We start from the raw sequence: 60,948 nt of genomic DNA, 5'->3' as shown, positions 1-60,948 counted from the left end.
TCAAGTAGTACTCCTGTCTCAGACTCCTAAGTAGCTGGGATTGCAGGCACATTCCACCAAACCTGGCTAATTTTTACAGGCGTGGTGGCTTACGCCTGTAATCCTAGCACTTTGGAAAGCTGAGGCAGGTGGATCACCTGAGGTCAGGACTTTGAGACCAGACTGGCCAAGATGCTTCAAGATATCCCGCCTTTTGGGGCCAAACCATTTTATGGATTGATTGATGACTTTGCCTGTAATCTCAGCCTCCCTGACTTTAAAAATCTTTCCATATGGGCCAGTGGGTCCCGTAATCCCAGCACTTTGGAGAGGCCTATAATCCCAGTACTTTTCAAAGGCTGAGGCAGGCAGATTACTTGAGGTCAGGAGTTCAAGACCAGCCTGGCCAACATGGTGAAGCCCCAACTCTTTTAAAAAAAAAAAAAAAAAAAAAACCTACAAAATTAGCCAGGTGTGGTGGTGCACATTTGTAGTCCCAGCTACTTGGGAGGCTGAGAAATTGCTTGAATCCAGGAGGCAGAGGCTGCAGTGTGCCACTGTACTACAGCCTAGGCAATAGAGCAAGACTCCATTTCCAGTATTAAGGTCCATTTTCAGAAGGTTGATTTGGTGAGCATTAAAAAACGGAGTGGGGGAGAAATCGTACAAACAATTGTGTCCAGGCCAGGTTCCTAGGACCTGAGCGCCCCCTCTTTATGGCAGAGGCACCTGACATCCGTAACTAATGTGGACCCTGAGAATGACTTTATGGTCTAAGAAAAATGTGTGTTCAGAGCCCCAAGCTAAGGAATCAGGAGTGGCAAGATCCAGGAAGAATGCCAACCTATGAAACCCTGAGTCAAGAGGTTAAGCTGGGCACTTGGTTTCTCTGGTCGCCCACTTGGCCCTCTTCCAAGTTTTACTTTCTCTCTTTCCTATCCTTCCTGTTCTAAAGTTTTTTAATAAACTTTTTTTTTCTTTTTTTTTTTTGAGATGCTGTCTCACTCTTTAGCCCAGGCTCGAGTACAGTGGTGCGATCTCAGCTCATGCTACCTCTGCCTTCCAAGTTCAAGTGATTCTCCTGCCTCAGCCTCCCAAGTAGCTGAGATTACAGGCGCTGACCACCACGTCCAGCTAATTTTTGTATTTTTAGTAGAGATAGGGTTTCACCATGTTGGCCAGGCTGTTCTCAAACTCCTGACCTCAGGTAATCCACCCGGCTCAGCCTCCTGAAGTGCTGGGATTACAGGCTTGAGCCACTGTGCCCGGCCTACGTTTTAACAAACTTTTACTCCTGCTCTGCAACTTGCCTCCATTTGGGTTTCTGCCTTATGACCCTCAGTCTGATTCTTTCTTCTGAGGAGGCAAGAATTGAGGTAGTTGCAGATGTGTACGGATTCATCACCAGGAACTTGGACACCTACCACCAGTAATGGGTAGAGGATGCTAGGTGAAAATGTTATGTAAGTTGCATGCTTTTTACAAATGGTAGTGCTTCTCATGTCCAGCCATGGCCACGGCACCTTCCCTGTATGAAAGTCCCCTCCATAAACCTACGTCTCCTTTGCCGTCTCCAGATCTCCTCCTCTACCCTCTTCCACACGGTGCCTTCCCTACTGGAGTAGGGTGGGGTCTCGCAGGAAACCCTCTCCCCGCAATGTTTTTTTTTTTTTTTTTTTTTTTTTTTTGTGACAGAGTCTCGTTCTTTCGCCCAGAGCTGGAGTGCAGTGGTGTGATCTCGGTTCACTAAAACCTTCGCCTCCCGTATTCAAGTGATTCTCCAGCCTCAGCCTCCCTAGTAGCTAGAATTACAGGCACCCACCACCACGGCCCTTTTTCTTCTTTTCTTTTCTTTTCTTTTCTGTTTTTGTAGTAGAAACGGGGTTTCCACATTTTGTTCAGGCTGCTCTTGAACTCCTGGCCTCAAGTGATCTGCTTCGCTCGGGTTCCCAAAGTGCTGGTTACAGGCGTGAGCCACTGCGCCAGGCCCTCTCCCTGCATCCTTACGTGCCTGCAATGCCGAGAGGGAGCTCTTGGCCCCCGGGTTAGGATCAGGGCCCCAGAGGCCCAGGGTCAAGGCTACGGGCCGCATCCCAAGGACGTGCATCCCTCCAAGAGGCTGCGTCCAACAGGCATAGAAGAGGCTCTGCTGGAGCCTGCTCGGAGTCCGGCTGGGGAAAGCCAGTGGAAGTGCTTCCTGAAGAAAGAGGGGAATCCCGCCTATCTCAGGGGTTCTGTCCTGGCCTGCAGCCCTGGATCGTCAGGACTGGGCCGAGGTGGGGAACAGACTTCACCCTTCTTGGCTGGGGCTGAGGGTGAGGGTCCTGCTTGAAGGGCCTAGCCCTGGGTTCCCAGCCACCGACTCCACTCTGTAGCGCCTGGCCCCGCCCAGCCCCTCAAGGCCTGGCAGTCGCCCTCAACAAAGATGGCGAGGATGGCCTCAGACCCGCCGGGCGTCGCGCCGGCGTCGCGTCGCGCGAGATGCAGGGCTCCTCCCGCGCTGCTCTTAGACCCGTAGACGGCGGCCTAGGGAGGAGCGGAAAGTGTGGTCTGTGGGGCTGCCTGACACCTGGTAGGCGCTCGGGCCGCTCTTGTGGGGCTGCGCCCTGGCGCTGCAGGGCTGAATGTTATACCCCCGAGAGAGGCCATTGCGGGAGCGCAACGAGCTGGAGGCCTCTGGAGCTTCGGCGCCGACTTCTTCGACATCAGGTGCGGTGGTTTCTAGGAGCGGTGTTATCGGTGTCCCTTGCGAGAGGTGCGTGCTTGGGGCAGGGCCGGGAGGTCCCCGGAAGCCCGGGGGTGGGAGTGGAGGAGCCCGGGCCCCCCGGCAGGCTCCTTCACCTGGGCGTCCGGAGCTGGGAGCCCGGAGGAGGTTAAAGGTCAACGGGCTTGGGTGCGCCGGGTTGGGGGACAGGTGGACGGGGGGACCCAGGATGGCCGAGGAGGAGGAGGAAGCGCTTCTGCGAAATCCCCTCCGTGGGCGAAGGCTGAGACCGGGCAGTATCTATCTTTTTAGTGTTTATTTTTAATTTAAAAAAATTTTTTGAGACTGGGTTTGGCCCTGTCACCCTTGTTGGAGCGCAGTGGTGCAATCCTAACTTCTGAGCTCAAGCGATCCTCCCACCCCAGCCTTGCAAGTTAGCTGGAGCCACCATCCCTGGCTAATTAAAAAAAAAGCCGAGGCCGGTCGCAGTGGCTCACACCTGTAATCCCAGCACTTTGGGAGGCCGAGACGGGCGGATCACGAGGTCAGGAGATTGAGACCATCCTGGCTAACACGGTGAAACCCTGTCTCTGCTTAAAAAAAAAAAAAAGAAAAAAAGAAAATTAGCCGGGTGTGGTGGCGGGGCCTGTAGTTTCAGCTACTCGGGAGGCTGAGGTAGGAGAATGGCATGAACCCGGGAGGCGGAGCTTGCACTGAGCAGAGATCGCGCCACTGCACTCCAGCCTGGGTTACAGAGTGAGACTCTTGTCTCAAAAAAAAAAAAAAAAAAAGAAAGAAAAGAAAAAATGTACCCGTGCTTGATGGCGCACGCCTGTAATGCCAGCACTTTGGGAGGCTGAGACGGGTAAATCACCTGAGGCCAGGAGTTCAAGACCAGCCTGGCCAACATGGTGAAACCCCATCTCCACTGAAAATAGAAAAACTAGCTGGGTGTGGTGGTGCATACCTGTAATTCCAGCTACTTGGGAAGCTAAGCCAGGAGAATCACTTGAACCCAGGAGGCAGAGGTTGCAGTGAGCTGAGATCACCCCACTGCACTCCAGCCTTGGTGACAGAGTGAGACTCTTGTCTTAAAAATAATATAACTTTTTTTTTTTTTTTTTTAAGATATAGAGTCTCACTACGTTGCCCAGGCTGGTCTCGAACTTCTGGCTTCAAGCCATCCTTCCACGTTAACCTTCCAAAGCGCTGATTACAGGCATGAGCCACCCAGACACTGGGGGGCCAGAGCGGCAGGCGCTGCACAGAGCTGGGCCCAGGGATCGGGAGGAGGGGACAGTTTAGATGTCCTGAGGTCAGCTCTGCCAAGGCAGGAAGGTCCTTCGGTTTTCAAGGTTCAGATACAGGACAGGATGTGACAGGCCAAGGACGCCACCCCTGTTCCCCTCCTGACTTGGATGTGGCCAGGAGAGAAGTGGGACCGGGTAAGGTCTGGGCCACTTTTGCCTGGTCTGCATCCTCTTTTTCTGACTTTGTGGCATTCAGTACAGGAGGAAGAGAGGAGAGAACTGGGTGCTAGTGTGCGCCCCACTCAGTGTCCTAAGGAAAGCCCCCTCAAACCCCCCAACCACAGGGAGGAAGCTCCCTGTGACAGGCAGTGGGTCATCTACCTCTTAGTCACCAGTCTAAACCTTCTTGCCTCGAGCTGGGATGCGGCCCTGGGCTCACTCGTGTCTCGAGAGATATTGGGCCCCATCCACTCCGAGGATGGACTCCTGGCCCCGCTGGCCCAGGTGCACAAACCGCCCTGACAGTTGACCTGTCCTCAGCAAGTTATCTGTCTGTTTTGCTAAGATTCCCTGCTATGTGTCAGGGCTTGCGCTAGGCCTGGGGGCACAGCTGGTGCAGCACACTGGTCCTGGATCCCTTTGGGGGCCTAGGAGCTGAGACTGGCCCTTCTTTCCACAGTCGGGCCCCACCTGGACATGCCGGTTCCTTCCAGCTTCAATGACATTGGCCAGGACTGGCGGCTGCGGCATTTTGTCAGCCAGGTGTAGTATGAACAGGAGGTGACTCTGCCGGAGCAATGATCCCAGGACCTGCGCACAAGAGTGGTGCTGAGGCTTGGCGGTGCCCACTCCTGTGCCATCGTGGTCAGTGCAGCCAGGAGCAGGCAGGGCGGGTGGGTGGGCATGGCTGCTGAACAGCCTTTCTCCTGGGGTGGGACTGTGGGGGGCCCTGCCCTGCCCTGGGGGCTGTGCCCTGTGTAGGGGGATAGGTGGCCTGATCTACCCCATTGGGATGCCATTCTTCCCGTCTGACTGGCAGGCCCCTGAGCTCCATGCTGTAGTTTATGTGAGGGAGTGCCCAATAGCAGGGCCCCTCCTCATGCCCTGACCTGCCCCCCACCCTCCCCATATCCCCTGTGTCTACAGTGGGTAAATGGGGTCAATGCGCTAGAGCATGAGGGGTCTACCTCCCCTTCAAGGCCGACATCAGCAGCCTTTTCAGGAGATGCCTGTTGCCTGTTTTCCCCAGGGCAGGAATTGAAGGGAGCCGTCCAGGCTGGAGTGGTTCAGCCGGGCTGTCACAAGCCTTTGAAGCTTCCCATCTTCAAGCCTGGCTGTTGGAGAGTGTGGGTTTGGAACTTGAGGATAGGGGGTTCTGTTCTGTCCTGTGCCAGCCACAGCCAGCTTTGAATGGGCAGAGCAGTGATGGGGGGAGGGTGTAAAAGAAGAAATGAACTTAGGAAAGAGAAGAGGAAAAGAGGCTTCAACAACAGTCTAGGCCGAACATGATGGCTCATGTCTGTAATCCCAGCACTTTGGGAGGCCCAGGTGGGTGGATCACTTGAGGTCAGGAGTTCAAGACCAGCCTGACCAACAGATAGTGAAACCCCATCTCTGCTAAAAATACAAAGATAAGCCGGGCATGGTGGTGTGCGCCTGTAATCCCAGCTACTCGGGAGGCTGAAGCAGGAGAATCACTTAAAACCAGGAAGGGGAGGTTGTACTCCAGCCTGGGCTACAGAATGAGACCCTGTCTCTAAAAAAAAAATAACTGTGGAGGCCTGGGGCGGGTGCTGGAAGCTCTGACCACAGGCTTGTCCCTCTGTTGGGTTTTTCTTCCCTTTATCCCTCCTGGTTAACTTGACCTGGCATAAAGGCTGTTTCTTCTAAGAGGCTGTCCCTGACTCTCCAGTCCAAGTTATGTTTATTGTCTTGCAGAGCCCAATTCCTGCCACCACTTGTCATTTCCATTTGCAACATTTCTTTCATTGTTTCTTTTTCAGAGTCAGAGTCTTGCTCTGTTGCCCAGGATGGAGTGCAGTGGTGCAGTCATGGCTTGTTGCCACCTCAACCTCCTGGGCTTAAGCTATCCTCCCCCTCAACCTCCCAAAGAGCTGGGAACACAGATGTGTGCCACCATGCCAGGCTAAGTTTAAATTTATTTTTTTCCCACTGAGAAAAAGTTCCTTGCTCTGTTGCCCAGACTGGAGAGCAGTGGTGCAATCTCGACTCACTGCAACCTCTACCTCCTGGGTTCAAGCAATTCTCTTGCCTCAGCCTCCCGAGTAGCTAGGATTACGGGCAGGTGCTACCAGGCCCAGCCAGTTGTTTTTTTCTTGTATTTTTTTGTAGAGATGGGGTTTCACCATGTTGGCCAGTCTGGTCTTGAACTCTTGACCTCGTGATCTACCTGCCTTGGCCTCCCAAAGTGCTGGGATTATAGGTGTGAGCCACCATGCCCCACCCTAATTTATACATTTGTTGTAGAAACGGTCTTGCTATGTTGCCCAGGCTGGTCTCGAACTCCTGGTCTCTAGTAAGCCTCCTGAAGTGCTGGGATTCTAGGCGTGAGCCACCTTGCCCGGCACGTGCACCATTTCTCTGTGCATGTTTCTCCATTCCCACTGCCCAGGACCTGTGGCCTTCGATTTGGGCCACTACTGAGCACCTCGCACCAAGCCCCATGCCTACCTCCCAGCCTGCACTCCCTGTTTGCTTGATGCATTAATAAATATCCCTCCTGAATCTGCACCCATCCGTTCCTGTGTTCAAGAGCTGTTTCAGGGAGTCAACCTCATTTTTGGCAGTGTCCAGCCCACTGACCTCAGCTCTGTGTGCCTGGAAGGGTGACTGCTCCTCTGGGGGGATAGGATTCGGAGGCAGGGGGAGAAAGAGTGATGTTAGAGAGCTCGGTCTAGGACTAGAGGATCATGTGCCCTTATGTAAAATACATCTCAAGTTAGGGAAGAAAGCAGTGGCTGCATGTTTTTTTTCTTTTTGTTTGTTTGTTTGTTTTGAGACAGGGTCTTCTTCTGTGGAGCAGGCTAGAGTGCAGTGGCGTAATCTTGGCTCACTGCAGCCTCCATGTCCCGGGTTCAAGCGAGTCTCGTGCCTCAGCTTCCGAGTATCTGGTGATACAGACGTGCCACCATGACCGGCTAATTTTTGTATTTGTAATAGAGACGGGGTTTTGCCATGTTGGCCACGCTGATCTTCAACCCCTGACCTCAAGTGATCTACCCTCTTTTGGCCTCCCAAAGTGCTGAGATGAAAGGTATGAGCCATCGTGCCTGGCCCCGTGTTGTGTTCTGATGGGGGAAGATGGGACAGAAAGGATGGGAGGGTGTCTGAGCCCTTCCTGGACTGACGGAACCTGTGCCTTCTGCCTTTTGTGGACAGGATGGTGATCGCTCACACCAAAGCCTTGGACCCTTCCCGGCCTGTGACCTTTGTGACCAACTCCAACTATGTAGCAGACAAGAGGGTGAGCCTGGGGGTCCCCACCCCATTTTTCCCCACCTTTGCCTGGCCTTGTCCTGAAGTCTGCTCATGGGAACAGCTGGAAAGAACCATGAGCTGCCAGTGTGGGATTTTTTATTTTGTTTTTTTACTTGAAAAAATAGAGACAGGGTCTTGCCATGTTTCCCAGGCTGATCTCGAACTCCTGGGCTCAAGCGATCCTCCTGCCTCAGCCTCCCAAAGGGCTGGGGTTACAGGTGTGGGCCACCGCACTCAGCTGCAGCCAGTCTGTTTTCAAAGATGGTCTTTGGGTTAATGAGAATTCTCTCCCTGCTTACTCGCCAGGCAGTGTGGCTTTCTGAATCCAGGGAGGCTGCACATAGGGAGATGGGATTTGTTTGCTCAGTTTGGACTCAGCGTTTTTTGCACTTTGATTTAATAGACTCATAGAATGTCAAAGGTTTAAGGGGGCTTAGAGTTCATCTGGCCCACACCTGGCTGATCAGAATCTCTAGGGGAAGTTTTTTTGAAATGGCAGATCTCTGCATTCTGAGATCCTGATTCAGTAAGTCCTGGGTTGGAACCTGAGTTTTCTTTTTCTTCTGTAGAGGCAAGGTCTTACTCTGTTGCCCTAGCTGGAGTGCAGTGGTGCAATCACAGCTCATTGCAGCCTTGAGGACTGTGGGCTCAGGAGAGAGAAGGAAGTCCTGTTTATTGTTGCTTCCAAGGTACTCTGCAATATCTGACACAGCATGCGGTAAATAATACCTATTGAGGGCATGGGTGAGATCTTAGAGCCACGTTTAATCACTCACTTTGTCCTGTTTTTTTTTTTTTTTTTTGAGATGCAGTCTTGCTCTGTCACCCAGGCTGTAGTCCAGTGGTGTGCTCTCAGGGCTTCTCACCAAGGCCGAGATGGACCGGATACTACATGGCCTAGACAAGGTACTTGCCGTGGCCCAAGCCCCACCTGAGACCCCCTCCCTGTGGCCACAGGCTCCCACCAAATCCCTGAGCAAATAGTGCAGTGTTGCCAGTCTGTGGTTTCACTTTGAACTAAGTATATTCTCATGTGCTGTTTAACTGGGTGCCTTGATGACCACCTCTCTCCATCCTTTAATGACCCCTGTGGCCCATATGGCTCATGGGTAAAGGTGTGCAGGGCCCCAGATGCACCTTCTCAGGGTGCGCTTTCAGGACTCAGCTCCTGGACAGGAACAGTCAGTCATCACGGAGGGTGGGACCAGGGCAGGGGCCCTCTTGGCTGCTGATGCCTGCTCACCTGACCCCTGGCATTGCTGCTACCCGCTATAGGTGGCTGAGGAGTGGGCCCAGGGCACCTTCAAACTCAACTCCAGTGATGAGGACATCCACACAGCCAATGAGCGCCGCCTGAAGGTACGACCCATGGAGCCCCACCGCTTTCCTGGCCTCCCCTCTCCACCTTGCCCGGGGCATCATTCTGTTTACTTCGTCATTGGCAGACAGCAGGTGAGACCTCAGGACATGGGCCAGGCGCGGTGGCTCATGTCTGTAATCCTAGCCACTTTGGGAGGCTGAGGTGGGAGGATCGCTTGAACTGGGGAGATGGAGATTATAGTGAGCGGAGATCACGCCATTGCACTCCAGCCTGTGTGACAGAGCAATACTTTATCTAAAAACAAAGGGAAAAAAAACTGTTTCTTGAAACTAGTCAACTAGCAGCACCAGCATCACCTCAGAACTCCTGAGAAATGTGATGTGAGGCCCCACTCTAGATGGTTGAATCAGAGACTCTGGGGATGGTCCCCAGGGATGTATATTTATTTTATTTATTTATTTTTTTGAGATGGAGTTTCACTCTTGTTGCCCAGGCTGGAGTGCAATGGCGTGATCTTGACTCACCGCAACCTCCGCCTCCCAGGTTCAAGCGATTGCCTCAGCCTCCCGAGTAGCTGTGATTACAGGCACGCACTACCATGCCTGGCTAATTTTGTATTATTAGTAGGGACGGGGTTTCACCATGTTGGCCACGCTGCTCTCAAACTCCCGACCTTAGGTGATCCGCCCGCCTCAGCCTCCCGAAATGCTGGGATTACAGGTGTGGGCCACCATGGCTGTCCAGTAATTTGTATTTTTCATAAATTCTCCAGTCACTGTGCCTGGTGGCTCACGCGTGTAATCCCACCACTTTGAGAGGTTGAGGCAGGAGCATCGCTTGAGCCCAGGAGTTCAAAACCAGCCTGAGCAACATAGCGAGACCCTGTCTCTAAAATCAAAAAAATTAAATTAGCCAGTCATGATGGCGTGTACCTGTGGTCCTAGCCACTCTGGAGACTGATGTGGGAGGATCTCTTGAGCCCAGGAGGTCAAGGATGCAGAGAGCCATGATTGTGCCATTGCACTCCAACCTGGGTGACAGAGCAAGACCCTGTCTCAAAAAAGCCCAAATCAGCAACAACAACAAATTAGCTGGGTATGGTGCCGTGTGCACTTGTAGTCCCAGCTATTCAGGAGGCCAAGGCTGGAAGATCCCTTGAGTCCAGGCTGCAATGAGCTGTGATGGCCACTGCACTCCAGCCTGGGCAACAGAGCAAGACCCTGTCTCCTACAACAGAAAACAAATCCTCCAGGAACATCTGGTGCATGCTAAAGATAAGGACTCTTTGAAAACATAAAGGCCAGTAAAACCTACAGGCCAGTAAGCGTTAATAGTGTATGTAAATATTATCAGTAATTATGGAGAAGATGGTTCAAGCTGAGAGTGAGACAGAGCCGAGTGGGTAAGAGAGGATCTGCCCAAGGCAGGGACATCCTGGCAGAGGGACAGGTCCTGAGTTTGACAGCTTCAGACCCCAGGGTGCCCAGGGCTCACCACTTTCCCACCTGTGCCCCCAGGTTCACTGAGAACATAGGACAGGCCCTCAACCCTGACATACTGGCCACTGACCTCACCTACTACCTGGTCTGCAAAGAGGTGAGTGTGTATCAGCCAGGGGGAGGTTGAGGAGATGGGGTGCCCCTCAGAGGGTAGGGGAGCTCAGGGTGCAGGTTCCCTGGCCTGGTGGCTCACACCTGTAATCCCAGCACTTTGGGAGGCCTAGGTGGGTGGGTAAGTTGAGGTCAGGAGTTCGAGACCAGCCTGGTTAACATGGTGAAACCCCGTCTCTACTAAAAATACAACAGTTAACTGGGCATGGTGGCACAGTCATATAATCCCAGCTTCTCAGGAGGCTAAGGCAGGAGAATCGCTTGAACCTGGGAGGTGGAGGTTGAAGTGAGGTGAGGTCGGGACACCACTCCAGCCTGGGCGACAGAGTGAGACTTTGTATCAAAAAAAAAAAAAGGAAGAGGCGCAGGCAATGGAGGCAGATCAGGGCGTGGAGGAAGCTGCCTCAGTGCCACCTTCCTCCCCAGCACCCAGATGCCATTCTGCCAGGCCCACAAGGCCTCTGGGAAAGCCGTGTTCATGGCTGAGTCCAAGGGGGTTGCCCTCAACCAGCTGTCATTACAGGAGCTGCACAGCATCAGGTGCGGCACACCCTTTTCCCGACACTGCCTTCTAAGAGGTGAGCTTGGGTGCCTGGAGGCCAGGGTGGCCCGGTGGCCTGGCCCACCTCTTCCTCTCTCCCCAGCCCCCTGTTCTCAGATGACATGAGCCACGTGTGGGACTGTGGGCACAGTGTGGGGCAGTATCGTGCCCTAGGTGGCACTGCGTGCTCCGGCATCAACAGGCAGATCTGCCAGGTGCGGGCACTATTGCAGGCACAGCAGGCTTAGGTCCTCCCATGCCTGGCCCCATATAAAGTGAGCACAAGAGGACACTGCTGCGTGTTTCTTGCCCCAGCCTGGCTCCCTCATTGCTGCGCTTTCCAGGGCTGGCCAGTGGGGACAGTCAGAGACTGGAGAGGCAGGGCGGGGTGGCCTGTAATCCTAGCACTTTGGAAGGGCAAGGTGCAAGGATGCTTGAGGACAGGAATTTGAGACCAGCCTGGACAACACAGGGAGACTCCTGTGTTATTACCTGTACCTAATAATAAAACAAATAATTAGTCCAGCATGTGGGGCATGCCTGTAAGTCCCAGCTACTTGTAAGACTGCGGTGAGAGGATCATTTACGTTCAGGAGTGGAGCTGCAGTGAGCTATGATCATGCCGCTGCATTCCAGCCTGGACAACACAGTGAGACCCTGTCTCTAAAAGAAAAACTTAAAAAAATAAAATGGAAGCAGAGAAAACTGGGCAAAGGCAATGAGAGTCATAGATAGGAAGAGAAGAAGGGGCTCCTGTCATAGCCTCCACCTGGTCCAGGCCCCATCCGCTTCAAACAGGGTATCACAGTGACCTCAGGCCAGGATCAGTGGCTCATGCCTATAATTCTAGCACTTTGGGAGGCCTGGGCAACATAGCAAGACCTCAGCTAACACATTAAAAAAAAAAATACCCAAGCGGGCGTGGTGGCTCACACCTATAATCCCAGCACTGTAGGAGGCTGAGGCTGGTGGATCATTTGAGGTCAGGAGTTCGAGACCAGCCTGGCCAACATGGTGAAACCCCGTTTGTACTAAAAATACAACAATTAGCTGGGTGTGCTGGTAGGATCCTGTAATCCCAGCTACTGGGGAGGCTGAGGCAGAATTGCTTGAACCCAGGAGGTGAAGGTTGCAGTGAGCCAAGATCGCGCCATTGCACTCTAGCCTGGGTGAAAAGAGCAAGCCTCTGTCTTAAAAAAATGAAGAAGACGAAGAAGAAACAGCCAGACGTGGTGGCTCACTCCTGTAAAGGAGGAGGAGACAGGAGGAGGAGGATGAAACAGCTAGGCATGGTGGCTTACGCCTGTAAAGGAGGAAGAGGAGGAAGAAACAGCCAGGAGCAGTGGCTCACACCTTTAAATGAGAAAGAGGAGGAGGAGGAAAAGAAAGAACCTTGTGAGGTGACTCACGCCTGTGAAGGAGGAAACACTCAGCTGCGATGACTCATACCTATAAAGGAAGAAGAGGAAACAGCCAGGCGTGGTGGCTCACATGCCTGTAAAAGAGGAGGAGGAGGAGGAAACAGCCAGGCGGGTGACTCACACACCTGTAAAAGAGGAGGAGGAGGAGGAAACACCCAGGCGACCTGGCTCATGCTTGTAGAGGCAGAGGAGGAGGAGGAAACACCCATGTGCAATGGCTCACACCTGTTGAGGAGGAAGGAACAGCCAGGCGAGGTGACTCACACACCTGTAAAAGAGGAGGAGGAGGAAACAGCCAGGCGAGGTGGCTCACACACCTGTAAAAGAGGAGGAGGAGGAGGAAAGAGCCAGGTGGGTGGCTCACGCCTGTAAAAGAGGAGGAGGAGGAGGAAAGAGCCAGGCGGGTGGCTCACGCTTGTAAAAGAGGAGGAGGAGGAGGAAACAGCCAGGCGACCTGGCTCATGCTTGTAGAGGCAGAGGAGGAGGAGGAAACACCCATGTGCAATGGCTCACACCTGTTGAGGAGGAGGAAACAGCCAGGCGAGGTGGCTCACACACTTGTAAAAGAGGAGGAGGAGGAGGAAACAGCCAGGCGGGTGGCTCATGGCTGTAAAAGAGGAGGAGGAGGAGGAAACAGCCAGGCGGGTGGCTCACGCCTGTAAAAGAGGAGGAGGAGGAGGAAACAGCCAGGCGGGTGGCTCACGCCTGTAAAAGAGGAGGAGGAGGAGGAAAGAGCCAGGCGGCGGGTGGCTCACGCTTGTAAAAGAGGAGGAGGAGGAGGAAACAGCCAGGCGACCTGGCTCATGCTTGTAGAGGCAGAGGAGGAGGAGGAAACACCCATGTGCAATGGCTCACACCTGTTGAGGAGGAGGAAACACCCAGGCGAGGTGGCTCACACGCTTGTAAAAGAGGAGGAGGAGGAGGAAACAGCCAGGCGGGTGGCTCACGCCTGTAAAAGAGGAGGAGGAGGAGGAAACAGCCAGGCGTGGTGGCTCATGGCTGTAAAAGAGGAGGAGGAGGAGGAGGAAACAGCCAGGCGGGTGGCTCACGCCTGTAAAAGAGGAGGAGGAGGAAACAGCCAGGCGGGTGGCTCACGCCTGTAAAGGAGGAGGAGGAGGAAACAGCCAGGCGACCTGGCTCATGCTTGTAGAGGCAGAGGAGGAGGAGGAAACACCCATGTGCAATGGCTCACACCTGTTGAGGAGGAAGGACCAGCCAGGCGAGGTGACTCACACACCTGTAAAAGAGGAGGAGGAGGAGGAAACAGCCAGGCGGGTGACTCACACACCTGTAAATGAGGAGGAGGAGGAAACAGCCAGGCGAGGTGGCTCACACGCCTGTAAAAGAGGAGGAGGAGGAGGAAACGGCCAGGCGGGTGGCTCACGCCTGTAAAAGAGGAGGAGGAGGAGGAAACGGCCAGGCGGGTGGCTCACGCCTGTAAAAGAGGAGGAGGAGGAGGAAACGGCCAGGCGGGTGGCTCACGCCTGTAAAAGAGGAGGAGGAGGAGGAAACGGCCAGGCCGGTGGCTCACGCCTGTAAAAGAGGAGGAGGAGGAGGAAACGGCCAGGCGTGGTGGCTCATGGCTGTAAAAGAGGAGGAGGAGGAGGAAACAGCCAGGCGGGTGGCTCACGCCTGTAAAAGAGGAGGAGAAGGAAGAAACAGCCAGGCGACCTGGCTCATGCTTGTAGAGGCAGAGGAGGAGGAGGAAACACCCATGTGCAATGGCTCACACCTGTTGAGGAGGAAGGACCAGCCAGGCGGGTGACTCACACACCTGTAAAAGAGGAGGAGGAAGAAACAGCCAGGCGAGGTGGCTCACACGCCTGTAAAAGAGGAGGAGGAAACAGCCAGGCAAGGTGGCTCACACGCCTGTAAAGGAGGAGGAGGAGGAAACAACCAGGTGAGGTGGCTCATGCTTGTAGAGGAGGAGGAGGAAACACCCATGTGCAATGGCTCACACCTGTTGAGGAGGAAGAAACAGCCAGGCGAGGTGACTCACATGCCTGTAAAAGAGGAGGAAACAGCCAGGCGAGGTGGCTCACACCTGTAAAGGAGGAAGAGGAGAAAGAAATAGCCAGGCAGTGGCTCCTGCATTTAAATGCCGAGGAGGAAGAAAAGAAAGAACCAGTCAAGGTGGTTCAATCAAATGCGCATTTGTCTCAGATGAGCAGAGGAATGACTTAGAGTTCAGTAAAGTTTTCGGGGCTCACAAGGAATTTCCTAGCAGGCAAATTTGGTAGGAGGTATGTAGTGTTTTGTTTTGGTTTTTTCTTTTTTTGAGACAACCTAACTCTGTGGACCTGGCTGGAGTGCAGTGGCATGATCTCAGCTCACTGCAACCTCCTCCTCCCTGCTTCAGGCGATTCTCCTGCCTCAGCCTCCCGAGTAACTAGGATTACAGGCAAGCACCACCATGCCCAGTTAATTTTTTATATTTTCAGTAGAGACAGGTGTATCACCAGGTTGGCTAACCTGGTCTCCAACTCCTGACTTCAGGTTATCCGCCCACCTCAGCCTCCCAAAGTGGGATGAGCCACTGCATTTGGCCCCTCTCCCTGTATCTTCATATGCCTGCAACCCCAAGAGAGGGCTCCTGGCTCCTTGGTTAGGGTCCGGGCCCCAGAGGCCCAGGGTCAAGGCTATGGCACCATCCCAAGAACATTCTTCTCTTCAAGTGGCTGCATCTGACAGGCATGGATGCTACAGGCTGGGGCCTGCTCGAATTCCTGCTGTGGAAGGCAAGAGAAGGTGCTCCTTGATGAACGAGAGATCCCACTGATCTCAGGAGTTCTGTCCTGGCCTGCAGCCCATCTTCGTCCAGTGGGTTCTGGGGTGGGGAGCCGACCTTGCCCTTCTTGGCTGGGGTTGAGGGTTCCGCTTACCCAAAGGTATAGCCTGGGGTTACAGCTGCAGTTCCCACTGGGCAGCACCGGGCCCCGCCCTGCCCCTGCAGGCCTGGCACTTGTCCTCAGCAAAGATGGCTTGGACGGCCCTAGGCGCCTAACGCAACCCTTCCGCTGGGCTCCTCCCGTGCTGCTCTTAGCCCCATAGATGGCGGCCTAGCCGTGGAGCGGAAAGTGTGACCCGGTGGACAGGGTGGCCTGGACGGCGCTCTGGCCACTGTTGTATGGTTGCGCTTTGGCGCTGCAAGGCGGGATGCTGTACCCCTGGGAGAGCATGTTGCGGGAGCGCAAGGAGCTGGGTGGCCTCTGGAGCTTCTGCTCCGACTTGGACAACCGAAGCGGGGCATTAAGGAGCAGTGGTACCCCTGGCAGCTGCAGGAGGTGAGGACTCCGGGCAGGGCCGGGAGGCACTTCGTTGACTACCTACCCTGCCTTGAGATGTAGTTTGCTGTAGCCCCAAACTCCTGGCTCAAGCAATCCTTCCACTTCAGCCTCCCAAGTAGCTGGGGCTGCTGGGGCTGCAGGCAAGCACCACCAGACTTGGCTCATTTTTTGTATTTTTAGGGAAGAAGTGGTTTCCCTATGTTACCCAGGCTGGTCTTGAACTCCTGGGCTCAAGCGATCCTTCCACCTCAGCCTCCCCAAGTGTTAGGATTACAGGTGTGACCACTGTGCCTGGCCAAAAAAATCTTTTTTTCAATTAAAAAAAAAGTACTGGACACGGCGGCTAACGCCTGTAATCCCAGCACTTTGGGAGGCCGAGTCGAGTGGATTACCTGAGGGAGTAGGTGCGACTTCTACAATTGGTTTGGTGGAAATCAAATCCAAGTACAACTACAGCCGATGGCAAGGGGACCAGACCTTCTGCGATGGTGAGTGATAGCATCCCCAAAAGTTAAACATGCCAGTTGCATGACAGTGCTCCCGTGACTGGTTAATAGGGTGATAGTCACTAGTCCATCGAGGTATCTTATTTAAGGGGAACATGTGGACGATCTTAGTTTTATGACCCTGAGGTAAGAACCAGATGCCAGGTATAGTTTCAGTACAGTCACCCGCAAGTATTCCGAGCCCAGAGCGAGGAGGGTAACACGCCCGAGTGGGATGATGATTTCTCAGAGGTTGGTAGATTAAGAGACCAAAATTTGGTAGGAGATATCCATGTTGGCGAGGGTGGTTTTGACTGAAATATGCTATGTCCAATGAACAAATGAATGTACTATGTAATATTAAGAATTTTGAGTACTGGTCGATATCCATGTAGAACTAGTTCTGTGTGTAAGTGTAGTATTATGTATGATAGTTAAGAAATTGTGAACACTTGCTTATATGCATGTGGAGCAAGCTTGTAATGTCATCTAATCTGTGAATGTACTGTGCACAATCAAGCATTAGCAGTACTATATATTCATGGGGACTAGCAGTAATGCACAAAGTACATAAAAGTATTAATGTATTAGTGCTGATGGTCAGTACTTACATAGAAATTAAAATGGGTGCTGAAAAGAATACAGAGAATAGTTTAATTAGAATCTCAGCTTTGGGTGTTGATGGTGAAGTGGGAATGCTTTTTCTCTGAGTTGCCCTGGGGAGGGACTCTCCATTTCTGGTTTACAGGACTGGCGTATTGGATTATACTACAAGGGCAGTTTCATTCAAGTAGTTTATTCTTGATTAGGGCAGTGAGTGGTATGAGAACAAGAATAATAGAGAAATATCTCATAGATGCTGTCTGTCCGATGGTAATGAAAGGATGTTCTTGGCTGTCCTCCGATCCATGTGAGTGTGAGTAGGTCGGTGACTGAGATTCAGAACAGATATTGCCTTAATGGGCAGAATATTATGCTTTGTTGTTTGGATGTGTAGAGTGCAGGAATAACTGCTAGAAGGAGAGTGGATAATAGAAGGGCCAGTACACCTCCTAGTTTATTGGGGATGGACCGTAAGATTGTGTATGCAAATAAAAAGTATCACTCTGGTTTAATGTGGGGCAGGGTATTTAGGGGGTTGACTAAGGTGTAATTATCTGTGTCACTCAGGAGGTCAGGTGAGAAACAATACTAGAATTATTAAAAGGAGGAGGAGAAAAATTAAACCTAGAATAGCTTTGGTTGTATAGTAAGGGTGGAAGGTGATTTTGTTGGAATGTGATGGAATTTCTGAAGGGTTATTAGACCCTGTTTCGTGTAGGAATAAAAGGTGGAGAATTGTTAGGGCTATGATGATGAAAGGTAAGATGAAATGGAAGGTGAAGAATTGTGTAAGAGGGGCTTTGTCAACTGAAAATCCACCTCCGATTCATTGGACAAGGTCAGTTCCAGTATATAGGATGGCTGATAGGTTTGTGATTACTGTAGCGCCTCAGAATGATATTTGGCCTCATGGAAGCACATAGCCTATAAATGCTGTTGCTGTGGTTGTGAGTAGGAGGATAATGCCAATATTTCTGGTTTCTAAATATATGAATAACCCATAATATAAGCCTCCACCAACGTGTAGGAAGAGGCAGACGAAGAATGTTGAAGAGCTGTTAGTGTGAAAATAGCGGACTCTTCAGCTGTAGTCCACATTTTGGTTAATATGGGCAACAGAAGAGAAAGCAATTGAGGTATCGGGTGTGTAGTGTATGGCCAGAAATAACGCTGTGATGATCTGGAGGATTAAGCAGGTACCAAGAAGTGAGCCGAAGTTTCATCATATAGAGATATTAGATGGTGTGGGGAGATCAATGAATGAGTAATTAATGATTTTTATTAGTGGGCTTGTTTTACATATAATGGTCATTAGTGTTCTTATAGTTGAAGTACAATGATGGCTTTTCATATCAGTCATGGCTATAATCCATGTGGGATAGTGACATAGGCTTTTTTCTTACTAAGTGTTCTTTTGTTATGGGATTTGTGGGTTTTTTCTAAACCTTCTCCTATTTATGGGGGCTTAGGGTTCATTCTTAGTGCTGCTGTAGGTTGTGTTATTGTGTTGAACCATGGTGGGGCTTTTATGGGATTAATAGTCTTTTTGATTTATTTGGGGGGGATGATGGTTGTTTTTGGTTATACTGTGGCAATGGCTATTGAGGAATACCCTGAGTAATGAGGATCAAGTATTGAAGTTTTAGAAACTTTATTATTGGGGCTACTAATAGAGTTGGTGTTACTTTGATGAATAGTGAGTATGATGGGGTGGTGATCATAGTTAATTTTGTGAGTGTAGGAAGTTGAATAATCTTTGAGGGTGAGGGCCCAGGGCTGATTCATGAGGATTCTGCGGGTGCGGGTGCTTTATATAATTATGGATGTTGATTGGTGGTAGTTGCTGGTTGAACATTGTTTGTTAGTATTTATGTTGCAATTGAAATTACTCAGGGTAATAGATAATTAAGAGCAAAGTTAGAAAGGATGGAATAAAAAAAGAGAGGAAATAAAATGTAATTAGGCCTCTTTGAGTAGTTATGGTAATGGAGGCTGTGATTTGGGTCTGTGAAATTGTCTTTGGTAAGGACTTTTCTAGTCAAATTAGGTCTAGCAGAAGTGCTGGCAGGTTTTGGCTTGTAGATAGGTTTGAGTGAGGGGTTGTGTGGTGAACTGTGATTGAGTAGAATCATAATATATTGGAGAAGCTGAATGTTTGTAATGGATATTTTATCTTAAGATTATTAGTTATAAAACTAAGTTCCATTGCCAGTAAGAGTCCTAGGATGGTTACCCCTTGGGCTGTGAGTTTTAGGGGAGGTGGTATTGTTGTTTGCAGGGGATGAAGTAGGGATTATGCTCTTGGTAATGAGAAAATCAGTGAAGATACTGCTGACTGTAAGGCATTTAATTGGGTTTATTAGGGAAGAGTTATTTACATCAATGCTGATTAGGGTTGGGAAATGGGGTTGTCCTATTAAAGCAAGGAAAATAATTTGGATACTATAGACACTTGTTAGGGAGGCGGCAATAAGAGTAGTAGAGAGGGCTCAGGCATTGGTATATGATGTGTTTGTGGTTTTGATAATGAGATCTTTAGAGTAAAATCCTGTGAGGAAAGGCATACCTGTAAATGCCAGGCTGCCAATAATAAGGGAGGAGGAAGTAAGGGGTAAAGTCTTAAATAGTCCTCCTATTTTTCGGATATCTTGTTCATCATTGAGGTTATGGATGATGGATCCTGAACATATAAATAATATAGGTTTAAAAAAGGTGTGGGTGTAGATGTGTAGGAATGCCAGGTGTGGTTGATTCATGCCAGTTGTAACTATTATAAGGCCTAGTTGACTTGAGATGGGGAATGCTACGATTTTGTTGATACCATTTTGTGTTAGAGCACAGATTGCTGTAAATAAGGTGGTAATAGCCCCTAAACACAGGGTAAGGGTTTGGATTAATATACTATTTTCTATTAAGGAGTAGAAGCGGATAAGCAGGAAAACTCCTGCTACAGCTATAGTGCTACAGTGGAGTAGAGCTGAGACTGGGGGTGGGCCTTCCATGGTCAAAGGAAGTCAGGGATGGAGGCCAAATTGAGCTGATTTTCCTGCTGCTGCTAAGAGAAGGCCAATTAATGGAAGAAGATCGGGGGTAGGATTTAGGATAAATGCTTGTTGAGGTTCTCATATATTGGAGGAGAGAAATCATGCTATAGCTAAAATGAAGCCAATATCGCCAATGCGGTTATGCAGAATCGCTTGGAGGGCTGCTGTATTAGCATCTGCTCAGCTCTGTCATCAGCCAGTTAGTAAAAAAGACTAATTCCTATGCCTTCGCATCCAATAAAAAGTTGAAAAAGATTGTTGGCGATAACTAGAATTAATATTTTGGTGAGGAAAATAAGTAAATATTTGAAAAATTGATGTTAGGATCTGATTTTATGTATCATATTGAGAATTCTCTAATAGATCAGGTGACAAATAGTGCTACTGAGATAAATATTATGGAGAAGTAGCCTAGTTTGAAGCTTAATGAGAGTTTGAGGGTTTGGATTGTTACTGGATGTCAGTTTGAGATGATGGCTTCTGGGTCTATATACACAAACATTGTGGGAATGAGGCTAATGGTGAAGGTGCATGAGATAGATATTTTCACGTAATATGGGTACAAGTTCTTGTGAGGGTTGATTAAGATAGTAATAATTGGTAAGGTTAAGGAGATTAAGGTTATAGTAATGGAAAAATACATGATTATTACTTTTATTTGGAGTTGCACCAGTATTTTTGGTTCCTAAGACCTGTGGATAGCTCTTATCCTCTAAAACTTGAGAACGCCATGTTGTTAGGCATGGGGCCAGGAGTTAGCAGTTCTTGCATAATTTCTCAGTAAATAAGAAGTTGCAGACTTCTATCAGTAGACCCACAATCTAATGTTTTGATTAAAGTATCTTTACAGGGTATAAAACCTATAATAATCTTAAGGTTTAGGGATAATAGAATAGGTGCAAGGTGTGTAAGTATTAGTATATTTTCTCATGTAAAGGAAGTTTAATACTGTTAATGTAATATGTAAGTGTTCCTCGTTGTGTTGTGATAAGCATGTGTAGGGAATAAAGGCCTGTGATTAATATATTAAGTCCTATAAACATAATGGTGATGTTTGATCAGGAGAATGAAGCCACTATTACAAAGAGTTCTCCTATTAGATTAATGTTAGGGCCTAAGGCAAAGTCAGTAAGATTTGCTACAAGTCATCAAATTGTAGCAATTTGTGGGAGTTATGTGGGAGCGATTAGTGGGAGTAGTGTTTGAAGCCCTCGAGAGAGTAATATGATTCGGCTATGGATTCACTTGTAGTTTGAATTTGCTAGGCAGAATAGTAAGGACAAAGGAAGTCCATTGGCAATTATGAGGGTAATTGCACCGGTAAAGCTTCAGGGAGTTTGAATGAGAATAGCCATAATAACAAGTGCTACATGGCTTATGGAGGAATATGCAATAAGTGATTTTAGATCAGTTTGTCATAGAGAAATAGAGCTTATCATAACTATACCTCATAAGGATAACATGAGGAAGGGGTAGGCTGTATATTCTGTTGGGTGCTGAGGATAAGGGTAAGCGTATTATGCCATAGCTGCCTAGTTTTAGGAGAACCGCTACAAGTACTATTGTGCTGGCAATAGGAACTTCTGCGTGGGCTTTAGGAAGTCATAGGTGAAGTCCATATAGGGATAATTTTACTATACAATCCATAATACATGCTAATCATGTAAGGTTATTGGATCAGGAAATTAATAGTTCTTGGGTATTAAATATTATTATGTTCAGTAAACTGAGGGCATTTTGAGTATAAATAAGTATAATAAGTAGGGGGAGAGATCCCACTAGTGTATAAAATAAGAAATATGAACTTGCATTGAGGCATTCTGGTTGGTTACCCCAGAGGATGATGATAATTAAGGTAGGGATAAGTGTAGCTTCAAAGAGAATATAAAATATAATTAGTTGTCTGGCTGTGAATGCCATAATTTTAAAAAATTGTAGGGAAATCAATAAGGAAATATAGAGCTTTTTCCATGGGGGTGACTCGTTGGAGAGGTGGTACTGGCTTGCTATAATTGTAAGAGGTAGTAGTCAGGCTGTTAAGATTAGAAGGGGTGATGTCAGCGATCAGAAGAGAAGGTTAATGAGAAGTTGAATAGATTGTCATTGAATTGATTAAAAAATAATAGGGCAATGAAGCTGATGATTAGGCTGTGAATAGTCTTATTGATTCAGATTGTAGAGTTTTTAGAGAGTCATGTTATTGGTAGCAGTATAATTGTTGGAATAATAATTTTTAGCATTGAAGTAAATTTAGGTTATATACATAGTCTAGGCCATACGTGTTGGAGATTGAAACTGGTAAGGCAAAGCCCACTGCGGCTTCACAGGCAGCAAATACTAGGAGGGTAATAGGTATTATGAATGCTAGGGTGAAATGGATATTTAAGGTTATAAGGGTATTTGTGATGAATAATCATAATAATATTCCTTCTAAGTGTAATCTCATAATCTAATGAGTCGAAATCATTTATTTTGGCTTAAACTATCTACCAATTCAGTTCAATCTAATCCTTTTTGAACTCATTCATAAGTTAACCCTAGGACTAAAATGATGACTAGTATAAGGGCTGTGCTGATTATTAGTGTCAGGTTGCTTGTTTGAAGGGCTCATGGCAAGAGTAGTAGTAGGGCAATTTCTAAGTCAAATAGGAATGTGATGGCTACTAGAACAAATTTTACGGAGAAAGGAATGCGGGTGGGTCAAATCTACGTTCGTAGGGGCTGGATTTTTCTATATAAATATTAAATTGTGGGAGCCAAAATGTAATAACTGTTAGTGATAGGGCTGATAGGGTGTTGATTACTAGGGCTAGTATTAGGTTAATTACTCTTTTTCAGATGTCAAAACTAATTGATTGGAAGTCAATGGTACTGTTTATATTAAAAGAGTAAGATCCTCATCAGTAAATAGAAATATACAAGAATAGTCATACTACATCTACAGAGTGTCAGTATCAGGCAGCGGCTTCAAAGCCAACTTGATGGCTAGATGTAAAGTGGTATTTTAATTGGCAGAGGAGACAGATAGTGAGGAATGTTGATCCAATAATGACATGAAGTCCGTGAAAGCTTGTAGCTATAAAGAATGTTGAGCCATAAATTCCATCAGAAATAGCAAAGGGAGCCTCAAAGTATTCTGAGACTTGTAGGAGGGTGAAGTAAATCTAAGGTAATTGTGGTAAGTAATGCTTGAATTATTTGTTTTCGATTATTTTCTGTTAGGCTGTGATGGGCTCAAGTAATTGAAACCCCTGATTCAAGTAATACAGATGTATTCAGGAGAGGTACTTCCAGAGGGTCGACGGGAGAAATGCCTGTTGGGGGTCAGTGTCCTTCTAATTCTGGAGTAGGGGCTAGACTAGAATGGTAGAATGCCAGAAGAACCCAGCAAAGAACAATGCTTCTGAGATAACAAATAGGACTATTCCATATCGGAGGCCTTTTTGAACAATTGTATGGTGACTTTGAAATGTACTTTCTCAGATAGTGTCACATCACCATTGATATATAGTCAGTGTATTGGTTAGTAGGCCTAAGGTTAAAAGAGTAATAGAGTTAAAGTGAAATCGTATAGCTAGGCTGGATGTTATTAGGAGAGCTGAGAGAGGCCCTGTTAAGGCCAAGGACTGGGTTTGATTAAATGATAGGTGTGTGTTTGGTGGGTCATTATGTGTTGTCATATAAATAAAGGCTTACTAATAGCATAAAGACATAAGCTTGGATAAGGGCCACAGTGAAGATAGAATTAGAATAATAAGGGTGACTGAAGCTGTGGGAAGGTTAATAGTTGATACTAGTGCAGCTCCTCCAATTAAGTGTATGTGTGACTGGCTGTAATGTTGACTGTTAAACGTATAGCTAGTGCCATTGGTTAAATAAGTAGAATAATGGTTCCGATGATTACTAGTATAGGGACAAGTGGTCTGGGTGTGCCTGATGGTAGGAAGTGAGCTAAGGAGTTTTTAGTTTTAAAGTAGAAGCCTGTGATTACTGTGCCTGCTCATAAGGGGATTGCTATACCTAGGTTTATTGATAGTTGGGTAGTTGGTGTAAATGAGTGGGGTAGAAGCCCAAGGAGATTGATTAAGGTAATAAAGAGAATTAGGGATATTAGTATAAGGGATCAGGTTCGTCCTTTAATATTATGTGTAATTATTACTTGTTTTAGAACAAGTTGAACTAGTCATTGTTGAATAGAAATCAATTGGTTATTGATTAGATAGTTGGAGGTTGGAAGGAGTGTGGTGAGAAACAAGATGATTAGTGCTGCTGTGTGTAAACCTAGGATTATCAGGGCAGTAAATGAGGTGAACAGATTTTCATTCATTTTAGTTCTCAAGCATTGTTACATTTTTGTGTTTTAATTATTTTTGGTGTGGGGGTGTATGACAAATGAACTTTGATAGTTTTAATTGAATAATGGAGAATAAAGTTATGATTGTTGATATAATAATAATAGATCATGTGGAAAGTACCTAGTTGAGGCATTCACTGTACAGAAGTGTGATTTCTCTCGGCCTTTAACTGAAAAGGTTAACGCTGGGGTAGCTTTACAGTGAGATTATAGTGTGGATATAGACCGAGTTTTGAACGTTTTTAATGGGACTAATTCTAGAACAACAGGTATAAAAACTGTGGTTAGATCCACAAATTTCTGAGCATTGTCCATAGTAGAGGCCTGGTCGTATAGCGGTTAAGGCAAATTGGTTTAAGTGTCCAGGTATTGCATCTGCTTTGAACCCTAATGAGGGAATAGTTCATGAGTGCAGGACATCTTCGGAGATTAACATGCGGATGGGAGTTTCTATTGAGAGGATTGTTTGGTTATTGAATTCGAGGAGTTGAAGTTCATCTGGTTTTAAGTTGGCTGTTGGAAGTATATAAGAATTGAAGCTTAATTCTTCATAATCTGTATACTCGTAGCTTCAATACCATTGATGTCCAGTTGTTTTAACAGTGAGAGAAGGGTTATTGATTTCATCTGTTATATACAGGCTGTGTAGGGATGGGAGGGCAATTAAGATTGATGATAGGCAAGATAGTTCAGACAGTCTCTATTTCTTAGGCATCTATGGTGCTAGTATGAATCAATTTTGTTGTGAGTATTAGAGAAATAATGTATAGAACCAGGGAGCTAATTAGGAAAATAATTATAAGAGTGTGATCATGGAAGGTAAGTAGTTCTTCTGTAATAGGGAATGAAGCGTCTTGAAGACCTAATTGAATTGGATGGGCCATTAAGATATATAGGGCTTAACCTACAACTTAACTTTGACAAAGTTATGAAATAACTTTACTAATAGGTTATTGAGAAAGTCATAGAGGTTGTGGGATTGGCTTGAAACAGTCTGTGGAGGTTCAATTCCTTCCTTTTTCGCTCAGGTCTTCATGTAGGTTGGTTGTTCAAATGCTTTATATTTTTGGAAAACCTGATAGGAGATAAAAGTAGGTCCCCAGTGAATTACCCATTTTATTATGATATAATATCCTTTTTTGTCTCGTGTGTTTTGACTTAAACTATATATTACAAAATATGACAGCTTTTGACTTAATATAATTCTCCACCTCTCATTTGGTTAACGTTTGCATGGAATGTCTTTTCCATCCTGCCACTTTCAGTCTATTTTCATCATTAGATCTGAGGTGAGTCTCTTGGAGACATGACATAGGTGGATTTTGTTTTCTAAATTAAAAAAAAAAAATCCCTTTATGTAATATTTGCCTTTTGATTGGGAAGTTTAGTCCATGCGTATTTTAATACTTTTCTGAAAGGAAATGACTTACAATTACCATTTTATTGTTTTATTTGACTGTTGTACCTATTTTGTCCCTATTCACTTTGTATTCCTTTGTGTCTTGTTGATATTTGTAGTGACATGCTTTGTTCTTTTATTTTCTGTTGTGTAGCTGCATTTTCTTTATGGTTCCCATGTAAATTACATAAAAATCTCTTAAAGTTACAACTGTATGTTTTAAACTGGTAACAACTTGCCCTCAGTTGCATACAAAAATGCTTGCTCATTACATCTGCCCTTAACTTACAATGTCACTAAGTATATCATATATTAATGGGTGTTTTAATTTTCATGATGTCTTTCAGATTTTAAAGCACAATTGTTTTCTGCCTAATTATCATAATACTACAAAGTTTTACTTTTGTGTACGTGCATATCTTTCCCAGAGAGTCGTGTATTTTTATATGATTTGGTTTGTTTTCTATTAAATTTTGAATGGGAAAGACTTCTTTTTGCATTTCTTGTAGGACAGTTATATTGCTGGTGTACTTTCTCAGCATTTAGTTATCTTGGAAAATCTTTATTTTAAAAAATTTTGTAGGACAGTTTTGCTAAAAGTTTTTTTTTTTTTTTACTTCAGCACTTGGAATATGTAACTCAACTCTCTTCTGCAGGGTTTTTGTTCAAAAATTCACTGATAATCTTGCAGGAGCATGCATATAGGTGATTCATCTCTTTTGTCTTTCTGCATTCAAGATTCTTTTCTGTGACTTTCAAAACTTTGCTCATATTATAGTGTCTTGTTATGTGTCTCTTTATCCCAGTTGGAGTTTGTTGAGCTTCAGTTTTTAATATTTTTTTCTTACATTAGATAATTTCTCAGTCATTTTTTGTATGTCTTCTCTAAAACTTGTTTCTTTTTGTCATTTTGTTGATATTCTTATTTTTCTAGTTACACTTAGTTGTCTGTGTTCCCATGTTAAACACTGAGCATAATTGAGATGGTTGTGTTGATTTTTTCAGATAATTTATACAGCTTAATTTCTTTACGGTTGATTTCTGCATACTTGTTTCTTTGATTGGGCCATCTTAGTCTGATACTTTGTATACATTCTAACATTTGGTTGAGAAATGAGCCAGACTCCATCTCAAAAATAAATAAATAAATAAATAAATCACCACCTATCACAGTCTGTATAAAGTGGCTTTCTTTCCTGCAGTGTCTGACACCAGTTTACCAGGATAGATATTGAGAATTTCTCAAACCTGTTCTTAAGATGTCTCTTCCCTAGATTTGTGTTTCCTTTATTGGGTTCTGTGGATTTGCCCATGTTTCTGCTTCAGAGCCTGTAATTAGTTGGTACACGGCTGTTTCTCTGTGGTCCTACAGTCTCTCTGCTGCTTTAAAATCATTTACCTTTTCTCTCACAGACACTACCCTGTCATTCAAAGTATAGCACCATTTCTTTCAGCACTCTGTGTCCCTGTAAACAGAAACCAGTCTTTGGAAAGACCCCACAAAGCCGGAAGTATGGACCCATGTGCCACTATTTTTTTTTTTTTTTGCTTTTTAGAGAGAAGCCAGGAGTTGAGAGTTTACACCTAAAGGCATTATTCTGTATTGGGGAGGAGGTGGGTAAATGTAACAAATGTTCCATTGTCTTTTATGTGGCTCTTAGCATCATTCTCATCTATGGCACTGCAATCTCTTAACTGGTTTTTAGAACTCTTACAAAGGCATTTTGGTCAATATATTTTTGTTAAGTTTGCATGTCTATTAAGGAATTTGGGCATGTGGTATTATGCCATCTTATTGTGCTTGGTATAATTTTATATTTTGTATTTGTAAAGTGTATTCTCCTGAGTCTAATCAGTGGTACAATTCATTTTTATTTCTTTTAGCTGTATCCTCTCATTTTACTCCAGACCTTTTGCCTGAGCAAAGCATAAAACATTTATTCCCAAAAGTGATACTGAGAAGATATGAAAGCTATGGCACTGAAAATTTAAACTTAAGAAAAGACTGGACAAGTGTGGGTGAGTGTAAGGGACAGAAAAAAAGTTATAATGGACTTAACCAATATTTATCAACTACTCTTAGCAAAATCTTCCAATGCGATGAATGTAGCAAAGCTTTTAACTGGTGCTCAATCCTTAAGAGACTTTTCATACAGGAGAGAAACCATACAAATGTGAGGAATGTGGCAAAGCCGTTAACTGGTTCTCAAACCTTACTCAAAATAAGATAATTCATACTGTAGGGAAACCCTACAAATGTGAAGAATGTGGCAAAGCCTTTAATCAGTGCTCACACCTTATTGGACATAAAAGAATTCATACTGGAGAGAAACCTTACACATGTGAAGAATGTGGCAAAGCCTTCACCCAGGGCTTACATCTCACTGGACACAAGGCAACTCATACTGAAGGAAACCCTACGCATGTGAAGAATACGGCAGAACTTTTAGCTGGTTCTCATACTTTTCTCAATGTAAGGGAATTCATACTGAAGAGAAACACTACAATTGTGAAGAATGTGGAAAAGCTTTTATGCATGGCTCAATCATGACTAAAAACAAGAGGATTCATACTGTAGAGAAATGCTACAATGGTGAAGAATGTGGCAAAACCTTTAACCAGAGCTCACATCTTATTGGACATAAGAGAATTCATACTGGAAGAAAACCCTACAATGGTGAAGAATGTGGAAAAGCTTTTATGCATGGCTCAATCCTTATTAAACATAAAAGAATTCATACTGGAGAGAAATGCTACAGATATGAAGAATGTGGCAAAGCCTTTAACCAGAGCTCACATCTTATTGGACACAAGATAATTCATACTGGAGAGCAACGCTATAAATGTGAAAAATGTGGCAAAGCCTTTAACTGGTTCTCAAACCTTACTAAACGTAAGAGAATTCATACTGGAGAGAACCCCTAGAATTGTAAAGAATGGGGTAAGTCTTTGACCAATGCTCAGTCCTTACTGAATATAAGATAATTCACATGATAGAGAACCCCTACAATTGTAGGGAATGTAGCAATAGTTTTAATTTGTGCTCAACTTTTACTGTAAGTGAATTCATTCTGGAGAGAAACCCTACCAAGGTAAAAAATGTGGCAAAACCATTAATGAATGCTGACATCACAATCTACAGCAATGATTTCATCCTAAATAAAAGTGGTATTAATGTAATGACTGTTGAAGGATCTTTCACAAAATAGAACCCTTAATGTGCATGAGATTATTTTGGTGAAGGGGAAAGCACTGCAAATATAAAGAAAGGCACAATACCTTACTTATACCACAGATTGTATTGTACACTGGAAAATTTATACTGAACGGAAACTCCCCAGGAGTTCCTTAAACGTTATACTGGGGAGAAACCCTATGGATGTAATAAATGTGGAAAAACTTCTGTTCCATACATATACCTTAGAAAACACTGGAGAGTTTCTACTAGAATATATTATACAGATTTAGGAACTGTGAAAAATACATTAGAAACCAACCCTAAGTAAACGTTATAGATTGACAGTAGAAAGCACCAAGGCAGTAAGAATTTGAGACATTGCTCTAATCAGTGTTGATTATAGATAATAATTTAAAATAGGTTGCTTACTTGTATGTAAGTTTAAATGGAGAAGGAGATTGATTTTCTCTTTGGACAGTTATAAATTACATTCAAATTATACTTTTGGGGATTGGAATAATTACAATTACTTTGAAAAGCAAATATTTATGTCAAGTAAACTCACAAATTTCTTGATGTTATATTGTCATTTCTAGTGCTCATGTGAAAGCACGTGGTTAATGGTTTCTGCATCAGAGCTCGGAGACATCTGCACCATTAATACACTTTTCCGTGGAACACTAAGGACACTTGAATATAAGACGCATGAAGAAAATCTAGGCGGAGAGGCCCTTTATAACAGTGTAGTAAGTGATTTGTGAGGTAGTTGTTCAGGATAATACGATTATGCATTGTAGGAGAAGAGAAACATTTTGAATCTTAGAAGTGAATTGTTTTACTAGTTACACATAAAAATAATGAAATACTGTGGAGTTTAAAATGCTTTTCGACATATTATTTGAACTTAATTTATTTTAATGGAACAAAGTTGTTTTTAATGTCTTAAGACTATTTTCCATTGAATGAAATGCATCTTACCACCAACATTAACCTATCCCACCTTATCCCATGTTGTAGGTAACTGATGGTCACAATATACTATTGGATAGCATAGTGGAGGGTAGCATAGTACAATGACATCTTTTGTAATCCCTCCTCTCAGTGGAATATTGTTACCAGAGGTAATATTTTTATTTTTTTCTTGTTTTTGTAACTATAGGATCATTATGATGGTTACAATAAAGTTTACATAAGACTATAATAAAATATATTCACATATTTCTGAATTCTGATTATTTTAAAATTTTATTCTTTATTTTTTCTGAGTGTGCCCACTGTAGTCTGCAAAACACAGATTTTTAGTTTTGATTTACATGGGTTTACATATACAAATATATCACTTTATAGATAAACTTCAGGTGTAAGAGATTTGTGGTGAATGTAGTTATGTTTGTGTGTAAGTGTGTACCTATTTTGAGAAGAAAAACATCAGATCAATACAGATAAATTTTAAAAGTGTTGATAATTTACTAGGCAGGTCAAAACCTCAAAGATTCTGAAAACAAATCTGTTTTCTCTGCTTTGTATTGAATTCATTTATCTAAAATCTTATGGCCCCTTGGCTCAGAATCTCTTTGGAAATCCTTTGTGTTTTTCTTGCCTGTTTCTTATGCTGGACCTAGTATATAATTTTCTCATTCCAAGGTTCATGTAGTATTCTTTATATGATGTCCTCTGTGATTGTAAGAATTATGAAATTTAATAGTGCTCAGAAAATAACTTTTAGACGTTAGTGTTTCTACAGCGAGTGTTTTTAAGTTACATTCATTCTTTTTCTTTTCATTGGAGAACTCCATTTAAGCCACTTTTTCTTTTGTGATTGTTCTTTTTGTAATTGACATAATCAAGTTTATTGAGCCAATTTGTTTGTGTAAACAATAGGAGGCTTCCTACACCATGAGGTTGTTTTGGCACATAAATGAACATACACAGGGCAGTGCTCGCTGTGTAATAGAAGCTCCATAATTAGCAGTAAACATGAGAGGCCCAGGGACTGTCATCTTTGTTCACTGAATTATGCCAGGCATCTAGAAAACTGACTTTACACATTGTGCTGAAAGTATATGTCTTTAATAAACAAACCTCAACAAGAACCTCCTCAGATAGCTGAGTTGGGTAGGGAATCCTCTTTCAGCATCCTAGAAAGTTTGTCTTTCTGTGTCAAGGACAAAATCCAGCTAGAAAGAATCTCAAATGTGGTTTACCAATGCAAAAACAGCTTTGCTTTTTATGTGCATTTTCCAAATGTTGAGGGACACAGACCAATGAGGCAGAGGACTTCTTGGGCAAAAAGACAGGAAAGAAAAAAAAAAAAAAATATATATATATATATATATATATATAAGCAACCAGAGCATCCTAAGTAGTCTTTGTACGGAGCCAGGCACCAGGCATCTGCTTACTGTGTCTTACGCCGTTTAGTCCCTATAATAACTCTGAGGTTCATCTTTCCGCTTTTCAGAGGCATAGACAGGCTCAGAGAACTGCAGTTATATCCTTAATACCCACCTGGTAGCTTGCAGAGTCACCACTGTTTCTTGGAGGAGACAGACACCTACTAAATAGCTGGCCTGGGAACTGTGCATTGGTGGTGAGGTCCTGGTAGGAGCCCAGGAAGGTGGTAAAGGAGAATATGGCTCAACCTGGAAGTCTAGTACCAGAGGCTCATTTAGCTTCTCCCTTGTACCTGGCTGGGAGTATCTGGATTATTCTCAAGGTTTCGGGTAGACTTATTTTTATATGGAGGGGAACAAGAAGAGGCATATGGTCAATGACAGCACTGTGAACCACTGGCCGTTTGGGGGCTGCGGCTTATACCAAGAAGGTCCTATTTTTCAGAGACTTGTACATGTGGAGGACACAGGTGTCTGTGGTGAAGAAGGTTCTAGGCTTCCAAAGTTTTATGTGGGCCAGGTGCAGTGGCTCATGCTTGTAATACCAGCACTTTGGGAGTCCAATGTGTGTGGATCACCTGAGGTCAAGAGATCAAGACCAGCCTGATCAACACGGTGAAACCCTGCCTCTACTAATAATACAAAAAATTAGCCAGGTGTGGTGGCAGGCACCTGTGATCCCAGCTACTCAGGAGGCTGAGGCAGGAGAATCACTTGAACCCAGGAGGTAGAGGTTGCAGTGAGCCAAGATCGCACCATTGCCCTCCAGCCTGGGTGACAAGAGTGAAACCCCATCTGAAAATCAAAGAAACAAAGACAAGAAAGTTTTATGTGGCGGTGTTAAGCCATTAACACTGTCAAGGCATCTTCATGATACTTTGTCCTCTGTGGAGCACCAGCACCCACCTATATTAACAGCTTGTACAAAGAGAATTATCCCAGAGAGTCCTCAAAAAACGTCGTTCTTATAGAGTTGGGAAAACACAGGTTCAACAGCACATGGGTCAGAACTGAGAACTGTAAACAGTGAGGCCTGCAAGAAATTTCCCTCAAGCTTCTGGAGACTCTGTCTGCTCCTCACGTGGATGGAAATGGCCTCAAGAAGCCTCATTTTTTATTTTAGAAACAGTGCACAGGGCAAGACAGCCTAGGAATACTTTTTTGACTTTAGCAATACAGTTTTTTAACATTAAAAGGAACTTTGCCAAACAACTGCAATTCCAGACATGACAAGGGGGCATATGCTGGGAGAGTCCAGGATGGGAGAAAGCCCATTTAAAGGGCCAAGAATCGAAGCAGATGACTCAGGGAAAACACATATGTATGAAGCAATTCAAAGATGACTCAAAAATTTGGGTCGGAAAACTGGAAATCAACATGATTTTATTTGCCACATGGATACCAGATTGGCAACAAATTAAAAGAAAGTGAACATCCGGGAGAATCTAGATTCAGGGAAGCAGCTACATTCAGACATTGCTGGTGGCAGTGTACCTTCCAAAGCCCTTTTGGAAAGTGATCGGTCTATAGCTATTACAATTTTACATGTGCATATCCTTCCACCGAGTAATCTCCTGGGAGTTTGTCATCTACAAGGGAATAATATGTCCAGTGGGCTGAGTGGTGTCCCCTCCCCAAAGTTCACGTTCTCACACTCAGTGCCTCAGAATGTCACTAGTTTTGAGTTTATTGGAGTGGACCCAAATCCAATATGACTGGAGTCCTTATTAGAAGAGGCAGTAAGGACGCAGAGATAGAAGTCAGCTATCTACAAGCCAAGAAGAGAGTTCGCAGAGAAACCATCCCAGCTAACAGCTTGTTGGATTTCTATTCTCCAGAATTGTGGAAAACTAAGTTTCTGCTGTTAAAGTCCTTCAGTCTGCAGTGGTGTGTATGGACGCTGTAGCAGATGGTTACAGACTACTGGGGCACATATAGGATGTTTCCTGAAGAGTGGCCGAAATTGAAACAGAAGATCATCATGTCCAGGCTCCACCTGCATTGCAAGGCTGAACTGCTGAGGGAAATGGCCTCCTTTATGGAATATTATGAAGCCATGTGAGGTTGCAGCTCCAGCCCTGATGGGGCTACAGGAATGAGTTCTGTGGGATAACCAATACATAGAGCAGCTTAACCATCCTTCCTCCCCCTTTTGGCTCCCTTTTTGTGTAAAAAGCATACTAGAGTGTGGACTTTTAAATCTTAAAGTTCTGGCAGGGCAGGGGGGTTGCCTGCTACAGGAAATACATGGGGTGGGTGTTTAAAACAATATAAATAGGCTGGGCATTGTGTTTCATGCTTGTAATCCTAGCACTTTGGAAGGCTGAGGCAGGCAGATCACCTGAAGTCAAGAGTCAGGACCAGCCTGGCTAACATGGTGAAACCCTGTCTCTCCTAAAAATACAAAAATTAGTTGGGTGTGGTGGCACCTGCCTGCAATCTCAGCTGCCTGGGAGGCTGAGGCAGTAGAATTGCTGGAACCTGGGAGGCAGAGGTTGCAGTGAGCAGAGATCTGGCCACTGCACTCCAACCTGGGTGACAGAGTGAGACCTCTGTCTCAAAAAAAAAAGAAAAAAAAACAACTATGTAGGTAGCAACACAAAAAGGCACTCATGGCCTAGTGTAAACAAGACAAAACTATTTCTCTCCTCTTACTACAACTATGTGAGCAAGAACTTAGCAGCAAACCAAATTTCTGTTGGAGACGAATGAAGGTCCAGTTCTTTTGGGCGGGAACTGTGGGTCACTTAGGTGTGAAAGCACTGAGGCAGAGGCAATGGAGTTTCCATATTTGAGTCTGGGTCCTGGGCCTGCCCTGATTTTCTTGGATTCCTGTCTGAGATGACCCCTCTGTTCCTACTGTCGCCCCACAGCAGTGCTGGCCATGGGTGGTGGCATGGTGCTCCTGCCCTTTGTCCAAGGAGATGGAGTGGTTGAACCTATTACTTATTTTTACTGATCTGCGTGAAGCTGTGCAAGGAGAGTGCCCAGCAGCTGGGCCAAAAGGTGTCAGTAACCTGCCTGGCTATTTCTGCAGGGAGAAAGCCCAATTAAAAATTCTGCTCCCTAGATCAGACACATAAGAGCATCTGCATAGACTTCCAGTCAGAGAGAAAACCAGATTACAGTGTGAAGTCTTGGGGTTAGCATCTGAGTGGACAAACTTGTTCCCCAACACTCACTTCTTATCCTGCCAGCCATGACCTGGAATGTGATCTTGGTAGACCCATCAGATTCCCAACACCTGACAGCCTGCTCCTGTCCAGGGAGGGAAGCCTCATCTCTGGCTCCCCTAACACATGGTGATGGGCAGGAATGTGGGGTTGCCCAGGTGGGATCTTAGGCGAGGTCTGGCCTGGATGAGTCTGCCCTGAGCTGCCCTGTGTTACCTATGGGTGCCCCCTGTCAAGTGACGCCCTCACTTCAAGCCTTCCACAGATGAGAGCCTCAGGAAGTCAGGATATAGCAGGAGAACATCTTGCTCTTGAGCGTCTCCATGAAATTAGCTTGATACAGGGCTGTGTCTAGAATAAGGGCTTCTGGTTACCAGAGTTTGAAGTTCTGGTGGGTCTGTCACCAAGGACATGAGGTTACTTGAAAGTTCCATCACCTGGGCCCCTTCCTTCAGTACGACCTGCTCACAGGCTCTGCTGGGGTCCTGACTACTCAGCCTCCTTAACCGTATCAACTTCTAGAACTGTCTTAATTGCAAATGACATAATCCGTTATATAAAAACGTGTAAGAGTTTCACTAAAATACCACTAGAATTAATAAGTTAATCAGTGTCAGAAGATACAAGATACACATAAAAAATTATACTTAAAGCAACCAACAATGAAAATAAAATATATACATTTGATTTATAATAGCTTCAAAAATAATTAGAAAAAGTAATGTAAATGAAACAATTTTACACTTTTTTTGTGTGTGTGTGTGGACAAGATCTTGCTCTGTTGCCCAGGATGGAGTGCAGTGGTGTGATCACAGCTCACTGCAGTCTCGACCTCCTGGACTCAATTGATCCACCTGCCTCAGCCTCAGCAGTAGCTGGGACTACAGGTGTGTGCCACCATGCCTGACTAATTTTGTATTTCTTGTAGAGACAGGTTTCTCCATGTTCCCCACTCTGGTCTCCAATGAGGCTCAAGCAATCTGCCTGCTTCTGCCTACTATAGTGTTGGGATTATAGTCGGGAGCCACCATGCCTGGCCTACACTTAATTTTTATTAATGCTGAAAGAAATCAAGATCTGAAATAATTGAAAGGTGTCTAATTTTTAAGGATGAAAATACTTAATATTTCCAAGATAACAATATCCCACAAATGGACCGAGAAATTCGATATAATCCCTTCAAATTCCCAACTATGTTTTTATGTAGAAATTGACAACTCTCTCCCCAGCAAAACCGATATAGATATGCACAGGAAACCAAATACAGGAAATGATCTTGAAGAACAAATGACTTCCACTTCCCAATACAAATTCTTATTGCAGGCCAGGCGTGGTAGGTCACACCTGTAATCCCAGGAATTTGGGAGGCCGAGGGGGGCGGATCACTTGAGGTCAGGAGCTCCAAATCAGTCTGGTCAACATGGTGAAACTCTGTCTCTACTAAAAATATAAAAATTAGGTGGGCGTGGTCGTGGGCGCCTGTAATCCCAGCTACTTGGCAGGCTGAGGCAGAAGAATTGCTTGAACCCAGGAGGAGGAGGTTGCTGTGAGCTGAGATCACAGCAATACACTGCATCATGGGTGACAGAGTGGGACTCCATCTCAAAAAAAAAAGAGAAAATCTTACTGCAAAGAATAATGGCTGTTACCTCACTTCCTCCCCACTTTTTTTCCTCTGTGAAGACAGTATTACAGAGTAACTTGAACACTCTTGTGATATGACCAGCTTCAGCTTCAGGTTTTTCCCTGCAGGCTTCAACCCAAGCCAGGGTCTGGACCATTCCCAGGTGCTGATAAAAATGTTTAGGATGTTGCCCACAGCATCGAAAGAAACTAGCCCTGGCCCGAGGCCAAATTCCTTAAACCTTCATGTGAACTCCATAACCAGACCCATCATTGCAGACATACTTGGGTAGAATATCTCTGATTCGTGTCTTGCAAGGATACGCTGCAGCCCCCTCTGTGTTGGTTCCTCTAATGCATGCTTTGGACAGACCACTCTGGGCTTCAGGGCTTCTTTCTTTGGAATTCCAACTGCCCCATTTCAGGATGGTTTGGGGTAGTGTCTTGTGGGAATTCCGCTTCTGTCACTTTTGGGGCAACTCCAGCCACTGGTTCAGCCTGAGGGAAGAGCTGGTGTAGTCGGCATTACTCTAAAGAATGGGCTGGGAGGCCGGGCATGGTGACTCACGCCTGTAATCCGAGCACTTTGGGAGGCTGAGGTGGGCAGATCAGGAGGTCAGGAGTTCGAGACCAGCCTGGCCAACATGGTGAAAGCCTATCTCTACTAAAAATACAAAATTTACCCAGGTGTGGTGATGGGTGCCTGTAATCCTAGCTACTGGGGAGGCTGTGGCAGCAAAATTGCTTGAACCTGGGAGGTGGAGTTTGCAGTGAGCCAAGGCCACTGTACTCCAGCCTGGGTCAGAGACTGTCTCAAAAAAAAAAAAAAAAAAAAAGAAAAGGGCTAGGGAAAACAGGACCCTTCTGGGGAGATCCCAGGATGCCTGCAAGTGCCTATGTGAGGCTCTGTCAGCCGCTGCCTGATGCCTGCAGGCTGCCCTGCCCTGTGAGTGCCAAGATGCTGTGAAAGCTTCAGCAGGCTAGAGGAGGCTGATGGGTTAAAAATTGCCAAGGAGCCCAGACCTCAGCGGGTGGAAAGGGGTTAGGTTGGCCTCTCCCATGGGCAGGCCACCTAAGAACAAAGGCTCTGCTGGGGGCCGAGAGCAAAGTCCCTGAGTTAGAGGAGGAGGAATTGCGCCTGGAGAAAGACCTGCCCACTGTCGCCCACTGTTAGTTGCCTCTGTGGAGGTTAAATGGAAGAAAGACTCTGTGGAGAGGTGCTGGGGAGCCTGCAGCCTCAGGCCTACTTCTGAGGGTGGCTTTTGATGGTAGTGGCAGCAGGGGCTCTGAGTCCCGTTTTCTGTGTCAGGCAGAGAAAAAAAAAAGAGAAGCTGCACCACCTGCCCCACACTCACCTCAAGCTCACTGTGGCTCTAGGTGGTCTGAGGCGGTAGCTGGACCAGGCCTTGAGGGGCAGGGCTGAGGGCCACAGCAGTGGCTGTTTTGGTGTAGACAGCAGGCATGGCTGATACTGGGACCCGTGCAGGCCAGGAGTAGAATTTTTGTGGCTGGGGATGGAGTGTGGGTGCCAGTGTGAGGAGCAGGCTGGTCTCGCCGCCTCTTCCCTCTCCCAGGAGGGGAGCAAACTCTGCAGCCCCCAACATGACAGGAAGGCCAATGTTCTCAACGTTGGGCCATTGAAGGGGACCAGAGGCCCCATGTGGCTAGAATGAGTCACTGGCCCCTTCAGAGCAAGCAATGAGATTTGTCTCTGAAGGGTCTACATCTTCCCAATACCCGAGCACATGCTGGAGACAAACATTCTCCTGAGAACTGTCCTTGAGGCAACCTTAGACAAGTTCTGTCTTTAGGTGAGGGTCGCAAAAGCCATGCTCTGAGGGGAAGCCAAAAGGAAACCAGTGACATTATCCTGCACAAGAGGAGTGGTGTGCATCAAACAATGTCACCTCCCAGGAGGGCACAGGAGATCATGGCTTTTTCTTTTTTCTTTTTTTTTTTTTTTGACAGAGTCCCTCTGTCACCCAGGCTGGAGTGTATGGCATGATTTTGGCTCATTGCAGCCTTCACTTCTCAGGTTCAAGTGATTCTCTTGCCTCAGATCCCCAGTAGCTGGGATTACGGGCAAGCACCATGATGCTGGTAAGTTTTGTATTTTTAGTAGAGATAGAGTTTCACCATTTTGACCAGGCTGGTCTCAACCTCCTGACCTCAAGTGATCTGCCCACCTCAGCTTCCCAAAGTGCTGGGATTGCAGGCGTGAGCCACTGTGCTTGGCTTGAGATCATGGCTTCTGTTCAGGACTTCGTAAGGATGGGGATTGCATGTCTGCACAGAGCCCATAGAACAGGTTTGTGTGGTTGGTGCCAAAGCCTGATGGCACCTGGAGTATGACAGTTGATTCTTGGGATATTATGACAGTTGATCATTGATTATTTGGAACTGAATAAGGTGACTCTGGCCATGCATGCTGCTGTCCCCCAAATGGCTCAAATCCTGGAAAAACTAAACACTTGCTCAGGTCCATGGCATACTGTCCTGAATTTGGCAAATGCTTTCTGCAGCATACCCTTAGACCCAAAGTCCCAGGACCATTTTGCCTTCAGCTGAGAGGACCAACAGTGTACCTTTTGATTGCTCCCAGAGAAACTTACACAGCGCAACTCTCTGACATGGTTTAGAGTGACGTGAGACATTTTGGAGTGATTTGCCCGACATTCTCTGGGAAAACCATATGGATAATATTATTCTAACCTCTACAGATTGAAGTCTTTTGTAGAAACCTACCCAGAAACTCCTAGAGCATTTACAATCCAGAGGATGGGCCAGTCGTGCCCAGAAAGTCCAGGGACCATGGGACACCATAACATTCCCGGGCACGGTCGGGTTAAGTAAGACCCAAGTTGTGCCAACAGTTGTGATCATCAAAATCCAGCCATACCCACAGGCCTGTGTATAGTTTGGATCTGTGTCCCCACCTGAATCTCTAATTGTAATCTGCAGTGTTGGAGGTGAGGCCTGGTGGGAGGTGATTGGATCAGGGAGGTGGTTCTTCATGAATTGTTTAGCACCATACCTTCCGTGCTGTTCTTGTGATAGTGAGAGCTCTCACAAGATCTAGTTGTTTAAAGTGTGTAGGCCAGGTATGGTGGCTCATGCATGTAATCCCAGCACTTTGGGAGGCCGAGGCAGGTGGATCACAAGGTCAGGAGATCGAGACCATCTTGGCTAACATGGTGAAACCCCATCTTTACTAAAAATACAAAAATTAACCAGGCATGGTGGCACGTGCCTGTAGTCCCAACTACTCAGGAGGCTGAGGCAGGAGAATTGCTTGAACCCGGGAGGTGAAAGTTGCAGTGAGCTGAAATCACACCATTGCATTCCAGCCTGGGCGACAGAACAACACTCCCTCTCAAAATAAAATAAAATAAAATAAAATAAGTGTGTAGCACCTCTCCCCGCTCTCTCTTGTTCTTGCTCCAGTCATGTAACATATGCCTGCCTGCTTCCTCTTCCCCTTCCACCATGATTTTAAGCTCCCTGAGGCCTCTCCAGAAGCTGAGCAGAAGCCACTTAGCTTCCTCTACAGCCTGTGGAACTGTGAGCCAATTAAACCCAGTTCCACGTATTTCTTTATGGCAGTGTGAGCATGGACTAATATACCTTGTTTTATGAAAGGGATGTATCTGCAGAGAGATCCCCAACACAGGAGTCCAGAAATCAAAGAATGAGACAGACAAATCCAGTTTGTCAGTAAAAGGTAATTTATTGGGGGGAATTTGTGGACAGAAGCATGGTCTTGAGTGGTAGCATGACAGTAGTTCTCCAGGCTGTTACCCCCAAGATTTAGGGCTTACTTAGTGTAGGAAAAGAGTAAATATGCTCTATAAGGAATTTGCAGAGCAATTAAGACCAGCCTTCCAGAAAGAGAATGAGGTGCACATCGTAGCCTATAGGTTGTGTGATGACATCTAGGTAGCTTTGACCTAAGGAGAGGGCTTTCAGTAAGTATGTGCTCTTACACAAGAAAAAGCAGATCAAGTAGAAATCTTAAAGGAATTCCCAGAACTGGGGTTAACCCAAAGTCAACATGGTGGATTCGCATCCAAGATGGAGCTGCTGTAGCTTCCACAGAGCTCCCTCCCCAGACCCATGGAGCCCTTAGGGTTTACAGGACCAGCGTAGAAATTCTCATCCAGGCAGTTTGATCCTTTTGGTTCTCAAAATGGAGAATGGAATGTACGTATCTGCTTATTATTCTCAAATAATTTCTTCTTTCACTTTATTATTTCTCAAATCTTTCCTTCTTTTCCCTCTCCACAGAAAAAGCTCCAGAAGATTTACAAGTCTTTTCAGAAAAGACAGTACACTGAGCAGGATTTGCACATCACGAAAAAGTAGAGATGGGAGATGGGAGTCAAGAGCTTTGTGGGCTAGAGAGAAAGATTAGGCTGGAAGGGGTACTGGACCAGGGGTGTGTGTGTGTAGTGGGGTGTGTGTGTGTGTGTGTGTGTAGTGGTGTGTGTAACTTTCTCACTGAATGTTTACTTGAAAAACTCCAGCACTGTCTAGCCTGGATTAACAGAAGGATATGTGTTTGCCCATGGGCAGGTAGGGGATTTGGGGGGCAAGTGACCCTGGTAATGAGATGGTGATGGCAGCTGGACTGTTGAGCAGGGCCCCAGTTTCCCCCCTCCCCAAGGGCCCTTCAGCATCTTCCATCCAGGCCCTGTCAGCCTCCTGTCCTTCCCTCTGGCTCCAGGAGATCAGAGTCCTCCAAGAAATGCAGCTGTTTCATGACAAGAGGGAATTATCATCTTCAGACTCAGGAGGACTCTGGGGTTTGTTTCAAGTCCATGGAGCAGCACAGTCCAATTGAGAGGTGAGAGCTTAGCGGACTGACAGAAGGTGGGTGGAGATTCTGTCTTGTGGTCAGTTTCAGACAGCCTGTGGCCACGGCTCCCTGGTCAGCAGCAGGCCCTGTTGAATGGGAGCCCTGGGCAAGGACTGGGAGGGAGGCCTGAGGTGTGGCTCCTGGAGCCTCACAGCTGCTACTCTGTCCTACAGCTACAGCCTATCCTGCCACTGAGCCCCCATCCCAGTATGCCAGCCATGCCCTCATGGCCAAGAAAACGAGGCCCTGAAGAATCTCAGGTCCACTGAGTGCCAGGGTGGCAGGGGCAGAGTGCCTCAGGGCTCAGTGAAGTTTGGACTGATATATCACAAATATCACAAATGTTCCATAAAAGTAAGTAGACATAAAAGTATACATACTGTGTAATTTGATTTATGCAAAATCCAATAAGCAGACAAAACTGAGGTCCTGGCTTTCAGTAATACTGGAGTAGCTTGTTGAATTAACACAGATTATAATGATAACACCAGAATAATATATTATATATTGTTATAGAAACACATCTGTATAATACAAGTATGACCTATGTGTGAGTAAGAACTGAATGGGGATTTCAGCTGTGCCCACTATAGGGGAGATAGATATTGAGGTTTGAATCCAGCCCAATTAACACCTTTTGTAAAACATACTGCTCTTCAAAGTTACACAACAGAATTGAGCATCTCTATAATGATTCTTTACAGTTTTAGAACACAATTTTAAAATTCATGAGACGTGTAGAAACATGAAAATGTAATCCATTCACAATTTAAAAAGCAGGCAGTAGAAGTGATCCTAAGATATTCAAGGTTTTCTAATTCAGGATGTTTAAAGGCAGCTATTATAAATCTGTTTATGGGGGTAAAGGAAAATATTCTAACAGTGAAGAGATGTGGAACCTCAGCAAAGACATGGAAATTATGAAACAATAGAAAGATAAGGAAATTTAAAAAATACTTTTGAGCTTATTCAAAGATTAGAAACAGAAGACAGAGCAATAGAAATTGCCCATTCCGAATAAAAGAGTGAAAAAGCTTAAAGAAAATGAAGAGTCTTAGAGACCTATGGAGTGATTGAGTCCAAGTTGGAGGGGGGACAGAAAAATGAGGTACAAAAATACATCATCAACTAATAGCTGAAAACTTCCAAACATCAGTCAAAACCCCCCAATATTTATATCCAACACATCAACAAACCCCTTCAAAAAATACAAATAAAACCATACCAAGGCCATATTGTGATTTCGGAGAATGGCAGGGCAGAGCTTTCTATTGATTTGCTGTGATTTCTAATTTTAGCTACTTAGAAGAATGAAAAATAGGTTCTCCTTAGAGTTTCTTTTTTTTTTTTTTTTTTTCTTGGAGAAAGTCTGACTTAGGCACAGATGACTGGCAGTTATTAAAGTCAGATGTCTTTCCAGCCTTCTCTTAAATTTGCAGTGTCTTACCTTGGAAATTATTTAAAGTTGTTACTTCCAAATCCCGCAGTAATACTGATGCTCCCAAAAGATGTCCCACAGAGATTTTTGCTCTTGTGCATCCATCCTGCCTAGTTGCATTAGCGTGTAGTCATGGGGTACTTCGAGTTAATCTGGAAAACTAAATGTTAAAATGGATTCAGGGCGCGGTAGCTCACGCCTGTAATCCTAGCACTTTGGGAGGCCTAGGCGGGCATATCACTGGAGGTCAGGAGTTCAAGACTAGACTGGCCAACATGTCAAAACCCCATCTGTACTGGAAATACAAAAATTAGCCGTGTGTGGTGGCGGGTGACTGTAATTTCAGCTACTGGGAAGGCTGAGGCAAGAGAATCGCTTGAACCCAGAAGGCGGAAGCTACAGTGAGCCCAGATCAAGTCATTGCACTACAACCTGGGCTGCAGAGCAAGACTCCATCTCTAAAAAAGAAAAAAGAAAAATGGATTCAAAGAATAATCACTGCTAAGTTCCAGCAGCAAATTATTAAACGTGGTTCCAAAGGGATATTTAAAAAGGGAAATTAAAAGTGTTTCTAAGAAAGCCCTATTCACAGCAGCAGCGCAGACACGGTTCGTGACCTGACCACACAAACTTCCCTCATGTGTTGGGAGGGACCAAGGGGCTCTCTGGTCCTGCACCTGCGTTAATTGTGGCCAGGAGGTCCACACTAGGACCCCAAGGCCTGGGAACCAGCCTGGGTCGGGGGGCAGAGAAGTGGTGGATGTGGCTCCCATCCCTGTGGCTGTTTCCTGACTGGATGCAGCAGGGTCAGGTCTTTTGCTGTGACATTTTCTACTCTATTAGAGTGACAGGAGTATTCCTGGGTGAGGCCTGACCCAGGTGTGGGCCAGGCAGCCAGCCCCGGGTCCAAGGGGCACTCCTGGCATGCAGAGGAGGATTTGTGACAGCCCAGAGGATAGAGGAAATGGTGGCTTTGAAAACGCAAGTGCCAGGTTGTCAGGGACCATGTATCTCCATTTCTGGCAGTAAATTGATGGTTTCAGACACTCATGAGAAAGCGGAGTCTCGCTCTTGTTACCCAGGCTTGAGTTAATGGTGCCATCTCAGCTCACTGCAACCTCCACCTCCTGGGTTTAAGCAATTCTCTTGTCTCAGCCTCCTGAGTAGCTGGGATTATAGGCATGCACCACCATGCCTGGCTAATTTTGTAATTTTAGTAGAGACGGGGTTTCACCGTGTTGGTCAGGCTGGTCTTGAACTCCCGACCTCAGGTGGTCCGCCCATCTCTGCCTCCCAAAGTGCTGGGATTACAGGCGTAAGCTGCCACACCCAGTCTAGTATGAGTATGTCTTAAGGCTCCTCTAGTAATTCTATTATGCACCCGGGGTTGATAGATACTGGATTCAACAAGTAAGAGGTGATGATCTCACCTAGGGGTTTTCAGGGAACAATGAAACAATGAGTTTTGGGTATTTCAGGTGGACTGATGGGAGTAGGGCACATAGATGGCTATGTCAAGTCATGGGCTGAGAGGTCACGTGCCATTTCTCATTGTGGGTGTTGTCAGCACTCGGAGCAGTTGTTCACTCTCTGCTCTGAGCACCCCCATATCTCCTCTACTGCACTCAACATTTTGTTTCCGTTTTGCTATCTCTAGAGAGATGTGTCTATCTACTGACCATCTAGCTATCTATCCATCTGTCTATCATATCTGTGTCTCTCCTATTGATTTTGTTTCACTGGACTACCTTGATAATACACAGTCAATCCGTAATTTGAGACAGACAAACTCAGTCTGGATGTGGTACCTTGAGCCTGTAATCCCAACATTTTGGGAGGCTGAGGTGAGAGGATCACTTGAGGCCAGAAGTTTCAGACCAGCCTAGACAGCATAGCAAGAAACTATATCTCCAAGAAAGTAAAAATAAAAGTTAGCCAAGCCCAGTGATGCATGCCTGTAGTCCCAGCTACTCAGAAGGCGGAGGTGGGAAAATTGCTGGAGTCCAGGAGTTTGAGGTTACAGTGAGCTGTGATTGCACTACGGCACTCCAGCCTGGGGACAGAGAAAGACCCAATCTCTAAAATATAAAATTATGAGAAAGGTTTGTCCAGACCCCTAAAATAATCTTGTAAAGATGTATTTGCTCTTTGTTCTCCTCACTTAATAAAGTGTGGGTTTCCCTTCTACTTTCTCAATTCAAACTTAACAAAACCCATTTGCTTCCTAGAATGTGTATGATCTTAGTCTTGACATAGTCATGCAGATTGAAAGGAAAGAGGGAGGATAAAAATAAAATAAGCAAAAGTTTCCATTCTTAAAGAGTTAGTGGGAAAAAATGGTTATGTTTTCAAATACCTATATGGCAGATTATATTTTTCAAAAATAGCAGCAACAGTATTTCCTTTCCCATATATTCTCCTGCAGTGTAACTTTGCCATTTTCTCAACAAGAAGTGGAGTTTAATTTTCCTTCCTATAAATTTGGTTGACCTTAGTTACTTGCTTGACCAATATAATTCAGTAAATGTGATAGTCTGTGATTGTCCTGCCTCAGCCTCCCCCTTGACCAATACAAGTCAGTGAATATGATCGTCTGTGATTGTCCTGCCTCAGCCTCCCAAGTAGCTGGGACTACAGGCCCCTGCCACCATGCCTGGCTAATTTTTGTCTTTTAAGTAGAGATGGGGTTTTACCATGTTGGCCAGTCTGGTCTCGGTCTCCTGACTGCAGGCGATCCACTTGCTTCGGCCTTCCAAAGTGCTGGGATTACAGGAGTGGACCAGTGCACACGGCCAGGGCTTTATTTCTAATTTAAAAATGATTATGTGTTTTATTTGTGAAATGTGTGTTCATCCTAATGACATAGAAGAAACATGTTTTGAAGACTTGAAAAAAATAGATCTGTATCATCAATGTTCTTTCATCAGTGTTCAAAATTATTACTATTATCATTATTTTTATATTACTCTCATTTTCTTGATTAACCCCATCTTATATAAAGTCTTGATAATGTATCTCCTGTACTATTTTATAAACCAAATAAATGTATGTATATATAATTATGAATCTCTCTATATAATAAATACATTTTCAATTTTGCCTGTCTAAGGTGCATACTATCTATGTTCCTCATGTACCTTGGCCTTCATCTCAGTAATCATATCCTTGTTCTGTGTTCTCTCATTTTATATTTAGCACTTCAGTTGAGCATATAAAATGAATAGTATTTGTACAGTTGAATAGAATTAAATGTATGTTAATATGAAAAGACTCACTAAAACAATTAAAAATATATTCAGTTGAGTCTTTCTCGTGGTCTATCATTTTGATACAATTTGTTCATCATCACTCTTCCATGATTTTTGACCCTTGTGATTTTACTGGACTCACCATGATAAATTCATGATATTTCATCAGCATAATAGCAATATTCATCCTATCTGCACCCTTATCTTCTCTGTCATGAATTGTAATGTGATATCTTGGAATTCAAATGTCAATATCCTTATAGGGGCTGGGGGACGTTATTCTGCTTAATGAAACCCTAATTTACTGTATATAATATAGAAATGGTCCTGGCTATCTCTCAGTTTAGTTCATATCCCATAGATTTATTATGCAATCTCTCTTTATCTCAGAACACATTTTAAAATATTTTCCTCTCAGTTAACAACAAAATAAACTCTATTTTTTTTTTTTTTAGACAGAGTCTTACTCTGTCACCCAGGTTGGAGTGCAGTGTTGTGATCTCTGCTCACTGCAAACTCTGCCTCCTGGGTTCAAGCAATTCTCCTACCTTAGCCTCCCAAGTGGCACTCACCCTACTACACCAGCTAAATTTTGTATTTTAGTAGAGAAGATTTCACCACGTTGGCCAGGCTGGTCTCAAACTTCTGACCTCCCAAAGTGCTGGGATTACAGGCCTGGGCCACCGAGTCCGGCCACTACTTTTAATTACTTTGTTTCACCATAAAGTTGCATCAAAATAGTCACATGTTGGTCTTCTTCCTGAGACTTCACTTAAAACAGAGATACTCTACCAGCCTAGAAAAATACTTAAGTCTTAGTCTTAGTATTCAGTAAGAATTCTAAGTCTTCAATAAGACTTGGTATTCAGTAAGATTTAAAAAAAATACTTCAACTAGATCTTCAATAAGATAAAAACTACTTAGTCTTCAATAAGAAAGATAATTCCTCTCAAGTTTTCTTGGGATAACTTCAGATAAATTGTAAAATTTTGCAGAACAATTTTGCAGTTACCATTTCATGTTATTTGGCCAAGATTCAGAAGTCATTTATTATTTTACTTTAATCCAGGTCTAAGAACAGTTTAGCTTCATGACATTAAAAAAGTGAAACACCATTAAATTCACTCAGATTTTTTTTTTAAATGAAAGTCTGTCTGATTCGAGGTCACGTATTATACAATTCCATAAATAAAAATATATGAGATGATGCAAAAATGTTGACATTGAGTATCCTTGGATAATAATAAAAAATTAGTGACTGAGAAAAAGTTGCTCTAAAACCACCAGATATGTTTGATTTTATAAAGGAGACATTTAGTTGATTAAATGGTTATTATTCTTTCTACAAAACTTTAATAAGTAATTGCATTTATCCTGGAAACAATGAAAGATTTCCACCAGCATACATCTACACCATCAGCACAGTTCAGTTCTGCTATTGAGTTGAAATCAGAAAAAAAAAAAAAAGTAATTTTAAATTAAAGGCTTAATGGTATCCAAATTTAAAGGATCATATTTCAGTACTAGAAAAATATATTTGAACATGAGATAATAATATATGTATAATGAGTTTTTTCTATATATCTGTATAGTTTTATTAATATAACCCTTATGAACCAAACACCAAAAGAAGATACAGGACAAAGAATTAGATTAAATAACATAGATAAGAATTTTAATATTTTATTTTTTCACCCTAAAAAAATCCAGTTTATGCTAAATCATTCTCTGTAAATAACCTAAACATACTGAAACGGAATAATCTTCTGCATGATCAGATGGTGTGTTTTTCCACTGAGGCTCTTGAGAGCATTGATGCTGATCCCAGACGAGATCAGCAATCTTGGCCGTCACGATCTTGGTTGTCATAAATTGGAGAACACAAATAGAGTATGATTGAATTGATTGTATCTTCAAAAATTTTTCTCGGCCGGGCGCGGTGGCTCAAGCCTGTAATCCCAGCACTTTGCGAGGCCGAGTTGGGCGGATCACGAGGTCAGGAGATGGAGACCATCCTGGCTAACACGGTGAAACCCTGTCTCTACTAAAAAAATACAGAAAACTAGCCGGGCATGGTGGCGGGGGCCTGTAGTCCCAGCTACTTGGGAGGCTGAGGCGGGAGAATGGGGTAAACCCGGGAGGCGGAGCTTGCAGTGAGCTGAGATCCGGCTACCGCACTCCAGCCTGGGCGACAGAGCCAGACTCCGTCTCAAAAAAAAAAAATTTTTTTTCTCACCTGCCAGAGCTAAACAATTGATAATTGGTTTTAATATATTGCAGAAGTCATTTTTAATCGAAATATTAAACTTAGCTGTGTTCTATATTGTTATTTGATAAGTCTGGCAACTACACCATAGAAGAATTATGGAATTTGCATTGATATGATGCCAAACTGGGTGAAACAAAATAGGGGAAAAATCCATAGATGCTACTTTTAGGTTGTTCAGAGTGCAAAAAAAAATTTGATTCTATGTGACCCGTTAAAAATTTCAAAATCTAACTGCAGAGCTTAGCTCTCGCTATTAGAAGTGACAACCTAAGGCTGCTGGGGCTGAGGGTGAAGCTCCTGAGCACTGTCAATAAACACATAATGCAGCTCAAGTTTACTCTCATTATACTGCCTTTCACTTTAGTATATTCTCAATATTTGTAAGTCCCAAAATGTATAATCATGTATAATAGGGGAATAACACCATTATACAGACCAGGAATGAAAATCTGATCACAAAAAACATAAGCGACCTGGCATGGTGGCTCATGTCTGTAATCCCAGCACTTTGGGAGGCCGAGGCAGGCGGATCACGAGGTCAGGAGATCGAGACCATCCTGACTGACACGGTGAAACCCCCTCTCTACTAAAAATACAAAAAATTAGCTGGGCGTGGTGGCAGGCACCTGTAGTCCCAGCTCCTCGGGAGGCTGAGGCAGGAGAATGGCGTGAACCCGGGAGGCGGAGCTTGCAGTGAGCCGAGATCGCGCCACTACACTCCAGCCTGGGCGACAGAGCAAGACTCTGTCTCAAAAAACAAAACAAAACAAAAACAAAAACATAAGCTTAGATCAGACATCTGAAGCAAAGATAAAGGGTGTATTAAAGGAAAAAGTCACAGAAATCCAAAAGCTGTTTTGTATATGATGGATATGTTATTTGTATTCATAAATAGTAGTTTGTTTTTTTGGGTTTTTTTGAGACGGAGTTTTGCTGTCGTTGCCCAGGCTGGAGTGCAATGGCGCGATCTCGAGTAAGCGCACTCTCCGCCTCCCAGGTTCAAGCAATTCTGTCTCAGCCTCCCGAATAGCTGGGATTACAAACATGCACCACCACACCCGGCTAATTTTGTATTTTTGGTAGAGACGGGTTTCTCCATGTTGGTCAGGCTGGTCTGGAACTTCTGACCTCAGGTGATCCGCCTGCCTCGGCCTCCCAAAGTGCTGGGATTACAGGTGTGAGCCACTGCGCCCGGCTAAAATACAGTTTTTTAGTATTGTTATTTTATTAATAATATTATTCGAATAGTGATGTTTGCACTGTCCCTTGTGTAGATTTAAAATATATATAAATGTAAAATGTTTTTAATTAATAACATTTAATTCTCAGCTTCCTCGAAGGAAAATATAAGCAGGAAAATTATTACTTTAAATGTAGGCAGTAGAAAAATACTAGAGGGTCTTGATCACAAATTCTATGCTACTAATTTTGAAAAAGCATAAAATCCTTTTGGAAGAGTGTTTCTTTCTGATTATTTCAACTGAGAAGACACCAGCTAAGTGTAACACTCATTTTCCTCTAAAAATTTGAAAGGTCTTGTACAATCATGCCCCTGTGCATCACAGTATAGACAAGAGTCTCACCAAATATGTCAAGTATTGAATTTGGAGGAGTATTTCCAAGTTGAAAATTCCAATTCGGAAAACCACATCTTCTATTCTTCACGTACACTTACTATGAGCAGTTGAGCTCCTTCCTCCCTAAATACATAAAATGCAGATATGTGAAGCACTTAGAAATGCTTTTTTTCCCTAATGTTCAGAGACACAGTGATTTTGTACTATTATATTTCGTTGAGGGCTTGATGCCCTTATGAGCCACAATTAGACAACCATTGCCAGGTGCGGTGGCTCACGCCTGTAATCCCAGCGCTTTGGGAGACAAAGGTGGTTGGATCACAAGGTCAGGAGATCTACACCATCCTGGCTAACATGGTGAAACCCTGTCTGTACTAAAAATACAAAAAATTAGCCAGGCGTGGTGGCGGGCGCCTGTAGTCCCAGCTATTCAGGAGGCTGAGGCAGGAGAATGGCGTGAACCCAGTAGGCAGAGCTTACAGTGAGCCGAGATCATGCCACTGCACTCCAGCCTGGGCGACAGAGCAAGACTCTGTCTCAAAAAAAAAAAAAAAAAAAAAAAAAAAAAAATTACACAACCATTATTGTTATCTTTTTCTTTTCTGTTTTGACTTCTCCGTACTCCTTCCTCTCTTTTATATGTTAAAAATCTCAGCACTAGAGAACATTATTTCCTAATAAAGTTAGACAAAATTACCTTATATATTTTAACAGCAAAATTAAAATATACTGGCCACATTCATGAATATTTTTAATATGTAAATTGCAAATTTGAAACTTACAGAAAAAACTGTAAGAATGCAAAAGTTGGAGAATTTTTTATAAAGTTGTAGCTTAATAAAATAACTTATTTTAGCTGCTTATATTAATAAAATATAATACACTAAAGCTGAATTTGTTTTACAAATTTGTAATCATGCTTAGTATTACAAGCTTTTATATGTGTAATGTAGTGATTAACTCTACAAAATGTGATAAAAGAGGGATATTTGTTTTTCATGGTAACCAGAACCAAATCCTGTATGTGCCATAACCACACCACAATAAAACAAAATAATTTTATGGTCATTCACTGAAAGCTAATTAATGTAAAATATGAAATGGTAATCATGCTTTGAGATGACTCTAAACATTATAATATACTTAAGTGTTTTCAAATTCAAAAGAACAAAGAAGTATGACTAAATTCTTATGAATTAGTTCTGATTTCTTGTTTCAAAATATAAAATTTTAGCTATGTATATACAGTAAGTTAAACTGAGAAAAAGCTAGTATAATAATATTAATGTAAAACATTAAATAGTAACCATGCTTTGAGATGACTCTAAACATAATATACTTAAGTGTTTTCAAATTTAAAAGAACAAAGAAGTATGACTAAATTCTTATGAATTAGTTCTGATGTCTTGTGTCTCAAAATACAAAATTTTAGCTATGTATATACAATAAGTTAAACTGAGAAAAAGCTAGTATAATAACAAAATGCAATTACAATTCAAATACAATATTATAAAATTAACAAAGTATAAGATCGATATATTATGGCCTCATTATTCATAAAGTTGCTTTTTTCATTTGGAATCATATTAGATACTTAGATATGATTGACTAAGACATGACCGAAATTATGAAAAGACAATGATCCTAGCTCTTCATTGAAAAAATGCTGCCTCATCCCACCACTCGCCTGAGTCTTGAGCTTTCACTGTTAATAATGCTGACCAACAGTCACCCAGCTGAGTCTTCAGAGTGAGTCCATGTTTGAGGGATGAGGCTCACAATATGTGGTTATAAGGAAGCAATGCCATCAGCCCATCCCCTCCAGGCATCAACTATAAAGATAGTACAAGCTCTGTTTTTGTGATTTTAAGAAAGGAACCACCAAGGGAAATGAAACTTTTTGATTCCTACAAAATACATTAGAAATAGCTGTGCTCCAACTTTTCCACTTGTAAGCTTATTTCCCCAGGTATATTCAGCCCAGTGGGTTGTATGGTGTCTGTTCTTGTAAACAAAACAGTAATTCCCAATTACCCTACCTTCAAAATCAGTAAAACACAATGTCAGATTTTCCACTGCATTACTACTGGTTCAAGTAATTCATGGTTGCCCTCACTAATGTTCCTCAGTAATCTCTGATTTTCATTAAGAAGTAGACCAAAAGCACCTTTGTGAGAATCAGAAAAAGTGCCACCTCTGTCAGACCTAAATGGGCAAAGTGCTCCATTTTCCAGAGGACGCAGTTCTGAGTCAGGGCACTAGACATGGGAGCAAAATGTAGGCTGCTTTATACCTCTCACTACTTTGTCCAGGTACATTTACGGAGTAAAGAAATGCACATCTATTTCAAGCAATGAGTGTTTGGATTCAAACTGTCCATGCCAAGAGATTTTTTTTTTTTTTTTTTTTTTTTTTTTAGATATGGACTATCAAAGAGTTGTTCTACCATCCTGACCTTCAGGTTTCTTTGTGGCTTCCACTCACAGGAGTGCTTTACACACTCAGTAGTAGAGCACACATTATAACAAAGGCCTTTTTTTTTTTTTTTTTTTTTGGCTTCTATGACACCGATCAAACATGATTCTATTAAAACTAAAGTTAACATTACTCATAATTATCACTGCCTATTTGTTTTCTTAGTCTAATAGTGTATGTTAAATTGTTATATGTTAAAATGGTGACTTCTATTTCAATAAACCTGTGGATCTCAGCACAGTGCAGGTGCTCAGCCTCTTTAGTTTCAGCATGGCTGTGCTCTCATGCATCATCTTTCATTCTCTAAAAAGCATGCCCTCCGTTTGGCTTAAGTCAGGACCAAACAACTCACAGACCTATTGTCCACAAGTTTAATTCTTCCTGGTCTCTGCAACCCAGTCCAACATATCATCAGCTGTCATCAATATAATTTTATTTTCAATTTAAAAAGTTTCATTTCCATTTTTTTAGATCATAATTTAGTTGCCTTTTCTAAGCCTTTCAACTCCATTTAAATCTTTGTCTACTCATCGAAGAAAAACCGTCAAGAAGTAATTCTCTGAATGGGAAAGCTATCAATAAAAAATAAAGGCAACATAAGACCTTTCTAGGTAAACAAAAACTGAGTTGATTTCAACTAGGTAAAAATACAAAAATTAACTGAGTGTGGTGGTGGGCGCCTGTAGTCCCAGCTACTCAGGAGGCTGAGGCAGAAGAATCCAGGAGGCGGAGATTGCAGTGAGCTGAGATCATGCCACTGAATTTCAGCCTGGGCGACAGAGGGAGACTCCGTTAAAAAAAAAAAAAAGAAGAAGAAGAAGAAAGAAGGAAAGGAGGAAGGAAGGAAAAAGAAAACGTGAGGGAGAGAGAGAAAGAAAGAAAGAAAGGAAAAAAGAGGCCTGGCGTGGTGGCTCACACCTGTAAAACCCAGCTTGTAGTGAGTGGAGGTCGCGCCACTGCACTCCAGCCTGGGCGACAGAGTGAGACTCCATCTCAAACAAACAAACAAAAAGGCCGGGCGCGGTGGCTCACGCCTGTAATCCCAGCACTTTGGGAGGCCGAGATGGGTGAATCACGAGGTCAGGAGATCGAGACCATCCTGGCTAACACGGGTGAAACCCCGTCTCTACTAAAAAATACAAAAAAACTAGCCGGGCGAGGTGGCGGGCGCCTGTAGTCCCAGCTACTCGGGAGGCTGCAGCAGGAGAATGGTGTAATCCCGGAAGGCAGAGCTTGCAGTGAGCCAAGATCACCCCAGTGCACTCCAGCCTGGGCGACAGAGCGAGACTCCCTCTCAAAAAAAAAAAAAAAAAATCAACCAAAAATAATAATTTGAATCTACATGAAATGACAAAAGCACCAGTAATCACGTCATTGTAAAGACATCGTGCATACATTTTTTATTTCTTACATTGTTTTTAAAAATGAATGTGTAACAATATAAATAAAATTGTATTGTTGGACCAATTACAAATACGTGTAATATACTCACCAATAACTGAACAAAACAGGTGAGTTATAATATGTTTCGCAATAAAAATTAGCTGAATATTCTGGAACAAATGAGAAAATTCAGAAATGGGAAATAAAAAGGTTGATATCAAACAATTTGTAGCTATATCTGCTCTCTTTTCTCATTAAAAAATAAAATTATATAAAATAATAAGTGTAAAATATTGTTTATATTATATGTAGATGTAATAACTGTAAAATTTATATCACAAAATAAGAAGCAGAAATAAAAATACATAGAACATTTGTATAACTCATCAGTATTGTTATTATAAATGTAAAACAGATTCTGATTGATGAAGACATATATCAGAAACCCTAAAAGAACAAGAAATAGCTCCAAATATATATTAAAAATTATTTTTAAAATTGCAATGTTACATAAAAATGCTTTCTTAATGCAAAAGAAGGCAAACTAGTAGGAAAAGAAAATACACTTGTGATATGTAGAAAAAATAATACAGAAAAAATAAATCCGGCTATATAAATACTAAATATAATAAGATTAATTCATTAAATAAGAAAAACTGAGATTGTTAGACAGAATATAAAAATATGATACAAATATATGCTGTGTACAGCACAATTGCTTTGGATCCGAATAAACAAATTGTGTAGACGTGAAAGAATAAAGCTTGCAAAGAGGAGCCATAATAAAGTTGTAGTTGCAATTACACAAATAAAAAAGAATTTAGGCCGGGCGCGGTGGCTCACGCCTATAATCCCAGCACTTTGGGAGGCCGAGGCCGGCAGATCACCTGAGGTCCTGAGTTCAAGACCAGCCTAATACGGAGAAACCCCACCTCTACTAAAAATACAAAATTAGCCGGGCATGGTAATGCATGCCTGTAATCCCAGCTACTTGGGAAGCTGAGGCAGGAGAACCGCTTGAATCCAGGAGGCAAAGGTTGAGGTGAGCCAAGATTGCGCCATTGCACTCCAGCCTCAGCAACAAGAACGAAATGCCATCTCAAAAAAAAAGGGGGAATTTAAAACAAATAAAAATAAAAACACATGCTTAGGTGTAAAGTGAGACATTCATTATTGACCAAAAAAGAGTCAATTCCTTAGGAAGATGTAACAATCATCAACCAATATGCAAATAAGGAATGAGAAAGAAAATACATGAGGCAAACAAAGACTGACAAAAATAAAGCAAGCAAGAAATAATCGAAAAATAACAGAGATTTAAATACTTCACTCTCAATAATGAATTAAAAAACAACAGGTCAAAGAGTAAACAGACTTGAAGAAAACAAAACCACTGAGATCTAAAAGACATGTGTAGTCGGATCCACCTGCCAGGAATAGGCTAGGCATTTTTAGTGCACATGGAATGTTCTTCGGAATACACTATACTCTAGGTGATTAAATACACAAGAAAATTAAAAGAATTGTGAAATGCAAAGTATTTTCTCTGACTGCAATGGAATAAAATTAAAAATTAATGACATCAGGAAATTTTGGTAAGTCAGTTACGTGAAAATTAAGCAGTGAAATTCTAAATAGCCAATGTGTCAAAGAAAAATTTAACAATTAGAAAATATTTCACATAAATAAAAATGTTTACTCGACACAACAAAGCACGCCAGATACAGCAAATTTATAGCAGTCAATTTCTTCATGAAAAAAAATGGATTTCAAATCAATAACCTTGGGCAAAGGAATTTCTTTGGGGCAAAAAGTAATCACACTGACATGCCCAACAGGAAAGAACGGAGAGTCAGTGCTTTGGGAATAAGATATTTGAGAATTGTCCACATAGTTAAGACAATCTAGCAGGCAATATACAGGATAAGGGCCAGCTGATGGCTCAGAAAAGACCTAGAAAGACCCTAATTTCTGATGTCTGTTTGATCTTCAATCAGTACAGGGAAAGGCCAAGTTGAAAACATTCTGGTAAACTGGAAAACGTATTCTACAAGAGACACACAGAACACAGCTTCAAGAACTTGGAATTTTTTGCCTTGGTAAATTTATTTATTTAAGTTAGTAAGTTATTCTATAACTGTCACATAATTTCTTTTTTCTTTTTCTTTTTTTTTTTTTTTTTTTGAGATGGAGGCTCGCTGTGTCTCCAGGCTGGAGTGCAGTGGCGCCATCTCGACTCACTGCAACCTCTGCCCCGTGGGTTCAGGCGATTCTCCTGACTCAGCCTCCGGAGTAGCTGGGACTACAGGCCCATGCCACTACACCCGGCTAATTTTTATATTTTTAGTAGAGACAGGGTTTCACCATGTTGGCCAGGATGGTCTCAATCTCCTGACTTCATGATCCACCCACCTCGGCCTCCCAAAGTGTTGGGATTACAGGCATGAGCCACCGTGCCAGGCCCTAATTTCAAATATTTATAGGGTATAGTGTAATGTTTTAAAACATATGTACATTGTGTCATAATAAAATTAGGGTAATTAGCATGTTCATGATCTCAAGCTATTATCCCTTCTTTATAGTGATAACTTTCAAGTTACTGTTTTCTAGCTATTATAAAATATATGTTGTTATTATACCATAGTTGTTAGAGTTACCCAACTGTGTAATAGAACACCAGAACTTATTTATTCTATCTAACTGTAACTTTGCACCAATGAATTACCTCTCTTAGTCTTTTTCTTCCCAGACCCTTCCCCAGACTCTGGTAACCACCAGTCTCTGCTTAACTTCTGCAAGATCAGCTTTCCTATATTCTACTTATTAGTGAGCTCATGCAATATTTGTCTTTCAGTCTATGCTTTATTTCATTGAACATTATATTATCTAGGTTCACACATATTGCCACAAATGACAGTATTTTGTTCCTTTCCGTAGTCAAATAGTATTCCATTGTGTATACATATACCACATTCTCTTTATCTATTTATTTACTGATGAACATGTTTTGATTTTATCTCTCGGCTACCATGAATAGTGCTAGAATAAATCTCTTAGTGCAAATATCTTTTTGACATACTGATTTTAATTACTTTGGCTGTATACCAGTAGTCAGTAATGAACCATATGTTAGTTCTATTTTTAACTTTTGGAGAACTCACCATATTGTCTTTTATAGTGATTGTACTAAGCTACATCCCCACCAACAGCGTCAAAGAGTTTTCCTCTCACTACATCCTCACGTGTATTTGTTATATTTTGTCTTCTTGATACTAGCCATTGTTACTAGGGTGGGATGGTATCTCGTGGCTTCAATTTTCATTTCCCTTATAGTTAGTAATGTTGAGCATTTTGTTATAAACCTGCCAGTCATTTGCACACTTTTTTTTTGGAAGACTGTCTATTAAGGTATTTTGTCATTTTTAAATTGGATTATTTGTTTTGTTGTGTTGTTTGCTTGCTGGTTAGTCATTTGAATCCTTTATATACTCAGGATATTTGTATAGTTTGCAAATGTTTGTGCTCATTCTGTAGCTTGTGTCTTCACTATAGATTTTTTTGTTTTCTTTGCACCTTTTTAGTTTGATGTAATCTATTTGCCTGTATTTTCTTGTGTTGCTTATGCTCTTGAGGTCCTACGCAAAAACTCCATTTAAAGATCAGTGTCATAGAGAATTCCGCATTTGGTTTCTTCAAGTAGTATCGTAGTTTTGGGTTGTATACTTAAGTTCTTAATGCATTTAAGTGGATTTTTGAATATGGTGAGAAATAAGGATCTGGTTTTATTAGCCTGCATGTAGATATACAGGTTTTTTCAGCATCATTTATTGAAGAGACTATTTTTCTCCAATGTGTATTCTTGTACCTTTGTCAAAAACTCAGTTGTCTTTTTAGTGTGGATTTATTTCTGGGTTCTCTAATCTGTTCCACTGATCTAAGTGTCTGTTATTATTGTCAATACCATGTAATTTTTGTTACCATAGATTTGTAGTATGACTTGAAGTCAGGTGATGCAATGTGTCCAGCTTTGTGTGTGTTCTTTCTCTCAAGAGTGCTTTGGCTATTTTTGGTATTTTTTTGTTTCATTTGAATTTTGTTATTTTTTTCTGTTTCCATGAAGAATTTCATTGACATTTTGATGAAAATTGTCATAATTATATAGATCATTTTGGGAAGTGCAAACATGTTAATTGTATTATTCTTCAAATATGAATGCAGAATATCGTTTTTGGTATCTTTAATTTTTTAACAGTGTTTTATATTACTGCTTACATTACTTTTTTTTTTTTTTTTTTGAGACAAGAGTCTTGCTCTGTTGCCCAGGCTGCAGTGCAGTGGCGCGATCTTGGCTCACTGCAAGCTCCGCCTCCTGGGTTCATGCCATTCTCCTGCCTCAGCCTCCCGAGTGGCTGGGACTACAGACGCCCGCCACCACGCCCGGCTAATTTTTATATTTTTAGTAGAGATGGGGTTTCATCGTGTTAGCCAGGATGGTCTCGATCTCCTGACCTCGTGATCCGCCCGCCTCCGCCTCCCAAAGTGCTGGGATTACAGGCGTGAGCCACTGCGCCCGGCCTGTTTACATTACTTTTAATGGCAAAAGCTGCAATTACTTTTCAAAAACCTAATAATTACTGTAGATATCTTACACTTCCTTGGTTAAATTTATTCGTAGATATTTTATTTTATTCTGTAGTAATTATATATAAGATTGCTTTCTTAATTTCTTTTTCAGATACTTTGTTATTGACATATAGAAATGCTACTTATTTTGTATGTTGATTCTGTATCCTGCCACTTTACTAAGTTAATGTATTAGTTCTAATAGTTTCTTAACGGAATCAAGATTTTCTATATACATAATCATGTCATCAGTGAAAACAACTTTACTTCCTTTTTACCAATTTAGATGTCCTTTTTTTCCTTCTCTTGCATAGTTGCTCTGGCTGGGACTTCAAGTACTATGTTGGAAAAAAAATGGTAGAAGTAGGCTTACTTGGTTTGTTACATATCTTGGGGAAGGGCTTTTAATTTTCCCCCATTTAGTATAATGTTAGCTATTGATTTTTCATATGTGGCTTTTTATTTTGTGGAAGTATGTTCCTCCAATATCTAAATTGTAGAGTTTTTATCTACAAAACTCTTTATGAATGGTGCTAAATTTTACTGAATACATGTTTTTGGATGCATTGAAATGACTATATAGTTTTTGACTTAGATTATGTTGTGATGAATCTTGTTTATTGATATGACTATATTGAACCATTTTTGCATCTTTGGGATAAACTCCACTGGTTCATGGTAAATAATCTTTTTAAAGTGTCATTGAGTTCAAATTCCTAATGTTTTTTCAAGTATTTTTGCACCTGTGTTCATGAGATATTGGTCCGTACTTTTACTTTTTGTTGTGATTTTGATATCATGGTAATACTGGCCTTGTAGAATGAGTTTGGAGTAATTTCCTCCTCTTTCATATTTGGTAAAGATTTGAGAGGTATTAATTCTTCTTTAAATGTTTTCAGATGTTAACAGTAAAGCCATTAGTCCCTGGGTGTTTTTTTTTTTTGAGAGTCTTTATTTCCAGTTTGATCTTGATACTAATTATTTGTCTGTTTATGTTTGCTGTTTTTTCATGATTTAATCTTACTAGATTGTATGTTACCACACATTTATCTATTTTTTTCCCAGTTTTTCATTTTGTTGACATACAGTTGATCTTAATGGTCTCTTGTGATCCTTTGTATGTCTTTTATTTATTTGAGTCTTCTCTGTTACTTTCTTAGTCTAGTAGGAAGTGTTGATTTTATTATTTCAATAAACCAACTCCATCATTCATATTTTCTATTTTTAATTCTCTATTTTATTTATTTTTACTTTGATTTTTGTGATTTATTTTCTTCTACTTTTTGACATTTGTTTCTTGTTTTGCTGGTTCTTTGAGATGTAATATTAGGCTGTTGATTTGAAATATCTCTTCTTTTTCATGTAGGTGTCTATTGTTATAAATTTTTATCATTGCTTTTGCTGTATCTCACTTTTTTTGATATGTGGTATTTTCATTTTCATTTGTCTCAAGAAACTTAACACTTTTCAATTTTTTCACCTACCTACTCATTGTTCTAGAGCCTGTCATTTAATTTCTATAAATTTGTATAGATTTCACCACCCCTTCTGTTATTCATTTTTAGTTTTCTTATATTTTGGTCAGGTAATACAGTTAATATAATTTCAATCTTTATAAATTTATTAAGACCTTTATTGTGATTTAACATATGGTCTATGCTAAAGAATATCCCATGTCCTGTCCAGAAAATTTTATATTTTGCTGATGCTGGAGGAAATGCTCAGTAAATGTCCTGTAGGTACATTTGGCATAAAGTGCAGTTTAACTCTATTTTTGTGTTGACATTTCCTATTATTATTGTATTATAGTTAATTTCTCCCTCTAAGCCTATTAATGTTTACTTTAGATATTTTGATGCCTCAGTGTTTAGTACATATTTCTTTACAATTGTTATAAACTCTTGTAGTATTGACCTCTTTATTATTTTATAATGGCACTTTACCATTCTGATTTAAAGTCAATTTTATCTAATATAACTATATCTACTCTTGCTCTTTCTGGGTTTTCACTTCATGGTATACCTTTTTCCATCACTTTAAGTCTATGTGTTTTTGCAGATTAAGTGACATTTTTGTAGACAGCATATATTTGGTCTTTTTTTAATCCATTCAACCATGCTTCATTTTTTAATTGAATAATATAATCCATTTACATTCAAGGTTATTATTTATAGGTAAGGGTTTTCCACTACCATTGTGTTACTTCTTTTCTGGTTTTTTTGTAAATCTTTTTTTTCTTTCTTCCTCTCTTACTGTCTTCCTTTGTGGTTAAGTGATTTTCTCTAGTAGCATGCTATGATTTTATGCTATGTCTTATAATGTATCTATTATAGATTTTTGTTTTATAGATAACATAATGAATGCTTAACAAAACTTCTTATGGTTATAACATGTTCTTTTAAACTAATAACAACTTAACTTTAATTACAAATACAAGTAATATAAAACACTCTACACTTTAACACCATCCCTGTGACGTTCTTACTTTTTGATATTTTAAATTAACATCTTCTTATAAAACCTATCTCTTAACCAATTGTCATAATTATTCTTGAGGCTAGTACTTTTGTATTATGTCCATACTTATAATATAAGCAGTTTACCTGCCACAATTATAGCATTATTCAGATTTTTTCTGTATTCCTATTAATACTTCTACCCGTGAGTTTTATAACTTTAGATGTTTCTTTGTTACATGTCAGTGTTCATTCCTTTTAAAAAATTGTCCTTGGCATTTTCTGTAAGACTCATCTGGTGTCAAGAAATTCCCTCAGCTTTCAGTTGCCTGGGAAAGTCTTTATTTATTTTTTGTGTTTGAAGGCTAGCTTTGGTGGGCACAGTATTCTCATTTTTATTTTTGAGACAGAATGTCTCTGTCATCTCGGATAAAGTGCCGCAGCAAGATCATAGGTCGCTGCAGCACTGAATTCTTGGTCCCAAGTGATCCTTCCATCCCAGCCTTCCAAATACTTGGGACGACACAGTTGTTTTAAATTATTCATAAAGCAAGACATAAATCTGTTTGTCTTTAGGCTTGTTTTCTGAAGGTTTATTTTATTTCTATTGAGCCACATTTTCCTGTTTTATATGCTTCATAATCTTTTTATGAGAGTTAACAATTTGCAGGAAAAAAAACAAGCACTTTATTCACTGTTATACACAGGCTTACTGCAGGAATAAACTGTCACTAGTCAGTGTGGTGTAGAGATGCTAGGAA

General features: G+C 42.8%; 1 protein-coding gene across 11 annotated transcripts; it reads left to right on the top strand.

The window, feature by feature from the left end:
- The first annotated feature begins 2,457 nt into the window (after window positions 1–2,457).
- LOC123572192 (argininosuccinate lyase-like) lies at window positions 2,458–42,709 on the top strand. 11 transcript variants are annotated; one of them, XR_012432383.1, is made up of 10 exons: window positions 2,458–2,688; window positions 4,613–4,695; window positions 6,957–7,207; window positions 7,333–7,417; window positions 8,001–8,120; window positions 8,244–8,337; window positions 8,707–8,790; window positions 10,270–10,348; window positions 40,587–40,706; window positions 40,892–42,709. XR_012432383.1 is itself a non-coding variant. In XM_074034929.1 (6 exons), exons 4-6 carry the CDS (start codon window positions 8,308–8,310, stop codon window positions 27,426–27,428), a joined length of 255 nt encoding a protein of 84 aa, XP_073891030.1. In that variant the 5' UTR covers window positions 7,120–7,207; window positions 7,333–7,417; window positions 8,001–8,120; window positions 8,244–8,307; the 3' UTR covers window positions 27,429–29,892. The 11 variants fall into 11 exon arrangements, 1 of the variants encoding a protein (XP_073891030.1); XR_012432380.1 differs by lacking the exons at window positions 40,587–40,706; window positions 40,892–42,709 and adding exons at window positions 27,381–28,437; window positions 29,271–29,892; XR_012432379.1 differs by lacking the exons at window positions 40,587–40,706; window positions 40,892–42,709 and adding exons at window positions 27,381–28,437; window positions 29,271–29,892 and having other exon boundaries at window positions 8,707–8,883.
- The last annotated feature ends 18,239 nt before the right edge of the window (window positions 42,710–60,948 follow it).

Source organism: Macaca fascicularis, chromosome 3, assembly GCF_037993035.2.
Source record: "Macaca fascicularis isolate 582-1 chromosome 3, T2T-MFA8v1.1".
Classification (NCBI taxonomy): domain Eukaryota; kingdom Metazoa; phylum Chordata; class Mammalia; order Primates; family Cercopithecidae; genus Macaca; species Macaca fascicularis.
Note: the sequence above shows the minus strand (reverse complement) of the source record. Positions and strands in the feature narration are given on the sequence as shown.

Bases quoted from the DNA above. Each gene is read 5' to 3' on its own strand.
- LOC123572192 (XM_074034929.1), top strand. From the start codon at position 8,308: ATGGACCGGATACTACATGGCCTAGACAAG. The intron at 8,338-8,706 runs GTACTTGCCGTG...TACCCGCTATAG, and splicing joins TACTACATGGCCTAGACAAG to GTGGCTGAGGAGTGGGCCCA. The intron at 8,884-27,380 runs GTGAGACCTCAG...TATTTCTTTTAG, and splicing joins TCGTCATTGGCAGACAGCAG to CTGTATCCTCTCATTTTACT.